At 44.8% G+C, this 72,089-nt stretch overlaps 1 protein-coding gene, 3 non-coding genes and 2 pseudogenes across 5 annotated transcripts; 3 read left to right on the forward strand and 3 right to left on the reverse strand.

The window, feature by feature from the left end:
• Window positions 1-12,408: 12,408 nt before the first annotated feature.
• On the forward strand, window positions 12,409-13,362 carry LOC144673957 (uncharacterized; annotated as a pseudogene). Its single transcript, XR_013574452.1, has one exon. The product of XR_013574452.1 is annotated as an uncharacterized LOC144673957 (transcript).
• Window positions 13,363-21,370: 8,008 nt separating this feature from the next.
• LOC144673958 (uncharacterized) lies at window positions 21,371-32,814 on the forward strand (annotated as a pseudogene).
• Window positions 32,815-37,050: 4,236 nt separating this feature from the next.
• On the reverse strand, window positions 37,051-40,371 carry LOC144673955 (uncharacterized). Its single transcript, XM_078535544.1, has 2 exons — window positions 40,283-40,371; window positions 37,051-38,073 (listed from the first exon to the last, which is right to left on the reverse strand). The coding sequence occupies exon 2, from the start codon at window positions 37,962-37,964 to the stop codon at window positions 37,170-37,172; it is 795 nt and encodes a 264-aa protein (XP_078391670.1). The 5' UTR covers window positions 37,965-38,073; window positions 40,283-40,371; the 3' UTR covers window positions 37,051-37,169.
• A 13,368-nt stretch (window positions 40,372-53,739) lies between these two features.
• On the reverse strand, window positions 53,740-53,811 carry trnae-uuc (transfer RNA glutamic acid (anticodon UUC)). The gene has a single exon. It is a non-coding gene; the product is annotated as a tRNA-Glu (tRNA).
• A 3,004-nt stretch (window positions 53,812-56,815) lies between these two features.
• trnas-aga (transfer RNA serine (anticodon AGA)) lies at window positions 56,816-56,896 on the forward strand. The gene has a single exon. It is a non-coding gene; the product is annotated as a tRNA-Ser (tRNA).
• Window positions 56,897-66,924: 10,028 nt separating this feature from the next.
• Window positions 66,925-66,997, reverse strand: trnat-ugu (transfer RNA threonine (anticodon UGU)). Its single transcript has one exon. It is a non-coding gene; the product is annotated as a tRNA-Thr (tRNA).
• Between the last annotated feature and the right edge of the window lie 5,092 nt (window positions 66,998-72,089).

The following is a 72,089-nucleotide window of genomic DNA, read 5'->3' on the forward strand; positions in this document are numbered from 1 at the left end:
TGAAACTATCACTGATTGCTGTACAAACCCATTCACCAGTCCTTTAGGGAATTCAATCGGTCGTTCTTACCTGGTCTGACCCGCCTGTGACTCCAGACCAACAGTGATGTGGTTGATTCTTAACTGCCCTCCGAAATGGTTTAACAAGTTACACAGCTCAAGGACAATTCTGGATGGGCAACAAATGCTGGCCAGTGATGCACATGAAAGAATGAAGATCCATGATGAGGAGCGATGAAAAGTGATTTTCTACCATCTCTCCCATTCCCTTGTGTTCAATCACAGTATCAGTTGCGCCTGCCTTTAGGGTAATGCTAGTCTTTGGATCACACTAGTAGTCATCTTTCAGTCAATAGGTAACTGTGAATTTGCATTTGTAAGCTCATTAATTCCTGTTGTTGACTAAAGAAACTGGTATTTTTTTTGTGCCTAGTCACTTTCATCCCTCCTGAATTTGAGAATGCTTTTTGAAGTTGGCGAAGGGCAAATTTAATGTGGTGGCAAGGAACTATATTCAGTTAATATTCAGCAACAAATATGAATTATGGAACTTTCCCTCACACTTAGATGTGTAAATCTCGATAGTGTTTCTACCCATTTCCAGACAGGGGACTTTTTGCATGTACTTGATAACCACTACACTACAGAAACAATGGACAGAACCACAGAGAGTGACTTAGTATATCAAACCCTGCAGTCTTACTGCACTTCCAAACCCTGGTTTGTGGAAGTCCAGTTCAGCTAAAAAACAGCCATGCGGCAGAGAAATTGATCTGAAATTAGAATCATAAAATGCCAGAGCACATCAGCAGGTCATTCAACACTTCACACATGTGCGAACTATCTCACTGTAATTCGTCTCATTTATTGTCTCTTTCTCATAACGGTGCCTTTTGGAGAAAATCATTCAAAGCCTGGAGAAGTGCCAATGACACATGGCTGTGAGATAATGTATTCAGTTATTGTTTAGCAACAAATGGGAATTGTGCAACTTCTCACAATTAGATGATTCAGTTTTGATTATGTCTCTGCCAGCTTATGAACCAGTGACCTTGCGCATGTGAAGCAAATGTGATAACCACTATTTGTATTTTTATTCATTTATGGGACGTGGGCATCGCTGAAACAATTTGTGAGAAAATGCCAAAGGGACTTGTATAGAATTTCAAACTGTGTAGACCTGCTGCACTGCAAGATCCTGTTCTTCAGGAATAAGATTGGGGCGGGGCATTTTGGAATGCTGCAGAGAAATTGATCTAATTGTAAACTGACACCGCTCATTCGGAGGCTATTCGACCCATCGGGTTTGTGCTTTCTTCAAAGAGCTAACCACTTAGCTCCAATATCATTCTCTTCCTTCATAACCCTGCAGATTGTTTTTCCATTTCAAATAATTATGAATTCCTTTTTGAAAACTCTGAGTTAAGAAAAACAATATTGAAAGAGGTGCAGGAGCTTCTGCAGTGTCCATGCTCAGTGTGTAAAAATTAACAAAGTTTCCCTGACCCAATGACACTGAGAGTTGAACTGGGGATTCGTATGTTGTCTTCGAAATGAAGAGGAATATTTATTTATGCAATTGATTTCCTATTGAATATTTAAATGAAGTTTATTCTCACCAAGCATCTCAGTCGATATAAACAATGTAATTCCCCTTATTGTACAGCCTGTTACAGAGGCTGTTATAGAAATAGGGAAAGGTTTGCTACAGCTAAACAAAGCCCTGGTTAGATCACACCTGGAGGACTGTGTATAGTTCTGGGAACGGCAGCTTATAAAGGATCAATATTGGTCTTGGAAACAGGGCAGTGCTGATTCAGCAGAATGTCAGTTCTGGAATGTAAGTGGACATTCTCCCCTCCGCAAACTGAGGTCATCCAAAACTGCTGTCCATGTCTTTACTCACAGCAAGTCCCATTCCCCTATCACCCTCTATTCGCTGACCTACATTGGCTCCCGGTCAAAGAATGCATTTACTTCAAACTTTCTTATCCTTGTGTTAAAATCTCCCATTGTTCTCGCCCCTCCCAATCTCTGAGATCTCCTCGAACCCCACACGTCTCTGCGATATCTGTGCCCCTCTAATCCTGGCCTCTTGTACGTTCCCAATCATAATCGCTCCACCATTGGTGACCGAGGTTTCAGTTACCGAGGCCCCAAGCTCTGGAATTCCCTCCCTCCACCTCGACCTCTCTTTCCTCCTTTAAGACTCTCCATAAAACCTATCTCTTTGAACAAGCTTTTGTTCACCTGGCCCCACGTCTTCATATGTGTGTCAGTGTCAGACTCTGTTATATAATGATCCTGTCAACAATCTTTGGAGGTTTCATTACGTTAAAAGCGCTATCTAAACGTAAGCTGTTGTTGTAATGGGGCATATAGAGAAGGAGGCAAGTTCCTCTTCCAACTTTCACCCTGATATGTTTTGATCTGAAGTTGCACAACTAATGTGAATAAAGTTTGTTCTGTTAAAAATGTGTCCATTCCCTTGGGGAACTGAACCACATTGACACACACAGACCAACGGAAAGAAGAAACCACGGGAGTGTTTGATTGGTTTTGATTCCGTTTATCCAACAATTAATTCCATGGGCACTATTAAAATCAGTAATGATGAGAACTGAAGCCGGTAGGATCTGTGCCTCTGTGAGGAGACCCCACAGGATTCCAACTCCATCCCCTTATTCACTCCGCTGTGAACACAGGACCTGCACTGATGTCACTGCTGTTTGTATAAAATCACAGACGGCTCCATCAGACGGTCATTCAGCATGTCGTCTCTTGGAAGAGCAACTCAACTACTGTAATTCCACACCCCACCTTTTCCCCACAGCAACTCTCCTCGTTTTTCCTGTCAAAATTCAACACCATGCATTCAATATGAGGTGGCATCTGCTTGTCCTAATGGGGCTGCTAAATGTTAAGCAGCGGTGGGATGCAAACTCACGACTCCATAAATACCTCAAGCTAGTGCCTTAGCCATCCCAGCCATGCTGGGCGAAATTTATGAATCATTTCCTTCACAAGTTTTGGCACTGAAATAGAACAAAAGCAATAGAGTAGGAATAGGCAAAATACTGTGGATGCTGGAAATCTTAAACAAAAGCAAAAAATGCTGGAAAATTCAGCAGGTCTGACAGCATCTGTGGAGAGAAAGGCAGAATTAACGTTTCGACTCCGTATGACTCTTCTTCAGAGCTAAAGGGATGTAGAAATATGAAGTCCTACTTCTCTTTAGTTCTGAAGAAGAGTCATACAGACTCGAAACGTTAACTCTGTCTTTCTCTCCACAGATGCTGTCAGACCTGCTGAGTTTTTCCAGCATGTTTTGTTTTTGTTTCAGAGCAGGAATAGATTATTCGGAACCTCAAACCTGCTCCGTCAGTTAATCAGATCATCCTGCACTTCGTAACAAACAGAAATTATCTCCACTCAAAAACACAGTGAGCTGCAGTGAAGGGTTGGCACCATTTAAACTCTCATTGAACTGGTCTGGCTCCAAATCTCCTGCTGGAAATGACAAGAAAACTTATCACTGAATTCTCTCCCGGTCTTGACTTCAGAAGGACAGGACACAAGGTAACAAAGTACATTTCGACAGAATGGGTTATAAAATGGCAGAATGACTGGGAAAGAGCATCCGTGGTGTTGGGAAACATAAAATTAAAGAAAGTTCCAACAAAGAAAGAGGCCATTTGGCCTGGTCTGCTGCTGTCAAAGAGCAGTTGTGATTGGTTGATCAGGAGTGGTCAATTACTCTTCCATTTCCAATTGCGAATTTATTGACTGTTTGCAGATGATCAGAAATAAGGAACACGGGGTATTTGGATATTTTTATTCAATTTAACGGAAAATTCATTCCACAGACCGTCAGTTAAAATCAGGAATGATAAGAAGCATAAACGACCGGGGTCAAACCTGCGTGAGAAAACTCCAGCCGATTTCCAGCCCATCGGTTTAACCAATTCGCCACATTACCTAGTGAAAGTTCGCTATTGTTTGTATAAAATAATAGAATGGAGACAGGGAGTAACAGTGAAATAAGATTTTCAGTCCGTGCCATTGCCCCAACCAACTCTCCCCATTCTCCCAACCAAAATGCAACACGGCACAGATCAGCCGCCCCCTGGCCGCACAGAGGATTTTTTGGAAGCGTCTCAAACAACAAAGTTTAGCAGCCGCGGGACTGGAACCCAAAGCAGGGAAGCCTCGGCCAGCATCTTAGCCCACTCGGTGACTCAGTACCACATTTAGAGCAGAAACAACCATTGCCTTGACCGGCATCGGCTCTGAATTAGAGTGTGGGAAAAATATGATCAGGAATAGGCCATTCGGCCCCTCGAGCATTCTCAGCTACTTCATAAGATCATGTGAAAACTTCAATCATCATCCGCTTTGTAACATCCGGGCATTTAGCAGCTGAACAGTCTCCACCCAAAAAGAAACAGAAATAAATGTCCTCTTGCATCTTTTAAAACAGCGCTTTTGTTTTCTCTGGACCATCTTAATCTGAAGCCACAAAACTATCGTAAACAATGTTTGGATGGTAAAAATGAGGAACTGAACCACATTGACACACACAGAGGAACACACACAGACATCGACACCGAGAGTGACAGAGGACAAGAGATTGTTTCTAAGGAGGGACAAACACCCAGAAAGCAAGCCTGACACCAACCTCGCTCCGTTTTTGTTCCATTTCTGACTGGAAATTTCGTGAATATTTTTCGTGAATGAACAGAAATAGGAAAACGCCCGAGTGTTTGGATGGACTTGATTCAATGTAGCCGATAATTAACTCTGTAAACACAGAGTTAAAACCAAGAATAATGAGAAGCGGGAAACCCCAATGGATTTGGACTCCATCACCTTCACCATTCAGTCACCACGACTGACTCAATGCACAGGGTGATGTTGTTAGTATAAAATCATGGGTGGCTACAGCAGAGAAGGAGAACATTCTTGTCCGTGCCGGCTCTCTGGAAGAGCAATTTAACTCATTCCATAACCCTCGTCTTTTTCCTCGCAGCAATTTATTTTGAATCTGTCTCTCCTCGTCCTTCCTGTTAAAATGAAACACCGCACACAAACCGTACAATTCGATTTGAGCTGGCATTTGTTCGACTCGCTGTTCAAGCTGCTCATGTAGAACTTTCAATTTGCAAAACCCACTAACCTCATCACTGCGGCTCTTGTGAAACTGACAAGGGAACACCCGGCAGAAATTCATCACTGAAAGTAACTGACACACATCAAATTCTAAACACGTTTACCTTGGTAGGAGGCTGTGGCACAGTGGTACTTTCACTGGTTTGGGATTCCGGGGATCAAATCTCACCATGGCAAATGGTGAAATTTGTTTTCAATAAAAAATCTTGTGATCATCACTAATGGTAGTAGGGACGAAAATCTGCTGTCCCAGCAATAACTCTTATATACTCTCTGGAAGAGGGCTGACCTAGCCAGGGACTATCCACCCATCCAGTTTATGAACTCAATCTTTCCCTGGAAAGCAGGGAATGGGAATGTAAGACACGAGAAGGGTTCACAGGACCTGATTGTCCCAGACACTGATTATAGGAATATGCACAGTATCAATTATCCACATTCTTGTGTATGTTGTTAAACTTTGAAATTATTTTGAACTGATTTTCAATGTGAAGAGTCGGAATGAGCTTATTTTGTTCAGTAGATATACAAGAAGGTATATGCTCATGTGCAGGCACTGTGTGTTTGAAACTCAAGTGAATGGTTCAGATCATTTCTGCAGTTGTACTAGTCTGGTTTCAAATTCAGTTCCTAATCTGTTTAGTGTCTGGAATTCAAAGTGTTGGATAAAAGGACAAGATGTACATCTCGCTAGATTGAGTTATGAAATGCCATAATAACTTAGAGAGATGCAACCGGGGTGTTAGGAAACACAAAATGACAGAAAGTTACAGCAAATAAAGAGGCCATTCGGCCCTGTGTGCTGCTTTCAAAGAGCAGTGTGATTGATGTGAATATTCGAGGGTGTTCGTAATTTAGGAAGGATGGGCAAAAAGAGAAAGGAGGCGGAGTCGCACAGTTAATAACGACAAGTTCGGAACATTCAAGAGAGAGGGTCATAGGTTGAAGGATCAAGATGTAGAATCAATTTTGGTGGAGCTAAGAAACAGCAAGAGGCAGCAAACATTGGTGCGAGTTGTTTATTGGTCACCAAACTGCAGTGGTAATGTTGGGCACTGTAATAAATCAGGAAATTAGATCTGCAAGTAACATGGGTAACACAGGAATAATATTCGGCTGTGCACCACCAGCTCTATAGTCAGTGCTTTGTAACCCATCACAGCCCTTCTCTTTCATTTTCACGCCCTCTGCATCTGTTCTTGACTTGTTGCACGTGTGACTTTTCCAGCTCTGACGTGAAACTTTAACTCTCACTCCCCTAACTCTGACAGAGATGTTCTGTGTTGCTTTCAGCCAGGAAGACAATAACATTGGTTTTAACAGTTCGCCCAAGGGCAGTAAATCTCAATTTCCTGACAGGGAATCAAACCTGAGGTGCAGCAGTGAAAGTGCTGAACCCTAACCAGTCGGCCATCAGGGAAGATGCTAACAGGGCTGGAAATTTGGCTCATGAAGGCTGATTTTGGCATTTTTTCATTCCCGATTCCTTTCACCAGAGATAAATTTCTCTGACCAAATGGTCTGTTCAGGTTGAACACTATGAGCCAACGAGAAGAACCATTGCTGTTATCTGGAACATGAAATCGATAGCTTCCTCCTTTAATACAGTTCTTCGCCTTTGACAGAGCTGTTAGTCATCTGACCGAATATGTGACTCGGTATCACACTTTGTTATATAATGATCCTGGGGAACACCTTGTGGCGTTTCATTAGGTTAAAGGCGCTTTATAAATATAAATTGTTGTTGCAGTTTAACAGACAGAGAAATAGACAAACTCCTCTTGCACCTTTTACCCTGAGAGTTTTTCCTTGTAACATTTTAAAATGAAGTTGCACAACTAAATTAAATAAAGTTTGTGCTGGTAAAATGTGTTCAACCCCTTGGGGAACTGAAGCACATTGGCACATACAGAGGAACACACACAGACGGATACACCGAGTGTGACAGAGGCCTAAGGAGAAACAAACGCCCAGAAAACAAGATGTCACCAACTTGGCTCAGTTTTTGTTTCATATCCGACTGGAGACTTGCAGAAGACTGACACAGAAATGGATTTGTTTGGATGTTTTTTCTTCTATTTGAATTAGAATTAATTCTACAGACAAGCAGAAATAACGAGAAGAACAGTGAGCAAGATTCAAACCTACATCGGGAGGCCCCAATGGATTTTAAGCCCATTCACCTTAAACACTGGGCCTCAACTACAGAACTTGCTAACATGCTAATATTATTTGTTTAAAATCATAGAATGGTTACAGCAGGGAAAGTGGGCCTTCTGCCCATCCTATCATTGCCATTACCTGACCTTTTCTCTAGAACCCTGGAATTTACAGTCTCTCGTCGTTCTTCCTACAAAATAATAGCATGTTTAGTGAAAACACAGAAGTCTCGTTCAGCCAATAACAGCATCGAGTGTGTTAGACATGAACATGAAGTGAACAGTGAGGTGAAATACTGCCACAAGCTGCGGATGTACAACTTCCAATTTCCAAAACCCACCAACCTCATCAATGCGGCTCCTCTGGAACTTTCAAGGGAAATATTGATCCTTAAAAGGGGCCGCTCCCAGAACTATACACAGTCCTCCAGGTGTGATCTAACCAGGGCTTTGTATAGCTGTAGCAAACCTTTCCCTCTTTTCTATAACAATCTCTGTAACAGGTTGTACAGCAAAAGATATTAGATTGTATATTTCGACTGAGAAAAACGAGGAGGTGCTTGATCTCACAGCCATGTGTCCTGGTCAATGTTCACGAATATTAATCCGCAATATAATGAAAAAAACATTTAGGCCGGCATCGAGCCCATTCGAAATCTATAGAATTATTGGATTCAAACAAACCCATCAATTATTCTCTCTTCCTCAGCTCCACAGTGAGTGAGACAGGGAAAAGCAGAAAAGCAGCAATATTCCGGCCCCGCACTCTCCAATCACCCGCTGCCAGCAGAAAGCAGCGACTGCAGCTTGAATGAGCGGGTTACTGCCCATCCCTGGAACACAAGATACTCCAACCCGGGCCAAACTTCCCAATTCACCGAACACAGGCTCAAGGAAACGCAGGTAGATTATATCCCGGTCCCTAACCTCCGAGCAGCATTTACTGAATACCCGAGGGAACGAGTCACAAACAAAAGTAACACCAACTTTCTAAATCTTTTTATTGGATGTGTTCATTTCATTTTAAGTTCTGTAGATGGGAAAATGGCCGAAATAGAGGTTGGTGAATAACAGCTTGGAACCATGTTCCTCTCGCCCACTGCAATGCTGATCCTTCCAATTTACAGGTATTTGGGGGCAATTATCAGTTTGATACTCAGATTAGCTCCGTCTCCATATTATAAGATGAATCTAGCACTGGAGAAGGTAGAACCATAGAACCATAGAACACTACAGCACAGAAAACAGGCCATTCGGCCCTTCTAGTCTGTGCAGAAATATTATTCCACTAGTCCCATTGACCTGCACCTAGTCCATAGCCCTCCAGACCTATCCCATCTATGTATCTATCTAATTTATTCTTAAAACTTAAGAGTGAGCCCGCATTTACCAGGTCAGATGGTAGCTCGTTCCACACTCTAACCACTCTCTGAGTGAAGAAGTTCCCCCTAATGTTCCCCCTAAACCTTTCCCCTTTCAACCTAAAGCCATGTCCTCTCGTGTTTATTTCTCCTAATCTAAGTGGAAAGAGCCTACTCGCATCTACTCTGCCTTTTCCCCTCACAATTTTGTTAACTTCTATCAAATCTCCCCTCATTCTTCTACGCTCCAAGGAATAAAGTCCTAATCTGTTTAATCTTTCCCTGTAACTCAACTCCTTAAGACCCGGCAACAATAAAGATTTACTGGATTGATGTTAGAACTGAAAAGTTTTAACATTCAACAAAGATTGAATTGATTAAACAGGTTTTATCTAGAAAACAGGGTGAGGCATGACCTGATCGAAGCCTTTAATATTCCGAAAGGGTTTGGAAGATGCTTCCACTTACGGATAGACAAGAATAAATAAAAGTTGGTCACCAGGAAATCCAATGTCCAATTCAGAAGCAACGTCTTTAATCAAATATAAAAGCAGAAAATGATGGAAATACTCAGAAAATATGGGAATTAAACTATGTCTCTCCTCAGACGCTACCAGACCTGTTTAGAATTCGAAGTTCTGTTTTTATTTCAGATTTACAGCATCGCCTTTCATTTTTTTCTTCAGAAGAGAATGTAGAGCCCATTGCCAGAGGATTAGAAATCCAAGTCTGTGCTGGACACGCCTAGGTAAAGTCACACTGTGAAAACATCATTCAGCAGCTAATTATGGAAAAAGGTTTACTCGATCATCTGATTAGTTGACACAGCAACAGTCACATCTGATGGAGAAAATTTAGAGATTTCTTGCGTGTGAAGGCATTTACTCAGTTTGGCCACCAGTGAACAATCCAGCTATAAAAGTTCAAAGGATTTGCTCCGCAATAGGCGCATTCTTACTGACAAGACGGAGTTTAAATGTTTGGTGTATGGAAGGAGAAATCACTTCTTCACCTCAAATGCGAAGAATCCAGTGAATTCACATCTAACTGTAGGGGTTTGTTTTGTTGTTAATTACACCCAGGACAGAAGCATGGTAGAGGCCGATACAATTTATCGTATCAATTGATTGTATAATTTAAACCTTGACCATAAAGCTGCAATTACCATCGGATCATAAAAATTTATTGGATATGCAATTACGTCCTCCCACCCAGCATTCAATGCGGGACAGAATGTGCCCTATCCAGAGCGCCAGGGTCGTACGCATGCGCATGGCGGTGTCTGATTCGCACCTGCGCATTGCGGGCTCTTGGCTGAGCATGCGCAGTGCTGTCCTGTGACTCGAGTGGTATAGTGGGTGAGAAAATGGCGACTGGAGCAAAATAACAGAGTTAGTGGGTGTGCGGGAGGAATGGAACCAGCGGAGTGGGCAGGGAGGTTTTATAAACACTTGGTGCAGCCCGCAGAGCCTTAATCAGAAACTACAGGCCCCGCGTTTGCAGCGAACAGACCGGATATGGCTGGGTCTCCCTCTGCTCGGCCTGGGGACGCGGCTGTGCAGCAGAGCGCATGCGCGGTCATTCTGGTCCAGGTAGCAGGAGGACAGAATGTTGTGAATATCCTGGACTGACAGGGATGGATTTTGGAAACTCCTTTTCCAGGGGGTTAGAAGGGGAGGATTTACACACAACAAACTCAAACCAAGAGAAATATTTCTCAATTTCTGTCCTGGACTGACGGTGATTGATTGTTTTGTAATCTTTTCATAGGATATCACATGGGAAGGATTTGCAGACGGGAAACTCAAACCAAACATCAGATCAAGATCTGACAGACTCACTCGATTCATCAACCTTTGAGAGTAAGTAATGAGTTTCAGGTCATTATCACTCATTGTGTAAAATTTTTGCTCACACCCCTCCTGTAAATCTTGCTTCTTAACTTAAATCTGTGTCCCATAACCCTTTTATGATCAGATAATGTGAACAGCTTTTCTTTAACTACCTCATGTAAACCAATCATTAACTTGTATACCTCTATCAAATTTCCCCTCAATCTACTTTGCTCCAAGGAAAACAACACCAGTTTTTCCAAACTAATCTAAAATCCTTCACCCGTTGAACCACTCTGGTAAGTCTCCTCTGCACCCTCTTAAGGACCCTCTCATCCTTCATAATGTGTTGTGATCAGTGGTTTACACAAACCCAGATGTTCTGTGTCCATGTCTGTGATGTCATCACACATCGACAATTACACTGTGACATCAGCACACATCGATAATTACACTGTGACATCAGCACACGCCGACAATTGCGCGGTGACATCACCCCGCTCCCAGGGTATTTCCTCAACTGGGAGATTTTTCTCTGACTTCAGTGCTTCTGATATCTTTCCAGCTACATTCTCCGGCAGGAGTTTCCAAAGCTGAAAAGAGTTAAATTGTTTCACAGGTGAGTAGTTTTGACAATTCATCTACAATTTGGAGCTTTTAGTCCTCTGTTATCCGTGTGAGGTCCGACAGCTCTGCGGCTGGTGTGACTCCTTTACTGTGGATCTGATTCTGTGTCTATCCATTGCTCTGTTTCACCTCTGCCCTCCCTGATCGCCTCTCTGCTGTTGTCTAACTTTCTCTGTCTCTAATAGTGGGTGTATTTTAGCTCTGTTTAGGATTTTACGGTTACTTCTGCCAACTGCTGCCCTGACCATGTGCTGCTGGCTTACCAGCTATAGCTTCCCACCATGTCTTTCATAGTCAGGAGTTGTTTTTCCTGCGATATAGTCCATCTCGCTTCTACCCCTGAGCTTATATTGATCATCAGCTTCTGTATCATTTTTGTTCCCTGTAGTTCATTCTGCACCCCTGAAATGTTAACTCTGTTTCTCTCTCCACAGATACTGCCTGACCTGCTGTGTATTTCCAGCATTTTCTCTTTTTATTTCAGATTTCCAGCAGCTGCAGTATTTTGCTATTATTTTATTGGCAGGCAAAGTTACTGAGGTGGAAATAGATGGTCTTAGTGATATGTAGTCAGAAGCTCAGCTTAGGGTGAAATATGACACTAAGGTTGTGAACAGTTTGGCTCAGCCTCAGAGTTGTCAGAGAGATGGATGGCATTGATGGTTAGGGAGTGGAGTTTGTAGCAGGGACTGAAGACAATGGCTTCAATCTTCCCAATATTTAAATGGTGGAAATTTCTGTTCATCCAACACTGGATGTTAAACAAGTCAGGATGGTGTGTGACTTGGAGGGGAACTTGGAGGTGATGGTGTTCACATACATCTACCCTGGTCTTTCTAGGAGATGGAGGGTGAGGGTTTGGGAGATGTTGGTAGAATTGCAGGTGCATAAAATCCCTTTCCTTCACCCCCTGCCTCTCCCATCTCCCTCTCTATTTCCCCCAGTAGATGCTGGTGTTTTGTATAGTCCCTGACCAGTTGGCAGGTTCCCTTCCCTGAAGGACATTAGTGAACCAGTTGGGTTTTTATAACAATCCAGCAGTTTTCATGGTCACTTTTTCCTGGTACCAGCCCCACAAATTCCCAGATTCATTCACCTCAATTTCACAACCTGTTTTTGTGATATTGTGGTTTCTCTCTCATTCACTTTTGTCTATTTAAACTATTTCCCCAGGATTTTCAATTGGGAAACCCAATGTTTCACCAGAATCTAACGGTGTCGCACAATTAGTCGTAACGTGAATTTCATCGGATTTTGAACATGGAAGGAAAAAGCACCGTTCACCGTAGGGAGAAATCGTACACGTGTTCTGTGTGTGGACGAGGCTTCAGCCGATCATCTGGCCTGTCAAAACATAAATGCAGTTACAGTGGGGAGAAACCATGGAAATGTGGAGACTGTGGGAAAGAATTCAATTATCCATCCAGGCTGGATACTCACCAGCGCACACACACTGGGGAGAGGCCTTTCACTTGTTCTGTATGTGAGAAGGGATTTGTTAATTCATCCACCCTCCTGAGACACCAGCTCATTCACACTGAAGAGAGGCCGTTCACCTGCTCCGAGTGTGGAAAGGGATTCACTCGGGCATCCAACCTGCTGAGGCACCAGCGAATTCACTCTGGGGGGATGCCATTTACCTGCTCCGAGTGTGGGAAGGGTTTCATTCAGTTATCCTACCTGCTGAAACACCAGGGAGTTCACTATGGGGAGAGACCGTTCACCTGCTCCGAGTGTGGGAAGAGATTCACTCGGTCATCAAACCTGCTGATACACTAGAGAGTTCACTCTGGAGAGAGGCCGTTCACCTGCTCCGAGTGCGGGAAGCGATTCACTCAGTTATCCAACCTGCTGACACACCAGCGAGTTCACACTGGGGAGAGACCATTTATCTGCTCCGAGTGTGAGAAGGGATTCGTTCATTTATCCGATCTGTTGAGACACCAGCGAATTCACACTGGGGAGAGACAGTTCACCTGCTCCCACTGTGGGAAGAGCTTCACACTGTCATCCCACTTGCTGAGACATCAGCGAATTCATACTGGAGAGAGGCCGTTCATCTGTCCTGTATGTGGGAAGGGATTCACTGTGTCCTCTGACCTCCTGAAGCACCAGCGAATTCACATTGAGTAGAGGCCGTTCAGCTGCTCCGAGTGTGGGAAGGGATTCACCTGGTCATCCCAACTGATGAGACACCAGCGAGTTCACAAATAACAAACAGGATGTTGCTGTTAATCACACCCAGGACTGAACCTTGTTCACTGGAGTCTGTTTCTGCTGATGTTAATAAACTCTAGCCCAGTTATTGGGGCTAATATTCTGGATAAGAACAAATAAAATATATTTGTGTTAAATATAGCATAATGAGTCTTGTTAATATCCCTAATACAAGTTAGTTTCTCTGGAAGGGCACTCCCTCTCCCCTCTCTCCTCCATCCTCACCTCTAACAACAAGTGTAAGGAGCTCATGGAGCTTCTTTGTCACTAATATTGAGACAATCCGATCAGCTGCCTCTGCTGCTTCCCTCCCTTCCACTAGCCCACTGGGACAAACTGCCTCTATAATGTTCCACCTTGTCCAAGCCGTGAACCCACATCTTTCATTAGCTTCTCTCCCATCTCCCTTCCTGCCCTCTCAGTGGTCACCTTGTCCATGAGACACATCTCCTGCCCTATCGACCCTATTCCCGCAATGCTGCTGATTACCCAACTTCCCCATGTTCACTGATATTGTTCACAGTTCTCTCTCTTCTGTTACTCTCCTCTCTCCTTCAAATCATCATACTTTCCTCAAAAAACAATTACTTAACTCTCCTGTCCTTGCAAAGTATTGACCCGTCTTCAACCCCCAGTTCCTCTCTGAACTCCTGAAAAGCGTTCACACCTCCCAAATCCGTCTCCATCTTTCCCAGAACTCCCTGCTTGAATCCATCCAATCAGGTTTCTGTCCTGCCACTGTACTGAAACAGCTAAGATCAAAGCCACCAATGACATCCTATGTGACAGTGGCAAAGGGAAACTATCCCTTCTCGACCTGCTTTGACAAGGTTGACCACACCATTCTGCTCCAACACCTCTCCACTGTCGTCCAGCTGGGTGGGGCTGCTCTCTCCTGGTTCCATACTTCTCTATCTAATCATAGCCAGAGAATCGCTTGGAATGTCTTCCCTTCCCACTCCCACAGTTACCTCTGGTGTCCCCAGGGGATCCAGCCTTGGCCTCCATTTATTTCTCAGCAACATTCTCCCCACAACAACATCATCTGAAAACACAGTGTCAGTTATCAAGTGTACACTGACAGTGCCCAGCTCTACCTCACCACCACCTCTCTCGACTTCTCCACTTTTGTTAAATTATCAGACTGTTTGTGGATGTGCAGAAATTTTCTCCAATTAAATTTTGGGAGGATTGAAGCCATTGTTTTCATTCCTGAGCTACCAACTCCATTCTTTATCCTATTTCTATCAGGTTATCTCTCAGCCTTCTCTTTTCTAGAGAAAAGAGCTTCAGGCTGTTTAGCCTTTCCTGGCGATTATAATGTATCTGTTTCTGGAACATTTGTGAATGAACTTTTATATCCCTGGCCTTTGCGACGCCTGACAACAGTTTCGAGTCTGTCTGACCCTTCTTCAGAGGGCGTCTCTATTGGACAGAGCGGTTTCTGGGCCGCAGAGAATTGTGGGATTTTGAAAATGGGAGAAGAAAGCACCATTCACAGTGTTCTGCATGTGGATGAGGTTTCAGCCGATCATCTGGCCTGGTCAAAACATAAATGCAGTCACAACTGAAAGCAGTTGTGCAAATGTTGACACTGGGAAGGGATTCATTTACCCATTGAAATTGGAAACTCATCGGAGCGTTCGCACTGGGGACAGGCCATTGACCTGCTTAAAGTGTCAGAAGGGATTCACTCCGTTATCCCACCTGCAGACACACCAGCGAGTTCTCACTGGGGAGAGGCCATTCATCTGTGCTGTGTGGAAAGAGATTCATTAATTTATCCAACCTGATTGCACATCAAAGAGAGCTTTTAAATTTCAAGACTGTGGGAAGTCCTTTACAAGTTCTCAGGAACTGATCCGCCAGCAATGTATTCATACTGATGAGAGACCGTTCAGATGCCTTCTTTATGGGACTGGATTCAGGCAATCATCCCACCTCTCTCTACACAAGTGCTCTCACACTGGGGAGAGGCTGTATACCTGCACCGAGTGTGGGAAGATACGCATTCATTCATCCCACCTGCTGAGACACCAACGAGTTCACAGCAAATTACAGTGATTGGATTTTGCTGTTAATAATGTACAAGAATGAACAATACCCATTGCGGTCTGTTTCAGCTGATGTTAATAAACTCCAGCCCAGTTATAAGGTTAATATTCTGGATAAAGGTCAAATAAATCAACATTCTGTCAAACACAGAGGATGTTGAATTTTTAAAAACATCTCTAACACAAGTTAGTCCTTGTTTCGGACTCTCTCTCTCCTCTGTCTCCTGCATCCACACCTCCAACAAGTGTATGGAGCTCATGGAGCTTCTTTGTCACTAAGATTGAGACAATCTTGAGACAATTGAGATCAGCTGCCTCTCCTGCTTCTCTCCCTCCCACAAGTACATCCTTGACCTCGACATCCTTGCAATTCGCATCCAATCTCCGACCACTCTCCAAAATCATGCTTACCTCCCAAATCCATGCACAATGGTCCTGGAACTTAGGGGTAAATGACATTGTGAAAGGATTGTTCACCGGCTGAATTGTGACGTTCTTACTGACAAGACAGAGTTTAAATGTTCTGTGTATGGGAAGAAAAAAATAATTGTTCACACCGCCGACTGAGACTCCAGTGAGTTCACATCTAAATGTAGGTAGTTTTACTGCAGTTATTTACACCTGGGACAGTATTATGGCAGAGGACCCATGCACTTTGTTTGTCATACCAATTGACTGAATAATTTTATATATTGGTCTTGGGCTTCGTTTGTCATCGGATCACAAAACATAATTTTCGATTAAAAAAAAAACGACCTCTCCATGGCAGCCTGGTTACCCAGCCTTCAACAGGGGCCAGAAGGTGCCCTATCCTCACAACAGGACCTCCCTACACATGTGTATTGGGGTGTGTGCTTGGAGCATGCGCAGTGCGGCCCATTTCATGAGCATGCGTAGTACTGGTCTGTGACTGAAGCTGCTCAGAGCGGGTGAGAGAATGTCGAGTGGAGCAAACTAACAGAGTTAGTCTAAGGTGGGGGGTGGGGGGAGAGAGAAGTAGAGGGTGGGGTGGTTGTGGGGACAAGCAAGCAGTGATAGGAGCAGATAATCAAAAGATGTCACAGACAAAAGGATCAAAGAGGTGTTGAAGGTGCTGATATTATCTAATAAAAGTGCTAATTAAGAATGGATGGCAGGATACTCAAGGTACAGCTCTAGTGGGGGTGGGGTGGACAGACTAACAAAGTATTAGTTGTAGACTATACTTCAGTTCTGCCGAAGGGTCATGAGGACTCGAAACGTCAACTGTTTTCTTCTCCACCGATGCTGCCAGACCTGCTGAGTTTTTCCAGGTAATCCTGTTTTTGTTTTGGATTTCCAGCATCCGCAGTAGCTTTTAGCTTTTAGTTTTTAACAGAGTTAGTGGGTGTGTGAGGAGGAATGGAGCCAGCAGACTGGGCAGGGAGGCTTCATAAAGACACAGTGCAGGCCGCAGAGCCCAAATAACAAGGTACCGGTCTTGTGTTTGCAGAGAACGGGCCGAAAAATTCTGGATTTCTCCCTTCGCCAGGCCCGGGGTAACGGCCGCCATCTTTATAGAGGGCAATGTGCAGCAGGGCGCATGCGCGGTCATCCTGGTCCAGGTAGCAGGAGGAGAGAATGTTGTGAAATTCTATCCTGGAGTCACAGGGATGGATTTTGGAAACTCCTTTTACAGCAGGTTAGAAGGGGAACATTTACAGACGGTTGATATCTGACAGAGTCACTCAATTCATCAGGACCTGGATCCTCCTTTTTTAAAGCTCTGTACGAACCGTTTCCCAAACCTGCCACACTCAGTCCAGGATAGAAATTCAGGAACTGGATTCTATCGGCCTCTGAGTGTAAGCATTGAGTTCCAGGTCATGACCACTCACTGTGTAAACATTTCTTTCTCACATCCCTCCTGTACATCTTACCCAAAATCTTAAATCTGTGACCCATAATCCTTTCACGATCTGCTACTGTGAACAGCTTTTCTTTAACTACTTTATGTAAACCTTACATAATTTTGTGCACCTTTTGTTAAAACTTCCCTCAATCTACTTTGCTCCAAGGAGAACAATCCCAGTTTCTCCAACCTAACCTTGCAACTAAAATCCCTCATTCCTCGACCCATTCTGGTAAACCTCCTCTGCCCCCTCTCAAGGACCCTCCCATCCTTGATAATGTTTGGTGATCACTGGTTTGCACAGACGAGATGTTCCTTGTTCGTTTGTGTGACATCATCACACATCAACAATCACACTGTGACATCATCACACTTCGACAATTACACTGTGACATCATCACACATCAACAATTACACTGTGACATCACCCCGCTCCCCGAGTATTTCCTCAACTGGGAGATTTTTCTCTGATTCCAGTGCTTCTGATATCTTTCTAGCTACAGGCTCCGGCAGGAGATTTTAAAGTTTGAAACTGAAATTGTTTCAGAGTTGACTATTTTTGACCATTCATCTACAATTTGGAGCTTTTAGTTCTCTGCTCTGTTATCTTTTAGAGGTTCCATCGCTCTGGGGCTAGTGTGGCTCCTTTCCTGTGGATCTGAATCCATGTCCATCTTTTGCTCTGTTTCACCTCTGCCCTCCCTGATCACCTCTCTGCCATTGTTTACCTTCCTCTGTCTCTAATACTGGGTGCACTTTAGCTGTGTTTGGCATTTAACTGTTACTTCTGCTGATTTTGTCCAAATAAGGTTTCCTCCACTGTCCATCCCCAGACCATGTGCTGCAGTCTTACCACCTTTATCTTCCCACAGTATCTTTCACAGTCAGGAATTGTTTTTCCTGTGCTATAATCCATTTCTCTTCCACTTCTGAGCTCATATTGACCATCAAATTCTACGCCATTTTTATTCCCTGTAATCCATTCTGCACACCCTGAAACGTTAACTCTGTTTCTCTCTCCACAGATACTGTCTGATCTGCTGAGTATTTCCAGCATTTTCTCTTTTTATTTCAGATTTCCAGCAGCTGCAGTATTTTGCTATTATTTTATTGCAGGCATTGCTCACGGAACCGAGTCTAGAAACACAGATGGACCAATTTAGAGCCGGTTTGTATCAGGGTGGGTGTTGGTTACAGAAGTTGGTCCCTGGCCTCCAGTGTAGGTCCTTTCTCATCAAGTCATAAAATCATTGAATGATTACAATACAGACGGAGGCCATTTAGCCCATTGTGCACATGCTGGCTCTCTGCAAGAGCAAGTCAGCTAGTCCCACTCCCCTGACCTTTCACTAACAAGACCAGCAAATATGGTAAATCCCCAGTTGCCTGTGGAGAAGATGATGTTTGACATTCTTGAACCGCTGCAGTCTGTGTGGTGAAGGTGCTCCCACAATGCTGTTAGGTAAGGAGTTATAGGTTATTCACCCAGCGATAATGAAAGAATTGTGATATATGTCCAAATCAACAACAGCAATTTGTGTTTATATAGCACCTTTAACGTAATAAAACTTTCCAAGGCATTTCAAAGAACAGTATGCGTTTATAAAAAGCTTTAATGATTAGGACTGTACAATCAAAGCTCTCTGCTGTTGACTGAGTTCTGGATTGGCTGATTGATGGACACTGTAACCAGGTCAGTCTGAGTTTCCTCACGGTGAGTCTGCAGTGGTGACTTGAGTCTGAGGAGGATGAGAGATTAACCCTATGAAGACAGAGTAAAACAGAACTGCGCTTGCACAACGGCAGCAAACAGCCTTTAAAATAAGGATGACAATTTTATAATTTAGGTTCTCCTCAACCCGGAGCCATAAGACCATAAGACATAGGAACAGAAATTAGGCCATTCGGCCCATCGCATCTGCTCCGTCATTCAATCATGGCTGTTAAGTTTCTGAACCCCATTCTCCCGCCTTCTCCCCGTAACCTTTGATCCCCTTACCAATCAAGAACCTATCTATCTCGGTCTTAAATACACTCAATAACCTGGCCTCCACAGCCTTCTGTGGCAATGAATTCCATAGATTCACCACTCTCTGGCTAAAGAAGTTTCTCCTCATCTCTCTTCTAAAAGGTCTTCCGTTTGCTCTGAGGCTTTGCCCTCGGGTCCTAGTCTCTCCTACTAATGGAAACATCTTCCCCACATCCACTCTATCCAGGCCTTTCGGTATTCTGTAAGTTTCAATCAGATCCTCCCCTCATCCTTCTAAACTCCATCGAGTATAGACCCAGAGTCCTCAAACATTCCTCATATGTTAAGCCTTTCATTCCTGGGATCGTTCTCGTGAACCTCCTCTGGACCCTCTCCAGGGCCAGCACATCCTTCCTGAGATACCGGGCCCAAAATTGCTCACAATATTCTAAATGTTGTCTGACCACAGCCTTATAAAGCCTCAGCAGCACATCCCTGCTTTTATATTCTAGTCCTCTTGAAATAAATGCCAACATTGCATTTGCCTTCCTAACTACTGACTCAACCTGCAAGTTAACCTTAAGAGAATCCAGGACTAGGACTCCCAAGTCCCTTTGCACTCCAGATTTCTGAATTCTCTCCCCATTTAGAAAATAGTCTATGCCTCTATTCTTCCTACCAAAGTGCATGACCTCACACTTCCCCACGTTGTATTCCATCTGCCACTTCTTTGCCCATTCTCCTAACCTGTCCAAATCCTTCTGCAGCCTCCCTGGTTCCTCAATACTACCTGTCCCTCCACCTATCTTTGTATCATCTGCAAAGTTAGCCAGGATGCCCTCAGTTCCTTCATCTAGATCATTAATGTATAAAGTGAAAAGTTGTGGTCCCAAGACTGACCCCTGCGGAACTCCACTAGTCACCGGCCGCCATCCTGAGAAGGACCCCCTTATCCCCACTCTCTGCCTCCTGCCAGACAGCCAATCTTCTATCCATGCTTGTACCTTGCCTCTAACACCATGGGCTGTTATCTTACTGAGCAGCCTCCTGTGCGGCACCTTGTCAAAGGCCTTCTGGAAGTCCAAGTAGATAACATCCATTGGCTCTCCTTTGTCTAACCTACTTGTTACCTCCTCAAAGAATTTTAACAGATTTGTCTGAGCCTGTGTAGGTCAGTGAACACAGGAGTGATGGGTGAACAAGACTTGGTGCGAGTAAGCACACAGGCAGTAGGGTTTTGGATGACCTCAAGATTACAGGGAGGTTGAATATGGGAGGCCGGCCGGGAGTGCGTTAGGAAAGTTAAATCTAGAGGTAACAAAGGAATGGATGAGAGTTTCAGCAGCAGATGAGCTGAGACTGGGGTGGAGTTGGGCGATGTTACTGAGACGGAAATAGGCGGTCTTGGTGATGATGTGGATATGTGGTTGGAAGCTCATCTTGGGGTGAAATATTTTACTATGGTTGTGAACAGTCTGGTTCAGCCTCACACAGTTGTTAGCGAGAGGTGCAGAGTCAGTGTCTGGGGAGTGGAGTTTGTAGTGGCGACTGAAGACAATGGCTTCAATCTTCCCATTATTTGATGGAATAATTTTCTGCTCATCCAGTGCTGGATGTCAGACAAGTCAGGAAAGTGTGTGACTTGGAAGGGAACTTGGAGGTGATGGTGTTCACATACACCTGCTACCCTGGTCCTTCTAGGGGGTGGAGGTTGAGGGTTTGGGAGATTCTGTCAGGGTTCTCCTGCATTCCTCACTTCTCTCTCGCTCTTTCTCCCTCCTCCCCTAGAAGCCCGAATCTTGTGTAGGCCCAGACCGGGTGGCAGGTTCCCTTCCCTGAAGGACATTAGTGAACCAGTTGGGTTTTTATGACAATCCAGCAGTTTTCATGGTCACTTTTTCCTAGTGCCGACCCCACAAATTACCAGATTCATTCAGCTCAATTTCACAACCTGCCTTTGTGTTTTTGTGGGTTCTCTCTCATTCCCTTTTTTCTGTTTTAAATCAACTTCACAGGGTATTAGAAGGGGAAGGTTTGCTGTTGGGAAACTCACACCAAGACCTGAGAGAGTCACTTGGTTCATCAGGACCTGAATATTATCGGCCTTTGAACATGGAAGCAGAAAGCGGTGCTCACGCTGGGGAGAAACCGTGTAAGTGCGGGGACTGTGGGAAGGGATTCAATTACCCGTCTGACCTGGAAACTCATCGACGCAGTCATACTGGGGAGAAGCCATTCACCTGCCCTAAGTGTGGGAAGGGATTTACTCAGTCATCCACTCTGCTGACACACCAGCGAGTTCACACTGGGGAGAGACCGTTCACCTGCTCCGAGTGTGGGAAGGGATTTATTAGTTCAACCAACCTGCTGACACACCAGAGAGTTCACACCGGGGAGAGACCGTTCACCTGCTCTGAGCGTGGGATGGGATTCATTACTTCAACCAACCTGCTGACACACCAGAGAGTTCACACCGGGGAGAGAACGTTCACCTGCTCTGAGCGTGGGATGGGATTCATTACTTCAACCAACCTACTGACACACCAGCGAGTTCACACTGGGGAGAGACCATACACCTGCTCTGAGTGTAGGAAGGGATTCATTAGGTCATCCCACCTACTGAGACATCAGCTGGTTCACTCAGACCAGAGACAATTTACATGCTCAGTCTGCGGGAAATGCTATAAAAGTTACCAGGACCTGATCTTGCATCAAAGTGTTCACACTGACGAGAGACCGTTCAGGTGCTCTCACTGCAGGACTGGGTTCAGGCCATCATCTGACCTCATTGTACATCAGCGCAGTCACACCGGGGAGAGGCCGTTCACCTGTTCCATATGTGGGAAGGGATTCACTTAGTCATCCAACCTGCTGAGACACCAGCGAATTCACACTGGAGAAGGGGCTGCTCACTTGCCCTGACTGTAGCAAGGGATTCATTAGTTGAACCTACCCACTGAAACACCACCGAGTTCACACTGGGGAGAGACCAGTCAGCTGGTCTGTGTGTGGAAAGCGATTCACTCAGTCATTTGTGCTGCTGAGACACCAGCGAGTTGACAAGTAACAGCAAAATCAATCACTGTAGTTAATCACATCCTAGACAGAACCATGTTCATTGGGTTCTGTTTCTGCTGATGTTAATAAACTCTAGCCCCATTATAGAGGCTAATATTGTTGATACATATCAATTAAATCAACTTGGTGTGAAATATAAGGTGTGTTGAATCTTTTTAATATCTCCAATACTCTGCTTCTCCCCTGTCACCTCCAACCTCACCTCCAGCAACAAGTATGAGGAGCTCATGGAGCTTCTTTGTCACTAAGATTGAGACAATCCAATCAGCTGCCTCTGCTGCTTCCCTCCCTTCTACTAACCCACCAGGACAAACTGTCTCTAAAGTTCCCTCTTGTCTGAGCCCTGAACCCACATCTTTCTCCTGTTTCTCTCCCATTTCCCCTCATACCCTCTCAGTGCTCATCTTGACCATGAGGCCCTCCTTCTGCTTGCTTGACCTTATTCTCAATAAATTGCTGATTATCCAACTTCCCCATGTTCGCTGATATTGTTAATGTTTCTCTCTCTCCTGGTAATGTACCTTTTATCATCAATCTATCATCATCACCCATCCTAAGAATAGCTCTTGATCTGACCATCTTTTCAAACTACTGCCCCATCTCCAACCTCCATTTCTTCTCCAAGGTCCTTGTACTTGGTGTCCCAGAAGATTCAATCCTTGGCCCCTCCTATTTCTCATCTACATGCTGCCACTCGGTGACATCATCCAAAAGCACCGTGTAAGTTTTCACATGTACACTGACAACACCCAGCTCTACCTCACCACCATCCCTCTCCATTCCTCCACTGTTACTAAATGATCAAACTGCTTATCCCAAATTCAGTACTGGATGAGCAGAAATTTCCTCCAATTAAAAATTGGGAAGACCAAAGCCATTGTCTTCAGTCACCACTACAAATTCCGTTCCCTAACTACCAAGTCCATCCCTCTCCCGGGGAACTGTCTGCAGCTGAACTGCACTGTTCACAATCTCGGTCTTTTATTTGACCCCAAGATGAGTTTCTGACCACATATCCACACCATCACTAACACCAGATATTTCAAGCTCCATAACGTTATCTGTCTCCATCCCACCCCCAGCTCATCTGCTGCTCAAACCCTCATCCATGTCTGTGTTACCTTTAGACTTGACAATTCCAATACACCCCATCTCACATTCACCCCATCCCCACACGGAAACGTGAGATCATCCAAAACCCTACTGCCCATGTGCTTTCTCACGCCAAGTCCTGTTCACCCTTCACCCCTGTAGCCATTGACCTAAATTGGCTCCTGTTCAAGCAATGCCTCAATTTTAAAATTTGTAACCTTGTTTACAAATCCTTCCGTGGCCACGTCCCTCCCTATCTCTGTAACTCCCAGTCGCACAACCCTCTGAGATATCTGTGCTATCTCATCCCATACTCTTTAGCATCCCTGATTTTAATTACTTCATCACTGGTGGCCGTGCCTAGGTGCAAAGTTCCGGAATTTCCTCCCGAAACCCGTCCTGCTCTCTCTCCTGATTAAAGATGCTTGTTAATATCTGCCTCTCCAATCAAGGTTCTGTCCATTTACCCTGATATCGACCCATGTCACTCGATGTCAAATGTTTCTTTATGAAAGTCCTGTGAAGTACCTTGGCACGTTTTGTTACATTAAAGGTATTATATAAATACAAGTTATTTCTGTTTCATAACAGGCAGTTTGTGCACAGTAAGATTCCATAAACAGCAATCAGACTAACTGATTAATCTAGTATTTTTTGGTGGTGTTAGTTAAAGCACAAATGTTGGTCCCACTGCACCAGGAGAACTCCCCTGTGGACAGTATGTGGAGTTGTTGAGCTCTCCTGAGCTGAGAGTGGAGCTGATTGAGCTGTCGGGCCTGCAGTGTACCTTGCAGACCGTTGCCTGGGATCTTTCCTCTTAATTCACTGACTCCCAGCTGCAATTGTTGCTGCAGTTAAATAGTTAACTTTGAATATCAATCCCAATTTAATCTTTGGAGCAAAATCAACAAATTTAAATTGGCTGCAGAAGAGAAAGAAATTTTTTCTGTTCATTTAGCATATTTCACATCTTCAAAACATCCCAAAGTGATTCACAGTCAATGATGTATTTTGGAAGTAAGAATGAGGGAAAGCAGAATAAACTAAATGGTACAATTTTAAACAGAGTTCAGCAACAGAGTGACCTGGGAGAGTATGAACACAAATATTTATATGTGACAGAACAGAATGTTATTATCTATTGCGAGGGGAATTGAATTCAAGAGTAGGGAGGTTATGCTCTAATGCACTAGGTAGACCACAATTGGATTACTGTGTACAGTATTGGTCACCTTATTTAAGGAAAGATGTAAACGTGTTGGAAGCAGTTCAGAGAAGGTTTACCAGGCTAATACCTGGTGGGTGTCTTGTGCGGATAGGTCGGACAGACTAGGCTTGTATCCGCTGCAGTTTAGAAGATTAAGAGGTGACTTGATTGAAACATATAAGATCCTGAGGGGTCTTGACAGGGCAGATGTGGAGAGGATTTTTCTTCTTAAGGGAGAATCTATAACTAGGGGTCCGTGTTTAAAAATAAGGGGTCACCCATTTAAAACAGAAATGAGGCGTTTTTTTTCACTCAGAGGATCGGGAATCTTTGGAACTCTCTTCCTCAAAAGGGTGGTGGAAGCAGAGCCTTTGAATATTTTTAAGGCAGAGGTGGGTAGATTCTTGGTAAACAAGGGGGTGATTGGTTATTAGGGGTAGGTGTGATGCAAACATCAGGTTACCATCAGATCACCCACGATCTTATTGAATGGCAGAGCAGGCTCAAGGGGCTGAATGGCCTACTCCTGCTCCTTGTTTGTATGAAATAGAGGATGGTGAATAACAGCTCGAAACCACAGTCCTCCCTCCCACTGAGATACTGATCCTTCCAACATAGAGGAATTTGGGGCAAGAGTGGCTTTGATGCTCAGATTTGCTCTGTTTCCAAATGATCAGATTGATCGATAAGCACTGGGGAAGCTGCGAGGAAGATTTACTGGAATTTTTCCAGAACTGGAAAGTTATGTCAATCCAGAGATTGAACAGGTTGAAAAATGTTTTGTTGAGGAAAATGAGTAAGGGATGACCTGACCGAGGCCTTTAAGATAATGAGAGGGTTTGATAGGGTAGACAAGTGGAAGATGTTTCCACTTGCGAATGAATGAGAATAAACATAAGGTAGTCACAAATAAATCTAATGTCCATTTCATAAGCAACTTCATTAACCAGAAATAAAGCAGAAAATGCTGGAAACATTCGTCATATCTAGGAGCATCTGTGAACTGAGAAACAGTATTAACTTTTCAAGTCTGTTCACTGATGCAGTGCAATTGTGATGTAAAGTCATAGCCTATGTTTAGATCTCCACAGACACTATCGATCTGATGAAAATTGCAGCATTTTCTGTTTTTATTTCAGATTTACATCACCAGATTTTCTCCAACTGTAGTCGGTTAAGAATGTAGAACTCATGATCAAAAGAGCTTGAGATCCCAGTGTGAGCTACAAACTCATGGGCAAAATCACACCATGAAAAGATCATTCACCAGCTGAATTGCTGGCAGTGCAGAGTTTAAATGTTCTGTGCATGGGAAGAAAAGCTATTTGTTCACACCGCCTGCTGAGGCTCCAGTGAGTTAAGATCTAACTGTAGGAGTTTGTTCTGCTGTTCATTACATCCAGGAGAGAATTATGATGGAGCCATATTGAATTTAATTAATAATTTTATATCAAAAACAAAAATACCTGGAAAAACTCAGCAGGTCTGACAGCATCTGCGGAGAGGAACACAGTTAACATTTCGATTCCGTATGACTCTTCAACAGAACTAATTATTCTATTTTTCCTTAGTTTTGTTGAAGAGTCATACGGACTCGAAACGTTAACTGTGTTCCTCTCCGCAGATGCTGTCAGACCTGCTGAGTTTTTCCAGGTACTTTTCTTTTTGTTTTGGATTTCCAGCATCCGCAGTTTTTTGCTTTTATAATAATTTTATATCTTGGCCCTGTGGCTCCATTCGTCATCGGATCACAAAACATAATTTTCTATTTAACAAAGGTTTTCAATGGCGGCGGACGTACCCAGCATTCAATGGGAGTCAGGATGTGCCCGCACTGCGAGCTCCTCGCGCAGGCGCAGTACCGCTAATCGGTTGGAACATGCGCATTGCAGACTCCGACCGGAGCATGCGCAGTGCGGTCTGTACCTGGAGCTGTTCGAAGGGGCTGGGAAGTGACGAACACGAGGGAGTAAATAGAGCCGGTGAGTGGGGAGGAATGGAGGCGGCAGAATGGGCGGGGAGGCTTCATGAACATCCAGTGAAGGCCCGAAACTGCGAAATGAAGCGGCCAGTCCCGCGGTTGCACCGAATGGGACGACGACAGAAACTGTGGCCCGAGTCTCCGCTCGGAGACAGGCCCAGGGTAACGGCCGCCATCTTCCTCGGGGCAATGTGCAGCAGGGCGCATGCGCGGTCATCCTGGTCCAGGTAGCAGGAGGAGAGAATGTTGTGCCTTTCGATCCTGGACTGACAGGGATGGATTTTGGAAACTCCTTTTACAGTGGGGTTAGAAGGGAAGGATTTACACACGACAAACTCAAACCAAGAGGAATGTTTGCCTCTTCTCAATATCCATCCTGAACTGATAATAATGGATTTTGTAAATTTCTCTTACGAGTTCCTAGGAGTGGAAGATTGACAAACGGGAATCTCAAACCAAAATCACATCAAGATCTGACAGAGTCAGAAATTCACAGCAATCTCTCTTCCTGCCCCCGGGCCAGGATGACCATGCATGTGCCCTGCTGCACATTTCCCCCAATAAAGATGTCGGCTGCTTGGTTTCATCTCAAAAATAGCCTGAAAGGAATACTTTATTGGAAGTTACAAAGTAAAGCAAACTGATTTTCAGAATATTAAACTTCAGCCCAGTTACAAGGATTATTAACATCAGCAGAAACAGACGCAAACTGTCAGAAAGAACATGGTTCAATCCTGGATGTGATCAACAGCAGCAAAAACAGCAGAATCCGACCCCTGCTGTCACTTGTGAACTCGCTGGTTTCTCAACAGTGGACTTTCAATTAAATCCCTTCTCATACACGGAGAAGGTGAATGGCCTCTCCCCAGTGTGAACTCCCTGGTCTGTGTCTTGGAGATGATGGTTTTCCCATGTACCAGCTGCTCTTGTCCTTCCAGGTGGTGAGGAGTGTAGTTTGGCAGAATCTGTCAACATTCTTGTTGAGTTGCAGTTGGATGAAGTCCATCTTGTTTTCCTCCATTGCTCTCTCTCCTTCTCTCATGTTCTCTCTCTCTATTTCCTCTCACAGATCACAGAGTCTTGTATAGGCCCAGACTGAGTGGCAGGTTCCCTTCCCTGAAGGACATTAGTGAACCAGTTGGGTTTTTATGACAATCCAGCAGTTTTCATGGTCACTTTTTTCTAGTGCCGGTCTCACAAATTCCCAGATTCATTCAGCTCAATTTCACAACCTGCCTTTGTGTTTTTGTGGGTTCTCGCTCACTCCCTTGTTTCTGTTTTAAATCAATTTCACAGGGTATCAGAAGGGGAGGATTTGCAGTCGGGAAACTCAAACCAAACATCAGATAAGACCGGACAGATGCATTCTATTCATTAGGATCAGAATGTCATTGGATTTTGAACATGGAAGTAAAAGGCACCGTTCACAGTGGGGAGAAACCGTACACATGTTCTGTGTGTGGACGAGGCTTCTGTCAATCATCTGGCCTGTCTAAACATAAGTGCAGTCACACTGGAGAGAAGCTGTGGAAATGTGGGGACTGTGGGAAGGGATTCAATTACCCGTCTGACCTGGAAACTCATTGGCGCAGTCACACAGGGGAGAGGCCATTCACCTGCTTGCAGTGTGGGAAGGGATTCACTCAGTCATCTGACCTGCTGAAACATCAGCGAGTTCACACTGGGGAGAGACCATTCACCTGCTTGGAGTGTGGGAAGGAATTCACTACGTCTTCCCATCTGTTGAGACACCAGCGAGTTCACACTGGGGAGAGACCGTTTACCTGCTGCGAGTGTGGGAAGCGATTCACTCGGTCATCTGCCCTGCTGAGACACCAGCGAGTTCACAAGCAACTACAGTGAATGGATTTTGCTGTTAATCACATCCAGGACTGAACCATGTTCATTGGGGTTTGTTTCTACTGATGTTAGTAAACTCCAGTCCAGTTATAAGTGTTAAAATTCTGGCCAAAAATCAAATACATTAGCTTTGTGTTAAACACCGTGTGTCCGAGTCTTTTTAATATCTCCAACACAAGTTAGTTCCTTTCGAAGGGCTCTCCCTCTCCCATGTCTCCTCCACCCTCACCTCCAACAACAAGTGTGAGGAGCTCATGGAGCTTCTTTGTCACTAAGATTGAGACAATCCGATCAGCTGCCTCTGCTGCTTCCCTCCCTCCCACGAGCCCACCAGGACAAACTGTCTCTAAAATTCCCCCTTGTCCGAGCCCTGAAACCACATCTTTCCCCATTTTCCCTTCCATCTCCCCTTATGCCCTCTCAGTGCTCATCTTGTCCATGAATCCCACCTTCTGCTGTACTGACCCCACTCTCACTGAACGACTGACCACCCAACTTCCCCGTATTCACTAATATTGTTAACGGTTCGTTCTCTAAGGTACTGTCCTTCTCTGCTCCAAATATCCAATCATCACCCGTTCCTCAAAAAACAAACATTTGAACCCACTGTCCTTTGAAAACTACTGCCCCATCTCCAAAATCCCTCTCCTCTCTACACTGTTAGAAGATGCTGTCACTTCCCAAATACTGGGATTGTCAGTGTGAACAGGGTGGGATGTGTTTGGAGACAGGATGTCCCAGTTCCCCACCCTGGGATTCTCAGTGTGAATAGGGTGGGATGTGTTTGGAGACAGGATGTCCCAGTTCTCCACCCTGGGATTCTCAGTGTGAACAGGGTGGGATGTGTTTGGAGACAGGATGTCCCAGTTCTCCACCCTGGGATTCTCAGTGTGAACAGGGTGGGATGTGTTTGGAGACAGGATGTCCCAGTTCTCCACTCTGGGATTCTTAGTGTGAACAGGGTGGGATGTGTTTGGAGACAGGATGTCCCAGTTTTCCACCTTTAAAGGGACAGGGAGAGGACCAGCTGGGCTGAATGATGCTGCTTCATGACATCACTGCAGTGCCTAGTAACCATTCTCCCTGAGCCCTGCTCATTATGGGCTGGCTTTAGCTCAGTGCTGTTACTGGGAGGGAAACAGGAGGAGGATTCGAGTCACGTGGAGCTCAGGATTAATGGGGCGAGATACTGGATCAATTTCTACCTGACTGAGTGAGAAATGTCATTGTCCCGGACACTCCCTGTCCCTCAGTATCTGTATCCGGGGGACAGGCTGATGGGTTTACTCTGTATCTAATCCGTGCTGTATTTGACTGGAGAGTGTTTGATTCTGACAGAAGCCGTTCACCTCAATGATGATGAGATAAACCCATCAACTTCTCCCCTGGACACCGATCCTGAAGGACAAGGAGTGTCTGGAATATTTTGTACCATGTACTTGACCCAGTTTTGAACTCCTTGCTCACATCTCCTTTCATCCTGCTTTGTTCTAATGAAAAGACCAGTCTCTCCTCATGGGAAAGAGAAATTGTAATTAAGTTCAAAACACAAACAGGAGCTTCACTGCAGACAGGTCACCATTAGAAAATATATCATTCCACAGTCAGTTGTTATCATCTGGAATACACTGTCTGAAAGTTTGGTGGGAGCAGGTTCAACAGTAATTTTCAAAAGGGAATTGGAGAAATGCTTGAAGGAAAACATTGACCGGGCCATGGGAAACAACAGGGGAGAGGACTATTCAGGTAGCTCCTCCAAAGAGCTGGCAAAGGCACGATGGGCCGAGTGGCCTCCTTTTTTGCTGTCGCCTCTCATCCATGGTATCACCTCTGTGAATCTCCCCTGCACCCTCTCCATGGCCCTGACATCATTCCTGTTTTAAGATGCCCAGAATTAGACTCAATATTCTAAATGCAGCCGAACCAATGATTTACAAATTAATTTTATAAAGAAAAGTGGAGTAACAGGTTCAAACAGCATTTCAAACTTGTCCTTCACATTTAAAGATTTGTGTATCTGAACCCCTTGTAACATGGCTAAAAGACATTGAGGTAAAATGTCTGATATAATGTGTATTATGGGATAGAGAAGTTTAGTTTAGAAATTCAAACAGGCTCTTCACTGCAGACAGGTCACCAGGGCAACACTGATAAGACATTCCATTGTACAGAATCAGCTGATTGGAAACTCGAATCAGATCAGGGAAAAGGACAGAGTTTGTCTGTTATTAACCACAATATAAACTGAAACCAGAGAGGAATAGAATAGATCAGATTATAATGTGTGATGTTTATACCTATAATTGTGAAACTATCAGAAATAACAGAATTAACAGTGGGCAGGGGAGTTTATGGAGAATGAGAACATTCCTGAAGAAAAGTAACTGCTAGGAACCAGGGAATGTGTCCTTGTAAATCACAGATTAGAGAAATTCCAGCTGTCTTTTCCTCACTTCCTGCCAAAACCCAGCAGAGAAGACAAAGAGCCAAGGGCCAGAGCTGGATCACTACAGGGTATAAAAGTGAGGGGATGCTGATGTAAGGGGGCAGCCAGGACTGGAGACACCGGAGATCAAGCTCAGGGTGCCCGAGGTTCCATCCAGTGGGCTGACCTCGTGTAAGTGACTGTGGACACATGGGACTTGCATGTTTATTCTGATCAATATACGATACAGTAGAGAACAGAGAATCTGCTCAGCTTCTGCTTCTTAATGAGGTATTGAAGTTGCTGACACTGGACTCTCAAACCCACAGATTCTGAGAGAGAGAGAATACTGAAAGAAAGCAAATGAATGACATGTAAAATTGAGGGGGAAACAGGAAGTGATCAGAGAGTGAAGTTATAATGACAAAGGATAGACAATGAGAGAAAGTAGAGAAATAAAATATATCTACAAATCTCAGAGGATGTGAGAATAGTTACAGGGAGAGAGATGGAGTCGGTGTCTGGGGAGTGGAGTTTGCAGCAGGGACTGAAGACAATGGCTTCAGTCTTCCCAATATTTAAATGAAGGAAATTTCTGCTCACCCAGTATTGGACGGTGTGTAACTTTGAAGAGAACTTTGAGGTGATGGTGTTCACTCAAACCTGCTACCCTGGTCCTTCTAGGTGGTGGAGGTTGATGGTTTGCAAGAACCTGATGTATTTCTGTTCAATTTGTATATGTCAAGATATTCTCTCTCCTTCGCTTCTCTCTCGCCCTTCCTCTCACACTCGCACTCCTCCCACAGAGGCCAGAGTCTTGTGTAGGCCCAGACCGGGTGGCAGGTTCCCTCCCCTGAAGGACATTAGTGAACCAGTTGGGTTTTTATGACAATCCAGCAGTTTTCATGGTCACTTTTTCCTAGTGCCGGCCCCACAAATTCCCAGATTCATTCAGCTCAATTTCACAACCTGCCTTTGTGTTTTTGTGGGTTCTCTCTCATTCCCTTTTTTCTGTTTTAAATCAATTTCACAGGGTATTAGAGGAGGAGGATTTGAGGTCGGAATACTGAAACCAAACATCACGTCAGGATCTGACAGTCACTCGATCCATTAAGCTCAATAATAGAAGGAAAAAGCAGTGTTTACACTGAGGAGAAACCGTGGAAATGTGAGGACTGTGGGAAGAGATTAAATTCCCCATCTCAGCTCGAAACTGATCAGCGAGTTCACACTGGGGAGAGACCGTTCACCTGCTCCGAGTGTGGAAAGGGATTCACTGTTATCCAACCTGCAGAGACACCAGCGAGTTCACACTGGGGAGAGGTCTTTCACCTGCTCTGTATGTGGGCAGGGATTCACTCAACTATCCAACCTGCTGAGACACCAGCGATTCAATACTGATGAGAGGCATTTTAAATGTTCGGACTACGGGAAGTGCTTTAAAAGTTCTGGGGAACTGTTGTGCCATCAACGTGTTCACACTGACGAGAGACTGTTCAGGTGCTCTCACTGGAACCGGATTCAGGCACTCATCTCACCTCACTGTACACCAGCGAATTCACACTGGGGAAAGGCCATTCTCCTGATCCAAGTGTAGAAAGGGATTCACTCAGTTATGCCACCTGCTGACACACCAGCGAGTACACACTGGGGAGAGACCGTACACCTGCTCAGAGTGTGGGAAGGGGTTCATTGATTCATCCGCCCTTTTTAGACACCATCGAATTCACACTGGGGAGAGACCATTCACCTGCTCCAAGTGTGGGAAGGGATTCACTCAGTCATCCCACCTGCTAACACACCAGCGAGTTCACAAGTAACTACAGTGATTGGATTTTGTTGTTGATCATATCCAGGACTGAACAAATTTCATTAGAGTCCGTTTTTGCTGATGTTGAAAAGCTCCAACCATGTTAGAGGTGCTAAATATTTTGGATGAAGTTAAATAAATCAGCTTTGTATTAAACACACAGTATGCTGAACATTTTTAATATCGTTAACACAAGTTAGTTCCTTTCGAAGGGCTCTCCCTCTCCCCTGTCTCCTCCATCCTCACCTCCAACAACAAGTGTGAGGAACTCATGGAGCTTCTTTGTCACTAAGGTTGAGACAATCCGATCAGCTGCCTCTGCTGCTTCCCTCACTTCCTCGAGCCCACCGGGACAAACTGTTTCTAAAGTTCCCCTTGTCAGAGCCCCGAACTCACATTTTTCCCCACTTTCTCTCCCCTCATGCCCTCTCAGTGCTCATCTTGTCTTCTGCTGTATTGACCCCATTCTCATTAAACTACTGATCACCCAGCTTCCCTATCTCAGCTGATATTGTTAATGGCTCTCTCTCTCTTTTTCTTCTGGTACTGTCCCTCTCACCTTTAAATCCACTGTTATCACCTGAAAAAACACTTGACCCCACCACCCTAAAATTCCACCCCATCTCCAAACTCACTTTCCTCTGCACAGTCCTTCGACTTAGTGTCCCCCAGGGACTTCAATCTCCATGACATCACATGTCCCCACCTGACCCCAGCTCATCTGCTGCTCAAACCCTCATCCCTGCCCTTGTTACCTTGAGACTTGATGATTCCAATACATTCCTGACCAGCTTCTCACATTCACCCCACCCCCACGCAGAAATATAAATTATCGAAAACTCTGCTGCCCGTGTGCTTTTTCACACCATGTCCTGTTCACCCATCACCCCTTGGCTCGCTGACATACATTGACTCCTAGTCAAGCAATGCCTCAATTTTAAAACTCACACCCTTGTTTTTAAATCCCTCTGTCGCCTCATCCCTCCCTACCCCTGCAACCTCCATCACTCAACCCTCAGGGATATATGTGCCCTTCTCATTCTGGCCTCTTGAACATCCCTGATTTTAATTGCTCCACCACTGTTGTCCATGCCTGGCATGAAGTTCTGAAATTCCCTCCCTGAACTTCTCCAGCTCTCTCTCCTGATTAAAGGTCCTTGTTAAAATCTGCCTCTCCAATTAAGGTTTTGTCCATTTACTCTAATATACTGTGCCTTGATGTTAAATTTCTCTTCAGGATGCTTCTCTGAATCACCTTGGGATGTTTTATTACATTAAACGTGTTATATAAATACAAATTGTTACTGTTTACCTGTTTGTGCACAGTAAGATTCCACAAATAGCCATCAGACCATCAATCTTTTTTTCATATTAATTCATTCTTGGGATGTAGGCATTGCCAGCTGGGCCAACGTTTATTGCCCATCCTAATTGCCCTTGAGAAGGTGGTGATGAGCTGTCTTCTTGAACCACTGCAGTCCATGTGGTGTAGGTACACCCATAGTGCTGTTAGGAAGGAAGTTTCAGGATTTTGACCCAACAACAGTGAAGGAATTTCCAAGTCGGGTTTGTGGGTGGCTTGGAGGGGAACTTCCAGGTGGTGGTGTTCCCATGTGTCTATTGCCCTTGTCCTTCTAGATGGTAGTGGTCATGGGTTTGGAAGATACTGCCTAAGGGGGCTTGGTGAGTTCCTGCAGTGCATCTTGTAGATGGTATGCACTGCTGCTACGATGCATCATTGGTGGAGCGAGTGAATGTTTGTGGACGGGGTGCCAATCAAGCAAACTGATTTGTCCCAGATGGTGTCAAGCTTCTTGAGAGTTGTTGGAGCTGCACTCATCCAGGCAAGTGGGGAGTATTCCATCACACTCCTGACTTGTGGCTTGTAGATGGTGGACAGGCTTTGGGGAGTCAGGAGGTGAGTTACTCGTCACAGGATTCCTAGCCTCTGACCTGCTCTTGTAGTCACAGTATTTTTATGGCTAGTCCAGTTCAGTTTCTGGTCAATGGAACCCCCGAGGATATTAATAGTGGGAGATTCAGTGATAGTAATGCCATTGATTGTCAGGGGGCGATGGTTGGATTCTCTCTTGTTGGGAAGATGGTAATTGCCTGGCACTTGTGTGGTGTGGATGTTACTTGCCACTTGTCAGCACAAGCCTGGATATTGTCCAGGTTTTGCTGCATTTGGACATGGACTGCTTCAGTATCTGAGGAGTCACAAATGGTGCTGAACATTGTGCAATCATCAGCAAACATCCCCACTTCTGACCTTATGTTGGAAGGAAGGTCATTGATGAAGCAGCTGAAGGTGGTTGGGCCTAGGACACTACCCTGAGGAACTCCTGCAGCTGGATGTCCTGGAGCTGAGATGACTGACCTCCAACATCTTCCTTTGTGCTAGGTATGACTCCAACCAGTGGAGAGTTTCCCCCTGACTCCCATTGAATCTAATTTTGCTAGGGCTCCTTGATGCCACACTCGGTCAAAGACTGCCTTGATATCAAAGGCAGCCACTCTCACCTCATCTCTGGAGTTCAGCTCTTTTGTCCATGTTGAACCAACGCTGTAATGAGGTCAGGAGCTGAGTGGCCCCAGCAGAAACCAAACTGGGCGTCAGTGAGCAGTAAGCAAGTGCTGCTTGATAGCGCTGTTGATGACCCCTTCCATCACTTTACTGATGATGGAGAGGAGACTGATGGGGCGGTAATTGGCCAGGTTGGATTTGTCCTGCTTTTTGTGTAGAGGACATACCTGGGCAATTTTCCACATAGCTGGGTAGATGCCAGTGTTGTAGCTGTATTGGAACAGCTTGGCTAGGGGTGCGGCCAGTTCTGGAGCACAAGTCTTCAGTTCTATTGCTGGAATATTTTCAGGGCCCATTGACTTTGCAGTGTCCAGCGCCTTCAGCCGTTTCTTGGTATCACGTGGAGTGAATCGAATTGGCTGAAGACTGGCAGCTGTGATGCTGGGGACCTCCGGAAGAGGCCGAGATGGACCGTCCGCTCAGCACTTCTGGCTGAAGGTTGTTGCAAATGGTTCAGCCTTATATTTTGCCCTCTTGTGCTGGGCTCCTTCATCATTGAGGATGGGGATAGTTGGGGAGCCTCATCATCCAATTAGTTGCTTAATTGTCCACCACTATTCACGACTGGATGTGGCAGGACTGTTGAGATTAGATCCGTTGGCTTTGGAGAAAGGAATGGAGTTGGTAGCTTGGGAATGAAAATAATGTCTTCAGTCTTGCCAATATTGAATTGGAAGAAATTTCTGCACATCCACCACTGGATATCAGACAAACAGTCTGATAATTTAATAAAAGTGGAGAAGTGGAGAGAGGTGGTGGTGAGGTAGAGCTGGGCACTGACAGTGTACATGTGATAACTGACACTGTGTTTTTAGATGATGTCGCTGTGGGGAGCATGTTGATGAGAAATAAGAGGAGGCCAAGGCTGGATCCTTTGGGGACACCAGAGGTAACTGTGGGAGTTGGAGGGGAAGACATTACAAGTGATTCTCTGACTATGATTAGATAGAGAAGAATGGAACCAGGAGAGAGCAGCCCCATCCAGCTGGATGACAGTGGAGAGGTGTTGGAGCAGAATGGTGTGGTCAACCCTGTCAAAGGCTGCAGACAGGTTGAGAAGGGATAGTTTCCCTTTGTCACAGTCACATAGGATGTAGTTGGCGGCTTTGATCAGAGCTGTTTCAGTCCAGTGGCAAGGGCAGAAACCTGATTGGAGGGATTCAAACAGGGAGTTCTGGGAAAGCTGGGCACAGATTTGGGAGGTGACAACATGTTCAAGGAGTTTGGAGAGGAAAGGGAGGTTGGAGATTGGGCAATAGTTTGCAAGGATGATGTGGTCAACGGTTTTATTTTTGAGGAGGGGGTGATGATGGCAGATTTGAAGGAGAGATCAACAGTACGTGAAGAGAGAGAACTGTGAACAATATCAGTGAACATTGGGAAGTTGGGTGATCAGCAGTTTAGTGGGAATAGGGTCAATGGAGCAAGGAGGTGGGGCTCATGGACAAGATGAGTACTGGGAGGGTATAAGAATGGGAGGGAAACTAAAGAAAGATTTGGGTTCAGGGCTTAGACAAGGAGGAACTTAGAGACAGTTTGGCCCAGTGGGTTAGTGGAAGGGAGGGAAGCAGAAGAGGCAGCTGATCGGATTGTTTCAATCTTAGTGACAAAGAAGCTCCATGAGCTCCTAACACTTGTTGTTGGAGGTGAGGATGGAGGAGACAGTGGAGAGGGAGAGACCTTCAAAAGGAACTAACATGCATTAGAAATAGTAAAAAGATTCAACACACTGTATTTAACACAAAGCTGATTTATTTTACTTCTATCCAAAATACGAACCACTATATCTGTCCTGGAGCTTACCAACTTCAGCAGAAACATACCCCAATGAAGATGGTTCAGTCTTCGATGTGACTGACAGCAAAATCCCATCACTGTAGTGACCTGTGAACTCGCTGATGTCTGTGTAGGTTGGATGACTGAGTGAATCCTTTCCCACAATCAGAGCAGGTGAACGGCCTCTCCCCAGTGTGAACTCGCTGGTGGACAGTGAGTTCAGATGATCGCCTGAACCCAGTCCCACACTGAGAGCACATGAACGGTCTCTCATCAGTGTGAACATGTTGATGTGTAATTAGGTTCCTGGAACTTTTACAGCACTTCCCACAGTCTGGGCATTTGAAAGATCTCTTTCCTGTGTGAACTCGCTGGTGTGTCAGAAGGCTGGATGACTGAGTGAATCCCTTCCCACACTCTGAGCAGGTGAAAGGTCTCTCCCCAGTGTGACTGCGCTGATGTTTAGTGAGGTCAGATGATCGCCTGAACCCAGTTCCGCAGTGAGAGCACCTGAATGGTCTCTCGTCAGTGTGAACACGTTGATGAGACATCAGTTCTCCGGAACTTTTAAAGCACTTTACGCAGTCTGCACATTTAAAAGGTCTCTCGTCTGTGTGACTTAGCTGGTGTTTGAGCAGCTGGGATGACTGAGCGAATCCCTTGCCACACTCAGAGCAGGTGAATGGCCTTTCCCCAGTGTGACTGCGCCGATGAATTTCCAGCTCAGATGGACACGTGAATCCCTTCCCACTGTCCCCGCATTGCCACGGTTTCTCCCCAGTGTGACTGCGCTTGTGTTTTGACAGAGCGAATGATCGGCTGAAGCCTCGTCCACACACAGAACACGTGTACGGTTTCTCCCCACTGTGAACGGTGCTTTTTCCTTCCATGTTCAAAATTCGATGATATTCAGGTTACGATAAACTGGGCGACTCCATCAGATCCTGATGTGATGTTTGGTTTCAGTTTCCCGACTGCAAATCCTCCCCTTCTATTCGGCTGTGAAATTGATTTAAAATGGGAGTGAGAGAGAACCACAATAACAAAAAGGCAGGTTGTGAAATTGAGCTGAATGAATCTGGGAATTTGTGGGGCCGGCACTAGGAAAAAGTGACCATGAAAATTGCTGGATTGTCATAAAAACCCAGCTGGTTCACTAATGTCCTTCAGGGAAGGGAAGCCGCTAGTCACTCTGTGCCCACTCAAGACTCTGTCCACATATTTGAAAATTGAGCCTGAACACCAAGGTCTGTGTCATTTATATATGTTCAGAAGAGCAGGAGTCCTCACAGTGACTCCTGGGGAACTCCACTATAAACTTTATTCCAAACTGAAAAAATCCATTAACCATGACTCGCTGTTTCCTATACTCAGCCAGTTTTGTATCCATGTTGCTACTGTCCCTTTTATTCCATGAGCTAACTCTGCTCATGCCTGTTGTGTGGCACATTCTCTAATTCCATTCTGAAGTCCATGCACACCACATTAACAGCAGCATCCTCATCACCCACTCTGTTACCTCTCCAAATACCTTAAGCAAGTTTATTAAACACAATTTTCCCTGAACAATTCCATGCTGGTGTTCCTGAATTAACCCACATTTGCTCACATGACTATTAATTTTGTCCCGAGTTGAGAAGGGGTAACACATCCACATGGATAGAGGATTAGTTAGCTAACAGGAAGCAGAAGAGGGAAAATGGGTCTTTTTCAGGCTGGCAAGATGTGATGAGTGGAGTGCCACAGGCACAGCAAGTGATTAGGAAGTCAAACGTCTCTTGTTAGTGTGAGCTCATTGATGGGACATCAGGTCTTTGGAACTTATATAGCACTTCCTGCAGTCTGGACAACTAAACGGTCTCTCTGCCCTGTGAACTCGCTGATGCTTCAGCAGATTGGATGAGAGACTGAGTCTCTTCCCACAGTGGGAGTAGATGAACGGTCTCTCCGCAGTGTGAGTGCGTCGATCAGCTTCCAGCTCAAACAGGTAATTGAATCCCTTCCCACAATCTCCACATTTTGATAGTTTCTCTCAGCTGTAACAGGATTTATGTTCTGACAGGCCAGACAATCAGACAAAGCCTCGCCCACACACAGAACACGTGTACGGTGTCTCCCCACTGTGAACGGTGCTTTTTCCTTCCATGTTCAAAATCCAATGATATTCAGATTACAATAAATTGGGCGGCTCCGTCAGATCCTGATGTTATGTTTGGTTTCAGTTTCCCAACTGCAAATCCTCCCCTTCTAATGCCCTGTGAAATTGATTTAAAACAGAGAAAAGGGAAAGAGAGAGAGAACCCACAAAAACACAAAGGCAGATTGTGAAATTGAGCTGAATGAATCTGGGAATTTGTGGGGCCAGCACTGGGAAAAAGTGATCATGAAAACTGCTGGATTGTCATAAAAACCCAACTGGTTCACTAATGTCCTTCAGGGAAGGGAACCTGCCACCCGGTCTGGGTGTACACAAGACTCTGGACCCTCTGGGAAGAGAGCAAGAATGAGAGAGGTGGTAGAGGCACCCGGTAAAGCAGGGGGATTTTATATCTCTACAACTCAACCAGAACTTTGACAGAATCTTCCGAACCCTCAACCTCCACGCGCTAGAAGATCTAGGGTAGCAGGTGTATGTGAACACCGTCACCTCCAAGTCACACACTGTCCTGACTTGTCTGACATCCAGTCCTGAATGAACAGAAATTTCCTCCATTTAAATATTGGGAAGACTGAACATTGTCTTCAGTCCCCACTACAAACTCCACTCCCCAGACACCGACTCCATCCCTCTCCCTGACAACTGTCTGAGACTGAACCAGGCTGTTCACAACCATGGTGAAATATTTCACCCCAAGATGAGCTTCCAACCACAGATCCACATCATCACCAAGACCACCTATTCCCACCTCAGTGACATCGCCCGACTCCACCCCAGTCTCAGCTCATCTGCTGCTGAAACTCTCATCCATTCCTTTGTAATCTCCTCCAGTCTCTCAGTCCCCCCCAGATATCTTCACTTTCTCTAATTCCGGATTGCTGACAATTCCTAATTTTAATACTCCAACTGTGGTCACAGCTGCTGCCCATTGCCCCCTAAAAGGATGGCGACCGCGCATGCGCACTGCTGCCCATTGGCCCAGTAAAATATGGCGTCCGCGCATGCGCAGAACTGTGCGCGTCCCAAAAAGATGACGAGCATCAATCGCACCTGATATCGTGACAAACGCCGCCGTCGCCAAATCGGCGCAAACACGGGATCGGAAGCTTCTTATTCGTCGTTTGAGGCCTGCAGTGTATATTCATGAAGGCGTCCCACCCGCTCGCCGGTTCCATTCGCCTTCACCTGCCCGCTGGCTCCACTCTTCTTCTCCTCTCCTTTCCTCCCTGATCCGACCCGACCGCAACTCTCCACCTAGCACCGCAACCCGCTGCGCATGCTCCGGCCACAACCTGACAATGCGCATGCTCCGCTCATAGACTGGCGCTGCGCCTGCGCGATGATCTCCCGCAGTGAAGATAGAGCATATTCTGCCTGTCGGTGAATGCTGGGTAACTGCAGCGCCATTGAACCGTGACGTTGTTAAATACAAAATCATATTCCGAGCTCCGATTATGATTGGCGCCAACCATATAATATTATTAATTCAATTGATACAGCCAGCAAGTGCAAGGGAGGGAAACCTGTTACCTGGTCTGTGTCCATACGTGAGGAGAGAGAGAAGGAAATGGAACAGGGTGAAGAGGAAGGATTTTATACATCAGCAACACAACCGGAATTTTTATGGAACCTCCAAACACTAAGGTTTACACCACGTAGAAGGAGAAATGTAGCAAATGTTGGTGGAACACCCTTATCCCCATTTTTCCATCTAAGTCACACACCATCCTGTCTTGTACATATTCTCACTGCTCCTTTATCGCTCAGTGAAAATGGTGCATCTCAGGATTTTACGTCATGACCTTGTGGGAGCACCTTCACTAGACAGTGGGTCAAGGAGAAGGTGGCACATCATTACCTGCACAGAGACTAACTGGGGATGCGCAATATAATTAATAGACTTGCTACCAATGCCCACACACCAATAATGAAAAGCCTGTACAGAAATATTTGTTTCTAAAACAAAACTCCTTTTATATTGGTTGGGGGGTTCGGTGTTTGTTTTCTAATTTTATATTTGATGCGTGAGGGCAGGTGGTTGGGGTTGTTTCCTCAACAAACTCATTTCCCAAGAATCAAACAGAAAATGTTTGAAATACTAAGCTGCTCAGGCAACATCTGTGGAGAAAGAGTCAACCTTTCAGGCCTTTGTTAGGGTTAACAACTGGGGGGTACGGGGAAAGAGGGGGAGTGGGATGAACTGGGTTGGTCTTTGAGCTGGTACAGACTTGATAGGTTGAATAACCTCTGTCGGTCCTGTATTCTCGGATCCTGACACTGCTGGACCTTCCACAATCTCCTGTTTTCATGTGGTTCTTGCTGCTGCCGCTCACCCGCATGGGAGGCTGGTCTGTGTATCACTCCATTTACTGAGATTGTGTTAAACTAACTGCAGCCCCTCAACCAACTTCCTCTTTCCTGATCAGACATCAGCTGTTTTTTTCTTTTCTAAGACCACTAACTGTCAAAGCAGTATATACTTAAAAAAAATTCTGTTTATCTGCCACATGGAATCTGACTCATTTTCTCCTCTTTAATTAGCTTTTGTCTCTCTCTCCCTCTCTCTCTCTTTTATTCTCGCTCTCTCTCACTCTATGCATCTATTCCTTTCGCCTATCACTATGTTCCTCCCTCTATGCCATCCAACTCCAAAATTTCCCATAACTAACCAAGGGCTCTCTGTGACCATTTCTACTTCCTGTACAGACACACTCTGACCACACCATTTCTTGCTCATTCATATTGCTGTTCATTTACAGACCCTCCCTGACAAGTCACATTTCTGTTCATTTACAGATCCTCCCTGACAAGTCACATTGCTGTTCATTTACAGACCCTCCCTGACAAGTCACATTTCTGTTCATTTACAGACTCTCCCAGACAAGTCACATTGCTATTCATTTACAGACCCTCCCTGAAAAGTCATGTTGTTGTTCATTTACAGACCCTCCCTGACAAGTCACATTGTTGTTGAGTTCCAAACCCTCCTTGACAAGTCACATTGCTGTTCATTAACAGACTCACCTTCGACCGTCACAATTTCTCCTCCATTTAGAGACATTCTCTGACTAGTTCCAATTTCTTCTCCAATTACAGGCGCTCCATAATCAGTCAAAAATTCCCCTTGATATTTCTGAATGGGAACAGCTTAAAGGGAGTAGAGGATCAGAACAGTAAAGAGGTGGGTGATTCCAGCTAACAATTTGTCTTCGTAAATCAGTAGACTTGAGAGTCCAGTGTCAACAATTTTAGTACCTTTTTAAGAAATACAAGCTGAGCAGATTCTCTGTCCTCTACCGTATATTATATTGATCCATCAATCAGAGTAAACATGCAAGTCCCGTGTGTCCACAATCACTTACACGAGGTCAGCCCGCTGGATGGAACCTCGGGCACCCTGAGCTTGATCTCCGGTGTCTCCAGTCCCGACTGCCCCCTTACATCAGTGTCCCCTCAGTTTTATACCCTGTAGTGATCCAGCTCTGGCCCCTGACTCTTCTTTGTCTTCTCTGCTGGGTTTTGGCAGGAAGTGAGGAAAAGACAGCAGGAATTTCTCTAACCTGTGATTTACAAGGAGACATTCCCTGGTTCCCAGCAGTTACTTTTCTTCACGAATGTTCTCATTCTCCAAAAACTCCCCTGCCCACTGTTAATTCTGTTATGTATGATAGTTACACAATTATAGGTATAAACATCACACATTATAATCTGATCTATTCTATTCCTCACTCTGGTTTCAGTTTATATTGTGGTTAATAACAGACAAACTCTGAACTTTTCCCTGATCTGATTCGAGTTTCCAATGAGCTGATTCTGTGCAATGGAATGTCTTATCAGTGTTGCCATGGTGACCTGTCTGCAGTGAAGAGCCTGTTTGAGTTTCTAACTCAGACTAAACTTCTCTATCCCATAACACACGTTATATCAGAGAATTTACCTCAAAGTATTTTAGCCATGTTACAAGGGGTTCAGGTACACAGATCTTTAAGTTTGAAGGCAAATTTAAAATGCTGTTTGAACCTGTTACTCCACTTTTCTTTATGAAATTAACTTGTAAATCATTGGTTAAGCTGCATTTAGAATATTGAGTCAAATCTTGGGCATCTTATAACAGGAATGATGTCAAGGCCATGGAGAGGGTGCAGGGGAGATTCACAGATGACACCACGGATGAGAGCCTCCAGCTAAAAAGGGGTCCATTCGGCCCATTGTGCCTTTGACAGCTCTTTGGAAGAGCGATCTGAATAGTCACTCCCCTACTGTTTCCCCATGGCCCTGTCAATGTTTTCCTTCAAGCATTTCTCCAATTCCCTTTTGAAAGTTACTGTTGAACCTGCTCCCAACAAACGTTCAGACAATGTATTCCAGATGATAACAACTGACTGTGGAATGAAATGGTTTCTCATGGTGACCTGTCTGCTGTGAAGCTCCTGTTTGAGTTTCTAACTTAATCACAATTTCTCTTTCCCAGTTGGAGTGACTGGAGAAACTGGGGGTCTTTTCATTAGAACTAAGCAAGATGAGAGAAGATGTGAGAAAGGAGTTCAAAACTGCATCAAGGACATGATCCAAAATATTCCTGACACTCCTTGTCCTTCAGGATCTGTGTCCAGGGGGAAACTGATGGTTTTATCTCATCATCATTGAGGTCAACAACTACTGTCAGACTCAAACACTCTCCAATCAAATACAGCATGGATTAGGTACAGAGTAAACCCATCAGCCTGTCCCCCGGATACAGATACTGAGGGACAGGGAGTGTCCGGGACAATGACATTTCTCACTCATTAAGGTAGAAATTGACCCTGTAACTCTCCCCATTAATCCTGAGCTCCACACGGCTCGAATCCTTCTCCTGTTTCCCTCCCTGTAACAGCACTGAGCTAAAGCCAGACCATAATGAGCAGGGCTCAGGGAGAATGGTTACTAAGCACTGCAGTGATGTCATAAAGCAGCGTCATTCAGCCCAGCTGGTCCTCTCCCTGTCCCTTTAAAGGTGGAAAACTGGGACATCCCATCTCCAAACACATCCGACCCTGTTCACACTGAGAATCCCAGGGTGGGGAACTGGGACATCCTGTCTCCAAACACATCCCACCCTGTTCACACTGAGAATCCCAGGGTGGAGAACTGGGACATCCTGTCTCCAAACACATCCCACCCTGTTCACACTGAGAATCCCAGGGTGGAGAACTGGGACATCCTGTCTCCAAACACATCCCACCCTGTTCACACTGAGAATCCCAGGGTGGAGAACTGGGACATCCTGTCTCCAAACACATCCCACCCTGTTCACACTGACAATCCTAGAACTTGGGAGGTGACAGCACGTTCGAACAGTGTAGGGAGGAGAGGGAAGTTGGAGATGGGGCAGTAGTTTGCAAGAATGGTGGGATCAAAGGTTTGTTGTTGAGGAGGCGGTGATGATGGCAGATCTGAGGCAAAGAACAGCACCTGAAGAGAGAGAACTGGTAACCATGTCTTCAAACATGGGGAAGTTGGGTGATCAGCAGTTTAGTGGGAATAGGGTCGATGGAGCAGGAGGTGGGTCTCATGGACAAGATGAGCATTGGGAGGACATGAGGGGAGATGGAAGAGAAACTGGAGAAAGATGTAGGTCCAGGGCTCAGAAAAGGGGGATCTTTAGAGACAGTTTGTCCCGGTGGGGTAGTGGAAGGGAATAAAGCAGCAGAGGCAGCTGATCGGATTGTCTCAATCTTAGTGACAAAGAAGCTCCATGAGCTCCTCACACTTGTTTTTGGAGGTGAGGATGGAGGAAACAGGGGAGAAGGAGAGCCCTTCAAATGGAACTAACAGAGATGTTCAACAGATTCAACACACACTGTATATAACAAAAAGCTGATTTATTTAACATCATCCAGAATATTAGGAGTCGATGAACATCAGCAGAAACAGACCCCGAAGAACATGGTTCAGTCTGGATGTGATTAACAACAAAATCCAATCACTACAGCTGTGGCTCAGTTCATAGCACCCTCGCCTTTGAATCAGAGGGTTGTGGGTTCATGTCCCACTCCCGGAAACTGAGAACTGTGATTGTACTCGCAAAGAGTTACAATCTGTGACTGTTGATAACTCGAAAGAGTTACTTGTGAACTCGCTGGTGTCTCAGCAGGTGGGATGAGGTAGTGAATCGCTTCCCACAATTAGAGCAGGTGAACAGCCTCTCCCCAGTGTGAATCCATTGGTGAACGGTGAGCTCAAATGATGTCTTGAATCCAGTCCCACAGTGAGAGCACCTGAACGGTCTCTCGTCAGTGTGAACACGTTGATGGGACATCAGGTTCCCGGAACTTTTATAGCACTTCCTGCAGTCTGGGCATTTAAAAGGACTCCCGTCAGTGTGAACTCGCTGGTGTGTCAGCAGTTAAGATGATTGAGTGAATCCCTTCCCACACTTGGAGCAGGCGAACGGTTTCTCATCAGTGTGAAGATTCCAAGAACTTTTATAGCACTTCCCACAGTCTGGGCATTTAAAAGGTCTCTCCCCAGTGTGAAGTCGTTGGTGTGTCTGCAGGTGGGATGACTGAATGAATCCCATCCCACACTCAGAGCAGGTGTACGGCCTCTCCCCAGTGTGAATTCGCTGGTGCACAGTGAGCTGAGATGATGTTTTGAACCCAGTTCCACAGTGAGAGCACCTGAACAGTCTCTCGTCAGTGTGAACACGTTGATGGCACATTCGTTCTCTGGAACTTTTATAGCACTTCCCACAACCTTGGCATTTGAAAAGTCTCTCCTCAGTGTGAACTTGCTGGTGTGTCAGCAGATGGGATGACTGAGTGAACCTCTTCCCACACTGGGAGCAGGTGAACGGCCTCTCCCCAGTGTGACTGCGCTGGTGTATAGTGAGATCAGATGATGTCTTGAACCCAGTCTCACAGTGAGAGCACCTGAACGGTCTCTCGTCAGTGCGAACACGTTGATGGAACATCAGGTTCCTGGAACTTTTATAGCACTTCCCACAGTCTGGGCATTTAAAAGGCCTCTCATCAGTGTGAACTCACTGGTGTTTCCGCAGGTGGGATGACTGAGTGAATCCTTTACCACATGTGGAGCAGGTGAATGGTCTCTCCCCAGTGTGACTGCGCTGATGCTTTTCCAGGTCAGATAGGTATTTGAATCCCTTCCCACAGTCCCCACATTTCCATGGTTTCTCTCCGTTGTCAGTGCATTTATGTCCCATCAGGTCAGATGATCGGCTAAAGCCTCGTCCACACACAGAACACGTGTATGGTTTCTCCCCACTGTGAATGGTGTTTTTTCCTTCCATGTTCAAAATCCAATCATATTCAGGTTGCGATAAATTGGGTGACTCCGTCAGATCCTGATGTGATGTTTAGTTTGAGTTTCCCGACTGCAAATCCTCCCCTTCTAACACTCTGTGAAATTGATTTAAAACAGAAAAAAGGAGTGAAAGAGAACCCACAAAAACACAAAGGCAGGTTGTGAAATTGAGCTGAATGAATCTGGGAATTTGTGGGGCCGGCACTAGGAAAAAGTGACCATGAAAACTGCTGGATTGTCATAAAAACCCAACTGGTTCACTAATGTCCTTCAGGGAAGGGAACCTGCCACCCAGTCTGGGCCTACACAAGACTCTGGTGTCAAAAATAAAACAAGTGTTAGGGGCAGCAGGAGACCACATGGCCCTTCGAGCCTGCTCCGTCATTCAATATGATTGTGGCTTCTCTTGGGCATCAACTCCACTTTCCCACCCACTCCCCATATCCCTCAACTCTCTGAGAGACCAAAAATCTCCCCATCTCAGCCTGAAATATATTCAATGATGGAGCATCCACAACCCGCTGGGCTGGAGAACTCTATGTGACAGATGGAGAAAAGGAGAGAGAGAGAAAGTCAGAGAGGGGAGTGGGAGAGGCAGGGGGTGAGGAGAGGGCTTTTCATAGACCTACAAATAAACCAGAACTTTGACAGAATCTGCCAAACCTTCAACCTCTACCCCTGAGAAGGACCAGGGTAGCAGGTGTATGTTAACACCATCACCTCCAAGTTCCCCTCCAAGTCACACACCCTCCTGACTTGTCTGACATCCAGTACTGGATGAACAGAAATTTCCTCCATTTAAATATTGGGAAGATTGAAGCCATTGTCTTCAGTCCCCACTACAAATTCCACTCCCTAGCAACCGACTCCAAACCTCTCCCTGACAACTGTCTGAGACTGAACCAGACTGTTCACAACCATGGAGAAATATTTCACCCCAAGATGAGCTTCCAACCACATATCCACATCATCACCAAGACCGCCTATTTCCACCTCAGTAACGTCGCCCGACTCCACCCCTTATTTTCAAATTTCTGCATGGCTGCTCCCTATTGCTGGAATCTCCTCCAGCATCACAACCCTCGGAGATATCTGCGCTCCTCTAATTTGGCCCACTGAGCATTCCTGATTTCTATTGTTCCACATTCGTGCCCATTCTGTCACTTTCCAAGGCTCCAAGCTCTGGAATTCACTCCCTAAACCTCTCCCATTCTCTACCTCATTTTCATCCTTTAATTTACTCTGTAAAACCCACTTCTTTGACCAAACGCTTGATCACCTGCCCTAATATCTCCTCATGTGGCTCAGTGTCAAACCTTGCTTTGTAACATTTCTGTGAAATGCCTTGGAACATTGTCTTACATTAAAAGTGCTTTATAAATACAAATTGTTGTTGTTGATTTGGACAAATACCACTGTTCCTTCATCATCGCTGGGTGAATAACCTGTAACTCCTTACCTAACAGCATTGTGGGAGCACCTTCACCACACGGACTGCAGCGGTTCAAGAAGGTCAAACATCATCTTCTCCACAGGCAACTGGGGATTGGCAATATTTGCTGGTATCTGTGGAGAGGGAAACAAAGTAAACATTTCAGGGTTTGCAGAATGATTTAAAGGGAGTAAAAATGCTGCAGAATTTGATGATCTACATAAGCTCAGAAGTGGAATTGAAATGGACTATAGTGCAGGAAAAACAATTCCTGACTGTGAAAGATACCGTGGGAAGATAAAGCTGGGAACCAGCAGCACATGGTCAGGGGATGGGCAGCAGTGGAAACCTCATTGAGACACAGTCAGCAGAAGTAACAATAAAATACTAACATAACTCAAATAGATCCATTATTAGAGACAGAGGAAGGTGGACAATGGCAGAGAGGTGATCAGGGAGGGCAGAGGTGAAACAAAGCAATGGAAGGACATGGAATTAGATCCACAGTAAAGGAGCCACACCAGCCCCGGAGACTTGGAACCTCTCACAGAAAACAGCACAGCACTAAAAGCTCTAAATTTTAGATGGATGGTGAAAAATACTCACCTCTGAAACAATATCACCATTTTCAAATTTAAACTCTCCTGCTGGAGCCTGCAGCTGAAAAGATATCAGAAGCGCTGGAGTCAGAGAAAAATCTCCCAGTTGAGGAAATACCCGGGGAGCGGGGTGATGTCACCGTGTAATTGTCGATGTGTGATGATGTCACCGTGTAATTGTTGATGTGTGATGATGTCACAGACACAGAACATCTGGGTCTGTGCAAACCAGTGATCACCACACATTATGAAGGATGTGAGGGTACTTGAGAGGGGGCAGAGGAGATTTATCAGAATGGGTCGCGGGATGAGGGATTTTAATTGTAAGATTAAATTCAAGAAACTGGGGTTGTTCTCCTTGGAGTAAAGAGATTGAGGGGAGATTTGATAGAGGTGTACAGGATTATGAAAGGCAGTTAAATAAAAGCTGTTCCCATTAGCTGATTATGAAAGGATTAAGGGACAGAGATTTAAGATTTTAGGTACGATCCACAATGTGAGGAAGAGATTTTTTACCCAGTAACTGAAAATGACCGCAATGCTTACATTCAAAGGCTGGTGCTATTCAGGTCCTGGTGAATCAAGAGACTTTCAGATTTTCACGTGATGTTTGGTTTCAGTTTCTCATCTCCCTCAAGTATCCCTTGAGTTCCCCGTCTTCTAACATCCTGTAAATGGAATTCAAAAAATCCATCAAGGTCAATCCAGGATTGAAATTCAGAAAGAACAAACGTTTCTCTTGGTTTGAGTTTGCTGTGTGTAAATCCTCCCCTTCTAACCACCTGTAAAAGGAGTTTCCAAAATCCATCCCTGTCAGTCCGGGATAGAAATGCACAATATGCTCTCCTCCTGCTACTTAGACCAGGATGATCGCGCATGCGCCCTGATGCACATTGCCCCCTATAAAGATGGCGGCCGTTACCCAGGGCCTGGCAAAGGGCCTGATTTTTTCGGCCCGTTCTCTGCAAACACAAGACCGGTACCTTGTTATTTGGAGTCTGAGGCCTGAACTATGTCTTTATGAAGCCTCCCTGCCCACTCCGCTGGCTCCATTCCTCCTCACACATCCACTAACTCTGTTAGTGTGCTCCACTCGACATTCTCTCACCCGCTCTGAGCAGCTTCAGTCACAGACCAGCACTGCGCATGCTCATGGATCCGACCGCAATGCGCATGCCCCACCACACAAAGCACTGCGCATGCGTATGGCGCTGTTGTTGTGAAGATAGGGCACATTCTGCCCCGCAGCGAATGCTGGGTTGCCGCTCCGCCATTGAAAGAGCACGTTGCAGTACAGAAACCTCTGTCCTGTAATCAGAATACGATGGGTGCCATAGGGGCAAGACATAAAATTGTTGAATCAATGATACAACGGCCAAATTGCTCTGGGGTCCACTGCAATTCTCACCTGGATGCAGAACAAACCCCGACAGTTAGATCTGAACTCAGTGTAGTCTCAGCAGATGGGGTGAGCTGGTAACATTTCCCCCGATACATGGAACATTTAAACCGTGTCTTGCCAGCATCTCTGCTCTGATTGTGGATCAAATCTTTTGAACTTTTAAAGTTGGAATGTTAACGTGTGGGCAAACTGAAAAAAGCACTTTGCACACGTGATGTATCTGAATGGTCTCCCACCAGCAAGACTGCGTTGCTGTGTCAGTAAATGGGATGAGAGTGAATCCCTTTCCAATTCTAACTGGGGAACAATCTGTTTACAGTGTGAGTTTACCTACACATTTTCAACTCAAACATGGATCTCGAAATCGACTGGTAATGGGTTCCACATTCTTAGCACTACATAAGAAAAAGGAACAGGAGTAGGCCATTCGGCCCCTCAAGCCTACTCCGCCATTTAATAAGATCATGGCTGACCTGATAGTCACCTGAAATCTGTATCCCACCTATCACTGATAACATATCACCCCCTTGCTTCCCAAGGATATATCGACCTCTGCCTTAAAAATGTTCAAAGACTTTGCTTCCACAGCCTTTTCAGGAACAGAGTTCCAAAGTTTCACGACCCTCTGAGAGAAAAAAAATTGCCTCATCATCATTTTAAATGGGTGACCCCTTGTTTTTAAACAGCGATTCCGAGTTCTAGATTCTCTCACAAGGGGTAACATCCTCTCCAAATCCGCCCTGTCAAGTACCCTGAGGATCTTATATGTTTCACTGATCAGGTAAAGTAAAGCAAAATACTGCAGATGCTGGCTATCTGAAATAAAAACAGAAAATGCTGGAATTCTCAGCAGATCTGGTAGTGACTGTGGAGAGAGAGAAATGGTTTTCATTTCAGGTCTGTAACCTTTCATCAGAACTGCACTGCATCTGAAATGTTAATAATGCCTCTCAATCCAAAGATGCTGCCAGATGTAGTAAAGGAACTCAAGAGGGAAATGAAAATCCCCTTTGAGGAATAGAATCCAACGTGAATGAAGGGTGAACTGCCCGACTGACCAGAGAAAGTCAAGGTACCTTTCCCTTTAAGACGCTGGAACAGTGACTCTAATGTTATCAGTGAAATTAACTGATTTGAGACATTGAAAGGATTCCCGTTACTGCACATCAGGAATTCAAACCTAATATCGGCTTCGGAACAATCAGAATGCTCGGTATCAGTCAAGACAATGAAAGGCTCGAAGGGAGATGGCACCGGTTGTAGGAGAGCTGGTTCCCGGTGACATGGATGTGTCTACAGTGGGTGGGATCAGACTGTTTCCATGTATCCACAATGAATGTCCCACCCTTTATTTTGGAAGAGTAAAACTGATAGAGCGCAACAACAATCTGGGTAGTGGCAATCTGAAGATTAGACTCACTGACACCCCGGTTGGGATACCTTGTCAGTTAGGTTTGTGTAAGTGTCTGTGGCGCAATTGGTCAGCGTGTTTGCCTGTTAACTGAAAGGTTGGTTATTCAAAACCACCCGGGGGGGTGAAGATTTTTACTGTTTTTCCCCCTCATCACCAATCATTGCCACACAGTTCCGGGTTGTCATTGGGTACTTGGGCTGCAAGATATCCCCAAACGGTGGCAGGTCTTTTGTTGTCCAGTGAGCTCCCACAAAAACAGCTTCTTTTTAAAATTACTTTTTCTGTCAAATACAATGAGAAAAGATTTGGACCCATTATGTACCTTCATCTAACCCATTAGAAATCCATGAAATTGTTGGAATCAAACGAAACCCATCAATTATTCTCTCTTCCTCAGCTCCACAGTGAGTGAGACAGGGAAAAGCAGCAAAGCAGCAATATTCCGGCCCCGCACTCTCCAATCACCCGCTGCCAGCAGAAAGCGGCGACTGCACCGTCAGTCAGCGGGTTACTACCCATCCCTGGAACGCGAGAACCTCCAATCCGGGCCAAACCTCCCCATACACCGAGCACAGACTCAGGAAAACGCAGGTAGATTATATCCCGGTCACTAAACCTCCGAGCAGCATTTACAGAATACCCGAGTGAGTGAGTCACAAATAAAAGTCACACAAACTTTCTAAACTTTTCACTGTAAAATTCCTTCATTTTATTGAAAAGCTGACTGTTGTGAATCTGAAAATGAGCTCGATAGGATTTGTGTTACCAAGTGACTTGTTTTCCATTGTTTGTCCATCAGGTTTGGATTTCAATTTGTGTTGGATGTTGATGCGAATCTGATTTCAAAATGAGGACACAAAGCAGCCAAATATTAAAGGCAGGAGAAAGTGCTGAGGAAAATCGATCACAGTTCTTGGAAGGAGGTGCAGCTAAGAAGTGGAAGATGTGAATGATGTTATTGATGATTGAGGGGAATGCATTGCAACTTTGGGGCATTTGTAGGCCGATTGTGTTCCACACTTTTAAATTCCGACCAAGCTGAGGTATCAGGTAGAAAGCAGCAGGTTTAGCCATGTATGTTGAGATACGAAACAATTCTTTTCCTTCCTGGCTAGCTCAGTCGGTTGAGCGTGTGACTTTTAATGTCGGGGTTGTGGGTTCGATTTCCATGCTGGTGCTGTAATACTTTAACGATCTGAATAAGAGCCGTACGGACTGGAAACATTGGCCCTGTTCATCGCTTCAGCTGCTGATTTTTCCAGCATATTTTGCTTTTGTTTCAGATTTCCATCATTCGCAGTAATTTGCTTTTATCTTTTTACTTTGAAATCTTGCTGCTTAAATAAAACAACAACTAATCACTGCGGCTCCTGTGAAACGTACAAGGCAGACATTCATCACTGAAAGCAACTGACACACGTCAAATTCAAAGTACTTTCATGTCGCATCTCTTTCTGCTTCTGTCTCGCCCCCAGCTCCCTCTGCCCGTCCAGCTCCCAGGTCAATTCGCTGCTTGATGCAGACACAGTCGATTCGTAGGAATTGGTAAAACTCGTGGGTAAAGAGACACCTGGATCTCACCTTCCTGGTTCTCCCAGATACTAATTACAGGAATGTGCACAGTGCCGATTATCCACAGTCACTCTCCTCCCAGTTGTTCAGCTGTTTAAATGATTTTCACACTGGCTTTCAATGTGAAGAAAGCAGAGCTGTGATCAGTTGATATTGTTCAGCAGATGTACTGCAGGAAGGTACATGACAGGCCGATGGTAACAGTGTTCTTTGGATGCGGTGAGCTCCAGTGAAGGATTGGCACCATTAATGTGTCGCTCAATTAGTCTCGTGATAAATCTCGTGCTGGAAATTACAAGAAAACTCGCTGAATTTGCTCCGTGTTTTAGTTTCAAAAGAGCCGAAAACAAGGTAAGAAAGTACATCTCGCTAGAGTCAGTTATAAAATGGCAGAATGACCCGTGCTGTTGGGAAACATAAAATTATAGAAAGTCACAGCACAGAAAGAGGCCATTCGGCCGGGCGTGCTGCTTTCAAAGAGCAGTAGTGATTGTTTGATCTATCAGGATTGATATTTGTGCCAGTGCAAACAGTAGGCAGCAAAATTCGTTCTTCTCCCACCCATATTTTGCGTCACACCAACATTTCTATAGTCAGTGCTTTGCAACCAGCCCTTCTCCTCCTCTTCCTTCATTCCCTCACTCCACTTGAACCAAGTGTGATGTTTTCCAGCTCTTGAGGTGCCCTTAAACCCTCACTCCTCTGATTCTGGTGGGGCTTTTAAACGTTTACAAACAATGAATAATCAACACTCGTTCCAAAAAACGAAATAACTCGACATTCCCTGACCGGAAATCGAACCCGGGCCGCGGCGGTGAATGCGCCGAATCCTGACCACTAGACCACCAGGGAAGTTGGGCTGATATTTTTCGATTTGGCTTATCTACGCTGCTTTTGCCTATTGTTTTCCAGTTCAGATTTCTTTCACCTCAAAACTGCCTGTTTCGGTTCAAGATAAACGACTTCTTCAGCCAATGAAAACAACGGTTGCTGTGATCTGGAACATGAAATCGACAGTGAGGTGAAATAGCCCCACAAGCTGCACATGCGCAACTTTCAATTTCCAAAACTCGCTGTTGGTCCAATGGAAGCGCCGATTCCCAGTCACTGGACATCAGGGAAACGACCAATAAGGCTTGACATTTGGATTAGGGAGGCAACTTTTGACATTTATTTTTCATTCCCGACCTCCTTCAGAGACAACTTTCTCCGACTAATTGGTCTGTTTAGGTTGAACACAAGCGACTTCTTCACCAATGAGAAAAACAATTGCTGTTAGCTGGAACATGAAATACTTTCCTCCTTTAAGACAGCTGTTATAACCTCCCCCTTTGAACGAGCTTTTAGTCATCTGACCGAATATGTGGCTCAGTTTTACACTTTGTAATATAATGATTCTGGGGAACGCCTTGTGACGTTTCATTAGGTTAAGGCGCTTTATAAATATAAGTTGTTGTTGTAGGATATATATATAGAGAGGGCCACTCTCCTGTTTTATCGTTCACGCTGATACTTTTCTCAGCGACATTTTAACATGAATTCACACAACTAATGTGAATCAAGTTTGCGACGTTAAAAACGTTTTAACCCCCTCAGGGAACTGAACCACATTGACAATCGCAGAGGAGCAGACACAGAGAGATATACACCGAGAGTGACAGAGGCCTAAGGAGAGACACACACCCAGAAAGCAAGGGTGTTATCAACTTGGCTCAGTGTTTGTTCCATTTCCGAAAGCAAATTCCCTGAATGCTGACAAATGAATGGGAATCAGAAAATACGGACGTATTTTGATGGGTTTCCTTCTAATTAACTGATAATTCGTTTGGTTAAAATCAACAATGGTGAAAACTTTAGTCAGCAAGATTCCAACCCTTGTGCTCATGTTTACAAAAATTTAAATTATCGTGATTTCGCTCACACTCATCTAAACAAGCTTGGATAATGCTCTTGTCAGGTTTCAAACCGCAGCTCCATCATATGTGAAGTGAATATGACCCCCACTCGCCTCTATAAACCCTGCGCTGTAAAGATCCCAATGGAGCTGTCTGGAATGTTAAGCGGTGACGTCATGCAGCACCACTTTGGGTCTTTGTTTTGAAGAAATGGAATTCGGCTGTTCTCATTAGGAATGCTGGAGACAGACTGATCAACAATGTCATCATCAAATGGCACAGCGCAGTAAGAGGACCTTCCATCCATCGTGTCTATGTCAGTTTTGTACAAAGAGCTTTATAATTTATGACAATTTCCTTCTCTTTCTCCTTAGCCCTGCACAATTCCCATTTGGAAACTCCATGTTAAGAAAACCAATATTGAAAGCTTCAGCTCGTTCCTCACCTGAGCCAATACGTACTACTTGCTTCAGGCACTGACGTTTGCAGTGAAGGAGAACAAAGCAATATAATTTACAGGCTAGCCTGGATCTTTTTCTATTCATTCACGGGATGTGAGATCCGCTGTCTAGGTCAGCATTTGTTGCCCATCCTTATTTGCCCTTGGGAAGGTGGTCTGCCTTCTTGAACCGTTGCAGTCCATGTGGTGTAGGTACACCAACAGTGCTGTTAGGAAGGGAGTTCCAGGATTTTGACCCAGCAACAGTGAGGGAACGATGATATATTTCCAAGTCAGGATGGTGAGTTACTTGAAGGGGAACTTCCAGGTGGTGGTGTTCCCATGTGTCTTCTGTCCTTGTCCATCTGGCTGGTAATGGTCGTGGGTTTGGACACTGGTGTCTCAGGAGCCTTGGTGAATCCCTGCAGTGCATCTTGTAGAAGGCACACACTGCCGCTACTGTGCGTCAGTGGTGAAGGGAGTGAATGTGGATGTGGTGCCAGTCAAGTGGACTGTTTTGCCCTGGACAGTGCCCAGCCTCTTCAGTGTTGCAGGGGCTGCCCTCATCCAGGCAAGTGGGGAGAATTCCATCACACTCCTGACTTGTGCCTTGCAGATGGTGGACAGGCTTTGGGGAGTCAGGAGGTGAGTTACACGTTGCACGATTCCTAGTGTCTGACCTGATCTTGTAGTCACAGTGTTTATATGGCCCGTCCAGTTCAGTTCCTGGTCAATGGTAACCCCCAGGATGTTGATAGTGAGGGATTCAGATATGGTAATGCCATTAAACATCAAGAGCGATGGTTGGATTATCTCATGTTGGAGATGGCCATTGCCTGACACTTGTATGGTGCGAATGTTACATGCCGCTTGTCAGCCCAAGCCTGGATATTTCCCACGCCTTGCTGCATTTGGACATGGATTGCTGCAGTATCTGAGGAGTGGGGCATGGCTGAACATTGTGCAATCATCGGCAAACTTCCCCACTGACTGACCTTTAACAACAACTATCATCTTCCTTTGTGCTAGGTATGACTCCAACAAGTGGAGAGTTTCCCCTGATTCCCATTGACTCCAGTTTTGCTAGGGCTCCTTGATGCCACACTTGGTCAAATGCTGCCTTGATGTCAAGGGCTGTCACTCTCACCCCATCTCTGGAGTTCTGCTCTCTTGTCTATGTTTGAACCAAAGCTGTAATGAGGTCAGGAGCTGAGTGGTCCTTACGGAACCCAAAAGGGGCATCAGTGAGCAGGTTATTGCTCCGTCAGTGCCGCTTGATAACACTGTTGATGACCCCTTCCATTACTTTACTGGTGATGGAGAGTAGACTGATGGGGCGGTTATAGGCTGGGGTGGATCATTCTCACTCTTTCATTCCCAGTTTGGTAGAAAGAACGAGGAGAGACATGATAAATTGCAGGGTTTCGGGGAAAAGGTTGACAAGATGGGCAGAAAGACCGCTTTCACTGCTGTAACCATTGTATGAATTCATATAAATAATGCGATAATCAGGGCAACTTCTGTAGTCGTGGCCGAGTGGTTAAGGTGATGTACTAGAAATCCAGTGGGTTACCCTACGCAGGTTCGAATCCTGCTGACTACGTTTTCCATTACTTCCGATTTTGACCGCGCGAATTAATGATCGATGAATCGAGGAAAAGAGATCCAAACACATCCGTGGTCTCTTATTTCCATTCATTTCTCGGCCTTCTGCAAATCTCCAGTCGGAACTGGAAAAAAAAATTAGCCAATTTGGTGACATGATTTCATTCTGGCATGTGTCTCTCCTTAGGCCCGTCAGTCTCGGTGTATACCTGTTTGTGTTCCTCTGTGTGGGTCAATGTGGTTCAGTTCCCTTAGGAGGTGAAAACATTTTTATGAACACAAATTGTATTCACATTAGCTATGCAAATTCACATTACAATGTTATAGTGAAAAATATCAGGATGAAAGGTGAAAGAGGAGTTTGTCTCTTTCTATATATGGACTACAACAACAAATTATATTTATAAAGCTCCTTTTACTTAATGAAACGTCACAAGGCGTTCCCCAGGAGCATTATATAACAAAGTGTGACACCGAGCCACATACTCGGTCAGATGACTAAAAGCTCGGTCAAAGGGGGAGGCTCTAAGAACTGTCTTAAAGGAGGAAAGTATCGATTTCATGTTCCAGCGAACAGCAATGGTTCTTTCATTGGCTGAATACGTCACTTATATTCAACCGACATAGACCATTTGGTCAAAGAAACTTGTCCTTGGTGAAGTTTGTAAAAGTAAACTCCACTACAATTTGGCGGCCTATAAACAGCGCCCACCAATGTTTGCTGCCTCTCGCTGTTTCTTAGCTCCACCCAAACTGATTCTACATCTTGATCCTTCAATCTAAGATCCTCTTTCACTAATGTACTGATCTCGTTCCTTGTTTACAGCGCGACCCCGCCTCGTTTTCCTTTTTGCCCATTCTTCCTAAATGACGAATATCTTTGAATATTCAGATCAACCAATCACACTGTTCTTTGAAAGCAGCACACAGGGCCGAATGGCCTCTTTCTTTGCTGTAACTTTCTGTCATTTTATGTTTTCTAACACCACGGTTAAGATGAACTTTCTTATCTTCCATGTGATGCTTTGAATTCAAGACAATTAGCAAATTCAGCGAGTTTTCTTATCATTTTGAGCACAGAATTTGGAACTGGACTCGTTGAACGACATTTAAATGGTCTCAATCGTAAGAAGCAGCTCACTGACTCCAAACAGGCACCGTGAGCGTCAGCCTGTTGTGTGCATTCTTGCTGTACATCTTCTGAGCTATAAGCTAATCACAGCTCCACTTTCTGCACATTGAATGACAGTGTGAAAATAAGCACAATTTCAAATCTTAACTATGCATATTAGTGATTTTCTTTGTGTGCCAATGTGGTTCAGTTTCCCACTTTCACCAACCAAACATTATCCACGTTAGTTCTCTGACTTCATATCAGCAAAAAAAAAAGCAGTTAACAGGACATTTCTCTCTTTATTTTGAGTGGAGACTGTTCAGCAACTAAACTTCTGGATGTTACAAAGCAGAGGATGATTGAAGTTTTCACATGATCTCATTAAGTAGCTGAGAATGCTCGAGGGGCCGAATGGCTAATTCCTGATCATTTTTTTAATATTCTAATTCAGTGTCAATGTTGGTGAAGACAATGTTTGTGTCTAATCTGAATGTGGTAGTGAGGCCGAGCGAGCTCAGCCGCTGGTTCAGGTTTCGATCTCTCTGGTGATTTGGGTTTTACTCCCACTGCTGCCAAACTTTCTGGTGGTTTGTTATTTGAGGCGCTTCCCAAAAACTCTCCGTGCGGTGAAGGAGCAGCTGAGCTGTGCCGTGTTGTATTTCAGTTGGAAGAATAAGGAGAGACAGTGTAAATCCCAGGGTGACTGGGAAAAGGTGGGACAATGGCACGGACTGGAAGACCTTCTTTCACTGGAACTCGCTGTTTTCATTCTATTATTTTAAACCAACAACATGCAGCCTTTACCCAGTTGTCCTGGCCGAGTGTTTGAGGCGTTTTTCCACGTGGTTCCAATCCTGCCAACTCCCCTTCTTCTCAATCCTGATTGACACAAACTGTCAGCAGAATAAATTATCAGTCAAATGAAAAAGAAAACCACCCAAACACCCCCGTGTTTCTGGCTTCAGTTCATCTGCAAACATTCACTACATTTGGAGTCTGAAATGGAACAATAATTGGCCAAGTTGGTGACATCCTTGCTTTCTGGGTGTTTGTCTCCCCTTCGGCCTCTGTCACTCTCGGTGTATGTGTCGGTGTGTGTTCCTCTGTGTGTGTCAATGCGGTTCAGTTCCCCGAGGGGATGGACACATATTCACCATCACAAACTTGATTAACATTGGTTGTGCAACTTCATATTAAAATGGCAAAGAGAAAAATATCAGGATGAACGATGCAAGTGGAGTTTACAATGTTTGAAAGGAGGTGCAGCAAAGAAGCGGAAGATGTGAATGATGTTATTGATGATTGAGAGGAATGCATTATTACCTTGTGGATTTTGTAGGTCGATTACCTTCCACAGCTGAAATTCAGAACAAGCTGAGGCTCCAGGAGGAAACCTCCCTGAATTTTCACATAGGAAATAACGCGCGTGCATGCCCGGCTCGGCTGTGACAGAGACAGGGCGGGCAGAAGACCCTCTTTGTCTGCTGTAACCATTCTATGAATTCATATAAATAATACAGGCTTACTGCCAAGATCTGTAGTCGTGGCCGAATGGTTAAGGTGATGCACTTCAAATCTATTGGGGTTACCCCGCGCAGGTTCAAATCCTGCCGTCTATGTTTTCCATTATTTCTGATTTCAACCATTGATCTCAGAAACAGTAAATGGAATCGACATTTTCACAACACCTGCAGTAGCAAAGTTTGACCAGTGGATGGCAGTGAAACCGTGATTGCTCACATCACATGAAGCAGGCGCTGTCTCAATTATTACTGCATTTGGCACTGTCTCTGTTCATGTTAAATTAGACGCCGTTTCTGTTTCTATTGCACTAGGACATGTCTATGATCATATTAGAGAAGGTCATCTCTCAGTTGTTTCTGTAATTGGCTCAATCTCAGTTGTTTATGTACTGGGCTAGGGCCACAATACAGTTGGCACTATCTCAGTCATGACTGCACTGAAGCAGGTCTCGACTAGAGTTACAATAGGCCATGCCCCAGTTGGCACTGCACTAGAGCTTGTCTCTGGTTATAGAAAACTAGAACATGTTTTTATTTGCATTTCACAAGACTCTGTCTCAGCTATTACTCCAGGAGAACCTGCCACGTGTCTATCAAACTGGACCCTGTCTCAGTTAATGCTGCACCAATACATGCCTCCATTCATATCACACAATTCCCTGTTTCTGTTGTTATTGTCCTTTATCATGACTTTGTTATTTCTGGACTTGTTCATGTCTCTGTTCTTATTGATCTTGTACATTTGCTGGTATTTACTTCACCAGGCACTGCGTCAGTTGATATTAAAAAGAGCCCTGAATTATGTGAAGCTCCACTAGACCCTGTATCAGTTTTCTTCAATTGGATCCGGTCTGTGTTATTACTACGCTAGGCAGGTTCGTATTACACAGGATCCTGTCTCAATTATTACTGCACTCGGCACTGCCTGACTTATGTTTCACTAGGTCGGGGCCCTGCTTATAACGCACTCAATCATGTCCGCACTTATATTCCGCTATTTCAGAACAAGTTACACGAGACTCTGTATCACACTCGAGCTTGTCTGTCTTTTTAATTAAGATGGATCCTGTCTTTGCAGAGACTTTGTCTTTGTACCTCTGTCTCTGCTTCTATTCCACTCTCCCTTTCCCTGTTTTTACTCCACGAGATCAGATCTGTCTCTCTTACACTGGCGGCAGTCTCCGTTATTACGACTTAGACTCTCTCTGGGAAGCAATTACCCTGAGCCCTGTGCCTGTAATAACTGCCCTATTTCACTTGATGTTGATCCAGGCCCTGTATCAGTAAATATTGCACTCGCCCCGTCTCCACTATTACAGCAGTAGAGCCTGTCTATGTTAATATAGCACTGGTCCTCGTCCCTGTTATTCGTGCACTAGGTCACGTCTTTGCTTAAGTAACATTAGATGCTTTCTCTATTATTACTGCACTGGTAATGTCTCTGCTTAAATTGCACCAGGCCCTGTCTCAGTAATTACCACACCAGGCTCTGTCTCTGTTGTTGCTGCACTATTCTATGTTTCTATAAGGTGGACGTTGAGTTGCAAATGGGCCTCTGACTTTGGCCTAAAACTTCAGATTTCTCATTGTCTGTTTGTTCTGCGCAGCTCCAGATATTCATTTTCATTACAGCCAACAGTGTTACATATGAGACATCGCCTGTTCTGTGTGTCTATATGAAAAGAAATCATGCTGCACAATTCCACAAAGATAAAAGATTTATCCTCACCAGAATGTTTCATTTTATTTTATTTTCTCTTATTCAAACTGTAACTACAGATCGTCTAATAACGTAAATATTCATTGGTAGTATATTCTGTTGTGTGCTCTTGTTTAGAAATTCCTGTCATACCAACCATTTCTTTGCTAAGACCATACTCACTGAATGTCTGTCATCTCTCTACCTGAGCGTCTAACTCACTGAAACTTATTGTTCTCTCTCTCAGATAAAAGCAAAATACTGCGGATGCTGGAAATCTGAAACAAAAACAAAAATACCTGAAAAAACTCAGGTCTGACAACATCTGTGGAGAGGAATAGAGTTGACGTTTCGAGTCCGTATGACTCTTCATCAGAACTAAGGAAATGGAGAAATGCGGTGAAATATAAGCTGGTAGTCGAGGGTGAGACAGGTAGAGCTGGATAAAGGGCCAGTGATGGAGGCAAAGAAATGTTGTCATAGACAAAAGGACAAAGGGGTGTTGATGGTGGTGATATTGTCTAAGGAATGTGCTAATGGGGACATTAAGAGTAGCAAGCAGGACAAGCTAGTGACAGATGGCCCTAGTGGGTGTGGGGTAGGGGAAAGGGATCGAAATGGGTTAAAATGTGGAGATAAAACAATAGATCGAAATAAATTTTAAAATAGGTATGAAAAGAAAAATACATTTAAAAATATATATATAAATTATTGGAAAAAGGGGGATCGGAAAGGGGGTGGGGATGGAGGAAAGAGTTCATGATCTAAAATTGTTGAACTCAATATTAAGTCTGGAAGGCTGTAAAGTCGGAAGATGAGGTGCTGTTTCTCCAGTTTGCGTTGAGCTTTACTGGGACATTGCAGCAGGCCAAGGACGGACACGTGGGCATTCTCTGCGTCAGTGTGTGTGTGTGTGTATACATTTGCATATGTGAGTGTGCGCCTGTGTGTGTGTCGGTGGTGTGTGTGTGTCAGTGTGTGTGGTGTGTGTCTCTGTGTATCTTCGTGTGTATATGTGTGTGTGTGTGTCTGTGTCGGTGTGTGCGTGTCTGTGTGTTTTGTATCTGTTCGTGTGTCTGTGTGTGTTTCTGTATGTGTCCGCGTGTTTGTGTGTGTGTGTGTGTGTCTTTGTGTGCTTCTCTGTCTGTGTATGAGCGTGTGTTTCTGTGTGTTTATGCGTATTTGCGTGTGTTTGTGTGTGTGTGTCTTTGTGCATGTATGCATGTATGTCTGTGTGCACCTGTGTACGTCTGTGTCTTTGTATGTGTGTGTGCCTGTGTGCATGTTTGTCTGTATGTATGTATTGGTGTGTGCCTGTTTATGTGTGCGCATGTGCGTCTGTGTGTGTCTGCCTCTTTGTGTGTGTGTGTGTGTGTTTGTGTGTGAGACACGTCATATTGTTTGCAATTGAATTTCACAATGATCTTCATCATCCTTGCATTCATGAAAGATGACGGACATGCAACAAACGAATCTATTCAGATGGGTTGTCTCCAGGTGCTGCACAGTTTCTGATGGCTGAGCTTAATCCTTGAGGGGCAGTTTCTGTCACAAGTGACTCACGTGAAGCTACAAATGATGTTCTGGGTTGTTGTTTCCACTCTTGCCGTCTGTTGCCAAGCCGCTGTAGCCATTGCGACGCACAACAGTCCACAGGAAGTATTGCCATCTTCCTCCGTCATCATCTAGTGAAATTCATGTAAGATAATCGCTAATTAGGGCCTCCAAGTCACGCTTGTGAGTGTCATACAAGCAGAGCTTTGGGCGTCTCACTGTCCGCCTGGCCCTTAGCAATGTGGCCACCTTCCATCCTGTAAACAGGCCCGAGCCATCCAACCTCCCTCTGTTTGCTGAGCCTAACAGACTTGGGAGCTCTGTCTTTGTGAGGACTGCCGCTTCCTGATTGTGTCCCGACAGGAGATACCCAATAACCACCGCACACAGTGCAGATGGAAGTTGCAGAGTTTCTTTCCATGATTGGTGTAAGTCCTCCTTGTTTCACAGCCAGACAAGGTACTGAGGACACAGCCCGAATACACCATCAGCTTGGCCCCAAGGGTCAGCTTGATGTTAATTCATGTACGTTTCATGAGCCAGGTGATATCTGTTTACCCCGTGTGTGTATCAGGAACTGCATCAAGGAGCAGACTGTCTGTCACTGTGGAACTTGGGGAGCAGTATTCACCAACCACTTCCAGCCGGGTGTTATCTAGTGTGATCAGTGGTGGAAGTGCAACACCTTTCCCTTTAAACATGGTTTTCTAGAAATTTTTCGTCAAATAGAACAAGTTACAAGCATGGGAGAGATGGTGAGTGAGTCGCTGTTGGTTTTGCACATTTCTTGTGCACCCCAGTGCGGGGGGTAGGGGTGCGCTTATGCTCTGTCGTTGTCGGCCTATTTCATTGAAAAACGTCCTATTAATTCCAGAATCTACGATCCAAATGTGGTTCCACATGTTGTAGCTCCAGTAAAACCTCTGCTCCAGGTGAGGTTCGAACTCACAACCTCAGAATAGCCGCTGACTGCACTGCTATATAAGTACCGCGCACTAACCAATTGCACCACTGGCGTGCTCACACGGCTCCCCATTTGACCTAGTTACATTTTTCACGGATCACTGGGGTCAGACATGATTCCTTGATGGTAGATTAGTCAATGTGATCTCAATAAATTTTAATGATATTACATGAACTGCAATATATTTTGAATGAAATAAAATGCCGACAATGGGTCAGGGAAACTTTGTTAATTTTCACACACTGAGCATGGACACTGCCGGAGCTCCTGCGCCTTTTTCAATATTGTTATCCTTAACTCCGAGTTTTCAAAAAGGAATTGGACAAATATTTGAAATGGAGAAGCTGCTGGGTTATGAAGAAAGAGAAAGATTTTGGGACTAACTGGGCAGCTCTTTGTAAAAACCTGGCGAGGGCACGATGGGTCCTAATGAGCTGTGAACTTTTACGATTCCATTTCTCGATCAATTTCTCTTCAGCATTCCTAAATATCCCAGCCCAATCCTATTTCTGCAAAGCATAATCCAGAACTACCGCATCACGACACAGATTGAAATTCTATACACGTCCCTCTGGCTAACTCGCCGCGCGGGGTTTCTGTTGTGTCAGCCATGATCTTATTGAATGGCGGAGCAGCACCAAAAAGCTGAATGGCCGCAGTTCCTCCGACCCGGGCTGAATGGCCTCAAGATTGTTACCTTGGTTCTGATTTTATGGAACTGTGAGGGGCTCGAGCGACAAAATGGTCTGTTCCTGCTGCTGTTTGTTATGTTCTTATTCAGCACCAATACCACTCAAGGCAATGGTTACTATCATATTGCCAGCAGTAGTGTGTTTGAGTGGTCCAAGGCGCTGGATTTAGACCGCAGCCTCGATCGAGTCGTGGATTTGAATCTCATCACTGCCAAAGTTTCAGGTGGTTCGTCCTTTCAGACGTTTCATCAAATCCCTTAGAATATGCTCGGGGCATTTGACACATGACGTGGTTCGTCTTGGTAGGACGAACAAGGGCGACTGTAGGAATTGCAGGATGAGTGGGACTTGGTGGGGCTGAATGCTTTCATTCTCTGCTGTAACCATTCCATGGTTTTACATGAACAACATTTACACCAGAGTCCAGTCTCCAGTCGTGGCTGAGTGATTAAGGAGATGGATTAGAACTCCATTGCGATCTGCCCCCGCAGATTCGTCCTGCCGATTGCACTGCTCAGTGTTCTGTCCTTTTGGAGCCTCCAGGATTAATTATTGGCTAAATGGAGTCAGAACTTTCCGAACACTCCCGTCTGTTTTTCCTGTTTCACCTCTGTGTTCCTTCTTTCCTGTTCATCCATAAGCATTCACAGAAGTTGCAGTCAGAAATGAAATAAATCTAAGTTAAATTGGTGACATCCTTGCTTTCTGAGAGTTTGCCTCTCCTCAGAGACAAAATCTAGCCCGCTGTGACTCTCGGTGCTTCTGTCTGTGTGTGTTCATGTGTTTGTGTCAATGTGGTTCAGTTCCCCGAGGGGTGAACACATTTTTACCATCGCAAAACTTTATTCACTTGTATTATATATCTTCATGGTAAATGGTACAGAGAATAACAACAGGTGTAAAAGTTGCAAGAGGAGATTGACGCTTTCTGTGTTTATTTAAGTGGAGACTGCTTATTGATTCAGTGTCCATACGCTACACAGCGGAGGAAGATTGAAATTGTGATCAACATTTGAACGGACAGTGGATACACTCGATGTGATGACATATTCCAGTTCGGTATATGCAATCAGATAATCAATTTCTATTCGTTGCTTTGAACCCAATCTTTCTAATAGGATGGATGTTATGCACATGTTTCCCCCATTTTCTCGCTTTATTTGAAATGAATATTCATAAATCTATTTGTGTGGAAACTAACTGAATAACAGCAGAACTGGAAAACTTTGGACAAGATTTCCTTGCAGCCAAAGGACACAAAGCAGAATTATGTAGGTAATATAAGTAGAAGCAGGAAGAGAGGGAGTCTACTTGACCCTCGGTGGTCTTAAACCATTAAACCTTCAGTTGGAAGCTAATTTCGTTCAAAGGTATGCTATAGAAACACCCTAATGGTTCAGATTCGATGCTTTCACCGCCTGGGTTCCATTCCCTGTCTCAGTGTTGTGCAAAATGTCGTAACTAGCACCCAACTGATGGTTTGGAAAAGAGTCATATTAAACTTGAAACCTTAACTCTGCTTCTCCCTTCACATTTGCTGTCAGGCTTGCTGAGAACTTCCAGAACTTTCTGTTTTTATTATAACATGAATTATTGTCTTTATCATACACATGATCACAAGAAATTTGAGCAAGAGTAGATCACACGGCCCATCGAACCTTCTCCATCATTCAATTCAATCATGGCTGATCTTGGGCTTCAACTCCATTATCCTGCCCATTCCCCATATCCGTTAGTTCCCCAAGAGAGCAAAAACTTGTCCATCCCAGCCTTAAATGTATTCAATAATGGAGCATCCACAACACCTCTGGGTAGAGAATTCAAAGATTCACAACCCTTTGGATGAAGTAATTTCTCCTCATCTCAGCCCGATATATTATCGACCCTTTACCCTGAGACAGTGCCGCAGTGTTTTAGACTCCCTGACCAGCGGAAACAATCTCTGTGTCCACCCTATCAAGACCCCTCAGAATTTTGTAGGTTTCAATGAGATTGCCTTTCATTCTTCTAAACTCCAGAGAATAGAAGCCCAATTTATTCAGCCTCTCGTCATTGGACAACTAGCTCATTCCAGTGACCAATTTAGTGAACCTTCTCTGTACCGTCTCCACTGACAGTATATCCTTTTATAAATATGGAGATGAAAACAGCACACGGCATTCTCGATGCCGTCTCACCAAAACCCTTCTTTATTCTTGCTCTCCAATCCCCTTGTAATAAAGGCCATTGCGCTTCTTAATTTCTTGCTGCCCCTACATGCTAACTTTCGACATTGCTTGTCCAAGGACACCCAGGTCTCTTGAACATCAGCACATCCACTTTCTCACATTTTACTGTTTGAACTTTTACAACCAAGTGAACATATTCGCACCTGCCGACATTATATTCCATCTGCCATCTTGCTGCCCACTCACATGACCTTTCGATATACTTTTAAAGTGCTCTTCTCAAAGGCTACCTTGCCACCAAATTTCAGCTATATGCCCCAGTGAGAATTGAACTCACGACCACTGGTTCACAAGACCAGTACTCTAACCACTGAGCTATAAAGCCACTTACTATGTCCTGTTCACAGTAAGTCCCCTCGTGGAACGAGGAACAGGGCAAAGTTCTGCATGGATGATATTTGATAGACCTGGAAATGTCTGAGATGGAGAACAGACAATTAAAAGATGCGACATGAAAGCGGCAGAATTTGATGTGTGTCAGTTGCTTTCAGTGATGAAAGTCTGCCGTGGTAATGTGGTAATGATTTTACTGCCGCATGTTTACACTGACACAAATATCACTCCTGACCAATCAATCGCAACTGCTCTTTGAAAGCAGCGCGCCAGGCCGAATGGCCTCTTTGTTTGCTGTAACTGTCTATAATTTTATGTCTCCCAGCATCATTTCCCAGTCATTCCGACATTTTATTACATTCTATGGGAACGTACTTTCTTACATCCTCGCTTTTGAAGTCAAGACACTGAGCAAACTCAAAGTTTTTCTTTAATTCCAGCACAGGGTTTGGAACCAGACCAGTTGAACGACACTTTATTGGTGCCAACCCTTCACTGCAGCTCACCCCTTAAAAACAGTGGCTGTCATTGCCCGAAGATATCATTTATGATAAAATTCTGTAGCAGAAACTTATCTCTGGAGAAAGTATCTGAAAAAGGGCAAATGCGGCGTAGATAAAGCACGTTGCAAGGATTATAGATAACTTTCCACTTAATTTAGAGGTGAGGATTCGGCCCTTTCACCGTGGAAACGATTCCCGGCCAGGCAATGAAGGTTTATTGATCTGGCATAAACTGTTAAAACAGGCCTGATTTACTTATTGATTGAAAACCGAAACGCACAACCGCTTCGACCGAACCAATGGAGTGAGAGTTGAAATTTCACATCAGAGCTGCAAATGGCACACGTGGAACAGCTTCGAGAAGGAATACATTTCCTAATGTCTGATGGATATCAGTTTGGACTATTTGTATTTACAAATTCATTCTCGCGAAGTGTCCATTGCCTTAACCACTCGACCACAAGGACTAGGTGTCTGTTTAAATGTTGCTCAGTGAAAATTTCAACCATTCTCCACTTTGTAGCATATGGACACTCAGCAGCTGAACAGTCTCCACTCAGAAATACAGAAAGAAAATCCCTTTTAAATCTTTTGAACCTGTTTTTATTTTCCCACTATGATTTTAATATGAAGCCACACAACTAAGGTGAATAAAGTGTGGATGGTAAAAATGAGGAACTGAACCACATTGACACACACAGCGGAACACACACACATATACACCTAGAGTGACAAACGTCGAAGGAGATGCAAATACTCAGAAAGAAAGGATGTCACCAAACTGGTTCAGTTTTGCTCCATTTCCATCTCTGGATTAAACAAATCCGTGTAGATGAATGGAAATAAGAAAGCACGGGAGTTTCTGTTTGATTCTATTTACCCGATAACTAATCCTGTTGGCACCTGGTTAAAATAGGGAACAACGAGAACTGCAATCAGCAAACCAACATTGGGGAAACCCCAATGGATGTCAGGAACATCGCCCTCAACACTCGCCAGCGACGAACAGCACTTCCTTAGGGAAAACATGTTCATATCAAATCAGAGACGGCTATAAAGTAAGTCTTTCGGCCCGTCGTGTCTGTGCTGGCTCTCAGGAAGAGCAACTAAACCAATTCCACACACCCGCCTTTCCTCCACACCAGTTTCTATCGACATTGTCTCTCCTCGTTCACCCTGTCAAGATAAAGGACCACAACCCGCCCCACTCCCCGTATTAAACTGGAGATGTCTCTTGTTCACCCAAAGTGAATTCCTAACGTGCCCAAAAGTGGAAAGCAACTGAAAATTTGGGAGCAGTGGGTTTTGGACCCACTCCTCCAGAGACTGGAACCTGAATCCAGCTCTCCAGTTTGGAGAGAAAATAGAAATAGATTGTAGATATCAGCTCAGAAATAATGATGACCTGCTTGATCAGGATAAAGTTCTTTTGTAATTCGATATGAAATTAATTGCATAAATAAATAATGTTTGTATCGAAAACTGTCTGAGGAATCCTAGTCCAACTCTTCATGTCATTGTGTCAGGGAAACTTTGTTAACTAAGGCAAACTGTGCATGGATTCTGCAGAAACTCCTTCTTCAAGTGAGAAATGGACAATGATTGAAAGGGGGAAAACTCAGGTTTAAGGAAAGAGAGAAGGAATTTGAGACCACTTGGTTAGCTCGTTAAAAATAGCTGGCACAGATACGATGGGGTGAAAGGCTTCACGTTGTAGTAAAAACAGAAAATGCTGGAAAAACTCAACAGGTCTGACAACACCTGTGGAGAGAGAAGCAGAGTTAATGCTTCAAGTCGGCATGACTCAGAAGAAGAAATATATGGACTCGGAACGTTAACTCAGCTTCTCTCTCCACAGATGTTGCCAGACCTGATGAGTTTTTCCCAGCATTTTCTGTTTTTATTTCAGATTTCCAGTATCTACAGTATTTTGCTTCCATCTTAGGTCTTCTTACTGCGCTGTGCCATTTGATGATGACATTGTTGATCAGTCTGTCTCCAGCATTCCTAATGAGAACAGCCGAATTCCATTTCTTCAAAACAAAGACCCAAAGTGCTGCTGCATGACGTCACCGTTTAACATTCCAGACAGCTCCATTGGGATCTTTACAGCGCAGGGTTTGTGCAGGGCAGTGGGGGTCACGGTCATTTCACATGTGGCAGAGCAACGGTTTGAAACCGGGTAAGAGCATGATCCAAACTTGCTCATTTAAGTGTGAGTGAATGTTCAATAATTTACATTTGTTGTTAAAAATGAACACATGGGTTCGAATCCTGCCGCCTGAGGATTTATCATTTAAATAGGAAAAAACCTATCCAAACACATCCGTGTTTTATTATTAATTTGTTGGCATTCAGGAGGTGGCGTAGTGGCATTGTCATGGTCTAGAAATCCAGAGATAAAAACGAAATACTGTGGATTTAAATAAAAAAAGAAAATGCTGGAAAAATTCAGCATGTCTGGAAAGAGAAACAGAGTTAATGTATTTCCGTATGACCCTTCTTTAAAGTTCTTTGAAAGCAGCACACAGGGCCGAATTGCCTCTTTCTTTACCACAACTTTCTACAATTTGATATTTCCCAACATCACGGTTACTTCATTCACGCTCATTCTGCCATTTTATAATCCACTCTTGCGAGTGGGTTCAAAGCTTAACAACGTGCACAAGGCTGGGAGGAGTCTGCGACTTTGGATAATCGGCACTGTGCACATTCCTTAAATCAATATCTGGGAGAATCAGGAAGATGAGATTCTAGTTTATCTTTACCATGTCACCTGCAAACTCACTATTCCTAAAATCCTTGGGTCCCACATTGCCAGTCCCTGCTTTCCATGGAAAGCTTGGGTTCATGAACTGACTGTACCTGCACCAAGCAGATAATTGACTTGGGAGCTGGATAGGTAGAGGGAGCTGGAGGCGAGGCAGGGACAGGAGCAGAAAGAGATGCGACAAGTGTTTAGAATTTGATGTGTCTCAGTTACTTCCAGTGATGAATGTCTGCCGTGTGTTCCCTTGTCAGTTTCATAGAAGCCGCAGTGGTGTGTTTAGGAAATTGAGCAGCTTGTGGGGCTATTTCATCTCACTGTCAATTTCTTGTTCCAGCTCACAGAAACCGTTGTTGTCATTGACTGAAGAATTGGTTCCATCTAAAATGGAAACATGGATAAAAGCAACGTCGATAAACCAAACTGAAAGCAACTTGACAGCTTCCCTAAAAAGAACAGAAATAAAAATATCTGGAAAAACTCAGCAGGTCTGACAGCATCTGCGAAAAGGAATACAGTTAACGTTTCGAGTCCGTCTGACTCTTCAACAGAACTAAGGAAAAAAGAAGAGAGCTGAAATATAAGCTGTTCTAAGGGGGGTGGTGGTGGTGGTGGGTGGGGGTGGGGGGTGCGGCGGGGGTGGTAGAGATGGATAGAGGGCTAGGGATAGGTGGAGATTGCCAAAAGATGTCATAGACAAAAGGACAAAGAGATGTTGATGGTGGTGATATTAGCTAAGAAATGTGCTAATAGGTGACATTAAGTGTAGAAATCAGGACGAGCAAGGTACAGATAGCCCTAGTGGGCGTGGGGGGGGAAGGGATCCAAATAGGCTAAAAGGTCGAGATAAAACAATGGATGGAAATACATTTAAAAATAATGGAAATAGGTGGGAAAAGAAAAATCTATATAAATTGTTGGTAAAAAAAAAGGGGGGATCGGAAACGGGGTAGGGATGGAGGAGAGAGTTCATGATCTAAAGTTGTTGAACTCAATATTCAGTCTGGAAGGCTGTAAAGTGCCTAGTCGGAAGATGAGGTGCTGTTCCTCCAGTTTGCATTGAGCTTCACTGGAACATTGCAGCATGCCAAGGACGGACATGTGGACATGAAAGCAGGGTGGTGTGTTGAAATGGCAAGCGACAGGGAGGTCTGGGTCATGCTCGCAGACAGACCGAAGGTGTTCCGCAAAGCGGTCACCCAGTCTGCGTTTGGTCCCTCCAATGTAGAGGAAACCGCATTGGGAGCAACGAATGCAGTAGACTAATTTGAGGGAAGTGCAAGTGAAATGTTGCTTCACTTGAAAGAAGCATTTGGGCCCTTGGACGGTGAGGAGGGGGGAATTAAAGGGGCAGGTGTTGCACCTTCTGTGGTTGCATGGGACGGTGCCGTGGGAGGGTTTGAGGTGTAGGGGGTGATGGAGGAGAGGACCAGAGTGTCCCGGAGGGAACGATTCCTGCGGAATGCCGCCGGAGGGGGTGAAGGGAAGATGTGTTTGGTGGTGCCATCATGCTGGAGTTGGCGGAAATGGCGGAGGATGATCCTTTGAATGCGGAGGCTGGTGAGGTGATACGTGAGGACAAGGGGGACCCTATCAAGGTTCTGGGAGGGAGAGGAAGGTGTGAGGGCAGATGGGCGGGAGATGGGCTAGACGCGGTCAACCACTGTGGGTGGAAAACATCGATTAAGGAAGAAGGAAGACATGTCAAAGGAACTGTTTTTGAAAGTGGCATCATCAGAACAGATGCGATGGAGGCGAAGGAACTGAGAGTATGGGATGGAGTCCTTACAGGAAGCGGGGTGTGAGGAGCTGTA

Source organism: Cetorhinus maximus, unplaced genomic scaffold (genome assembly GCF_964194155.1).
Source record: "Cetorhinus maximus unplaced genomic scaffold, sCetMax3.hap1.1 HAP1_SCAFFOLD_522, whole genome shotgun sequence".
Lineage (NCBI taxonomy): Eukaryota > Metazoa > Chordata > Chondrichthyes > Lamniformes > Cetorhinidae > Cetorhinus > Cetorhinus maximus.

What these genes read in the sequence shown, in the direction of transcription:
- LOC144673955 (XM_078535544.1), bottom strand. Translation starts at nt 37,964, where the DNA reads ATGGAAGGAAAAAGCACCGTTCACAGTGGGGAGAAACCGTACACGTGT.